At 45.6% G+C, this 70,891-nt stretch overlaps 2 protein-coding genes, 2 long non-coding RNA genes and 1 pseudogene across 5 annotated transcripts; 3 read left to right on the top strand and 2 right to left on the bottom strand.

Moving 5' to 3' along the window:
* The first annotated feature begins 17,758 nt into the window (after positions 1 to 17,758).
* Positions 17,759 to 26,927, top strand: LOC138436899 (uncharacterized). The gene is made up of 2 exons (XR_011255659.1): positions 17,759 to 17,955; positions 26,209 to 26,927. It is a non-coding gene; the product is annotated as an uncharacterized lncRNA (long non-coding RNA).
* Positions 25,026 to 25,599, top strand: LOC138435159 (large ribosomal subunit protein uL16-like; annotated as a pseudogene).
* A 3,800-nt stretch (positions 26,928 to 30,727) lies between the features above and the next one.
* NT5DC4 (5'-nucleotidase domain containing 4) lies at positions 30,728 to 40,133 on the top strand. The gene is given in 16 exon segments (XM_069581919.1): positions 30,728 to 30,776; positions 30,882 to 30,999; positions 31,081 to 31,176; positions 31,384 to 31,466; positions 31,530 to 31,611; positions 31,959 to 32,052; positions 32,244 to 32,297; positions 32,556 to 32,639; positions 33,163 to 33,195; positions 33,993 to 34,100; positions 34,346 to 34,418; positions 34,587 to 34,755; positions 35,176 to 35,229; positions 35,587 to 35,647; positions 38,406 to 38,483; positions 39,816 to 40,133. Coding segments are annotated over 16 exon segments (1,386 nt in total). The 3' UTR covers positions 39,966 to 40,133.
* LOC138435558 (uncharacterized) lies at positions 36,314 to 38,301 on the bottom strand. Its single transcript, XR_011255135.1, has 2 exons — positions 38,185 to 38,301; positions 36,314 to 37,769 (listed from the first exon to the last, which is right to left on the bottom strand). It is a non-coding gene; the product is annotated as an uncharacterized lncRNA (long non-coding RNA).
* Positions 40,134 to 45,770: 5,637 nt separating the features above from the next.
* Positions 45,771 to 68,365, bottom strand: CKAP2L (cytoskeleton associated protein 2 like). Of its 2 annotated transcripts, XM_069580378.1 has the most exons (9): positions 68,262 to 68,365; positions 66,013 to 66,079; positions 64,042 to 64,093; positions 61,757 to 62,976; positions 58,370 to 58,577; positions 53,955 to 54,110; positions 49,891 to 49,954; positions 48,339 to 48,528; positions 45,771 to 46,931 (listed from the first exon to the last, which is right to left on the bottom strand). In XM_069580378.1, the coding sequence occupies exons 1-9, from the start codon at positions 68,290 to 68,292 to the stop codon at positions 46,706 to 46,708; spliced, it is 2,214 nt and encodes a 737-aa protein (XP_069436479.1). In that variant the 5' UTR covers positions 68,293 to 68,365; the 3' UTR covers positions 45,771 to 46,705. The 2 variants fall into 2 exon arrangements, with proteins under 2 accessions (XP_069436479.1, XP_069436480.1); XM_069580379.1 differs by lacking the exon at positions 64,042 to 64,093.
* Positions 68,366 to 70,891: the final 2,526 nt, after the last annotated feature.

The following is a 70,891-nucleotide window of genomic DNA, read 5'->3' as shown; positions in this document are numbered from 1 at the left end:
TCATGTCCCAGAACTGCTCTGGTTATAATACCATGATGACGGACGAGGACTAGGGCTGGCAACATTGGCTAGGGCTGACAACATCACCAATGCCCACTCTGGACCCTGTTGCAACTGCCACCCTGGAGAGTGAATGTCCTGCTACCCCGGCTGCCTTATGTTCCTAAGTTCTGATTCAAACTCTGGATGAGTCTGTCTGTTTGGTAGAGCCATGGGTTCATACCCTACCTGCAAGGTAATTTGGGAGAGTGAGATTCTGGCCTCTCCTGCTTTTCTTATACAGAGGATTTTGCCTTCTACTTAAAAAAAAAAAAAAAAATTCTTTCTTCATTTATTTGACCTCACTGCAAAGTTTGTGGGATTTTAGTTCCCTGACCAGGGGACCTGATCAGGGGACTGAACACAGGCCCTCAGCAGTGAGAGCACAGAGTTCTAACCACTGGACTGCCAGGGAATTCCTGGGATTCTGCCTTTTAAAGAGGGGGTTCTTGGGACTTCTCTGGTGATCCAATGATTAAGACTCTGCACTCCCAATGAAGGGGGGCCTGGGTTCGACCCCTGGTCAGGGAACTAGACACCGCATGCTGTAACTAAGACCCAGTGCAGCCAAATGAATAAATAAACAAATAAGCTCCTGTCTCACAGACAGAAGTTTAGATGCTGAATGGACCAAAGAAATGAATTTTGCCTTCTACAATAACACCCCGTGAAGGTGAAAAGTGTTAGCCGATCAGTCATGTCCCCACAGACTGTAGCCCGCCGGGTTTCTCTGTCCATGGGATTCTCTGGGCAAGAATACTGGAGTGGGTAGCCATTCATTCCCTTCTCCAGGGGTTCTTCCCGACCTGGGAATCGAACCCAGGTCTCTTGTACTTCAGGCAGATTCTTTATTGTCTGAACCACCCGAGAAGCCCCTCAGTACCACCCTGAGAGACTCCTTAAGAATGGGGTGCAACATTATTGCAGGTAATCCAGACTATCTCCTTGACTCTCCAGCTTGTTCATCCCTCTTCTGCTGCCTTTGTGGGGCTCTCTTCTTCCTTACGGTGTACTGGGGAAGCTCTGAATGCTTATACTTTTATAATTTTGTTCCTGCCACATACACATGTGAGAGGAAACAAAGCAGTGTGCGTTTTTTACACAAAGCAGTGTCCTACTCTGTACAACATTTGCCACCTTGCTTCTAATAGCATAGTTTTAGATCATTCTGTTTCAATACAAATAGAGAACTACTTGTTGCCTTTTGGTGGCCAAATATTCAATGTGCTGGGGCTTGGTTGCTCCGTCATGTCCAACTCTGCGACCTCATGGATTGCAGCCCGCCAGGCTCCTCTGTCCATGGGATTCTCCAAGCAAAATACTGACGTGCGTTGCCATGCCCTTCTCCAGGAAATAGTCAACAAACCACGAATAATTTCATACATTGTCTCCTGATGGACATTTAGTTGTTGTCAGTCTTTCAGAATTCAAATGATGTTGCAGCCTGTACTTGCTCATTACCCCGCTGTGTAAGGAGGGACATGGCTTGGTTCAGCTGGGCAAGAATTCTGGCCCTTCACACCCTGGGGTGTGAAGTGGTAGTGAGTTGGGTGGGCCTCCCAAGGGCTGCTTTCAGCGAGGGTGCCATATGCTTTGTGGGTGGATATGGAAACCTGAGTGAGACTTGGCAGGAAATCTAGTGAGAAATGTCGCAACCTAAACAGTAATTATATGCACAGAGCTTTCTCTGGTGGCTTAGTGGTAAAGAATCTGTCTGCCAGTGTAGGAGACATGGGTTCCATCCCTGGGTCGGGGAAGATCTCTTGGAGTAGGAAATGGCAACCCACTCTAGTATTCTTGTCTGGAGAATCTCATAAACAGAGGAGCTTGGAGGGCTACAGTCCATGGGGGTCACAAAGAGTCGGACTCAACTAAACAAACAACAACAACAGAGCTTTACATTTCTTATTCCATTGTGACTGGCTGCCATTACCTGGAGCTACAAGACTTGAAACGGCCAAATTAGAGGAAGTGGTTGGGACTCGTTTGGCAATTTGACACAATACCGTTTGGACATTTGGATAATGACCGAGCAATTCAAATTCTTAATTTTAGGGATAGATTCGGAGGCTGGTCCTTCCACTATCAGACTGGCATGAAGATTTTTGGTTGCCTGACCTCTCAGCATTCACTTCTTATTCGGGATGTGGCAGCCCCATCTCCTTCTAGGGAAATATGCGTCCAAGGTCAGGTGGCTTCTAGGAAAGCAATCATCACTAGCTAAAGTGCGAGGCCACATGACTCCATCTAGGCCAATGAGAGCTTCTCTCCTGGACTTTGACTTCTGCATGAGGTGACGGTAGAACCAGAGAAATGTAGCTGGTGTTGACTCATGCTAGAAGGCACCCTGATAGACATCAGCTTAGTTCTGGCTCCCTGGATCTTTTACTCTAACCTTTCTACTTTTTGCTTCTTCTGCTTTGTTCCACCTTCTCATCAATGCCCTTTTCTGCTGAGGTTGCCAGGTTGGCTCTGTTGCTAGAGACCAGCAAGCCTGAACTTGATCTCTGGCTTCTGCAGGAAGGCTACAACAGTGACCTCAGGAGCCCTGCCCCCAACTCCCCATGGTCTGTATCCACTCAGCTTCTCCTGCTTTGGTCCAGCCCTGGTTCACACTCCACCTCTGTTGCTGGCTGCATCCCTCCGTCATTCCAGCTTCTTCCTTCCTACTGAGGACCTGCTTGACCCGTCCCATGCCTCCCTCACTCCTGCACCCAACCGAGGGGCTATGGTCAGAGCCAGCCTTGACTATTTTCCGCCTTAACCTCTTGTGCACAAGCCCACTTTTGCTCTCCCTCCAAAGCTTCAGTCTCTTGGCGCTCCCCCAGATATCAGATGCTGGGGCCATCTAACCCCCAGAGATAGGGCTCAGTTTCTCCCAGACCCTGTGGCTTTTCCCTTGGCCACCCTGGGGACAGATAGCAGGGTCCTCTGGTCTGGTTGCATGGGACAGAGGGCAGAACTGAGAAGAAGGAAGGTGGAGAGAGAGTGAGTCATGGGGAGAGAGGGAGGCCTGTGAAAAGGAAATGAATGCATACATTTTGGTGAGCACCAGGATTCTGTGATTCAAGGGTCCCAGAAAGCTCTCCTTACTTTAGTACAGTTTTAGCAGCCTGAGTTAGTAGAGGATCTTCATGCAAATAAACACCATAAAATTGTGAACCCATTAAACTCTAGATAGTGTTATTTGCATTGGTTTATCAGTAAGACCTAACAAAGAGCCAGCACAAAGAGAGATAAGACACAGACGTTTTATCTACTTTTTGTTTTATTTATTTTTGGCTGTGCTGGGTGATGGTTGCTGTGTGCGGGCTTCTCACTGCAGTGGCTTCTCTTGTTGCAGAGCTCAGGTTCTACGGTGTGCGGACTTCAGTATCTGCAGCATGTAGGCGCGGGCTTAGTATTCCATTATAGGGATATGCCACAACTGGGAGGGCTGGTGAAAGCCTGGCCTGGACAGGAAGAAGTGGGGGTGATTTCAAGGAACAGGAGGCAGAAGCGTTTGGGGAGATGGGGTGATGAGAGGGGAAGATGAGTTGGGAGAGGGAAGAAAAGGGTGGAAGCCGACTGTTGACAAGCTGTTCTCTGGGCTTTGACCGTTTCCAGCTCCGTCTGCAGAATGGGTCCAGGTAGGCCACGGAGCAACGGCTGTGCGAGGTAACTTGGAAGAGAAGCCAGGTGGAGAGGCCAGAGAGGCAGCCCCTCACCCACCTCTCGTCCCCAAAGGGTCCCGCCTTCTAGCCCAACCAGCGTCTCCAGGGAAACAGACAGCGAGCCCTGCGCAGGCGCTCTGGGTTTTCCTTCCTCCTGCCTTACAGGGAGAGTAAAGACCCAGCCCATCCGCAGAGCATGAAGGCCAATCTGGCTGTAAAGTGTGTGCTCACTCTCTAAGTCATGTGGGACTCTTTACAATCCCAGGGACTGTAGCCCACCAGGCTCCTCTGTCCATGGGATTTCCTAGGCAAGAATACTGGAGTTGGGTTGCCATTCCCTTCTCCAGGGGATCTTCCTGACCCAGGGGATCTTCCTGACCCAGGGATTGAACTCTCAGCTCCTGCATTGCAGGCAGATTCTTTACCGCTGAGCCACTGGGGAAGACCAGGGACTTAAATAGATTCATCTGCTGATATACCCATCTAAGTATTTACACATCTTCATAGCAGCGTCATGCGTAAGAGCCAAAAGGTGGAAACACCCATGAACAGATGAATGGATAAACAAAATGTGGCATAACCCTATATCGGAATGCTATTCATCCATACAAAGGGGTGAAATTCCAGCAACTAAAAAGTAAAAATGGATAGATATAGCAAAACAAAAATGGATTCAGAGATACCAGATTTAGATACAGAGAATGAGCAAGCGGTTACTAGTGGGGAGCGGCAAAATAAGGGTAGGGAATTAAGAGGTACAAACTATTATGTATGACATAAACAATATACAAGGATGTTATGTATAGCACAGGGAATATAGCCAACATTTTAGAATAACTTTAAATGGAGAATAATCTATAAAAATATTGACTCACGATATTGTACTCCTGAAACTAATATAAAGCTACAGATCCACTTTAGGGGAAAAAAGCGTTATGGTATAAAGTCTTCAGGCTTGGTCATATAAATAAAGTTTTACAGTATAAAAAAAGGGATAAAATTCTGACACATGCTACAATGTGAATGAACCTTGAACAAATTATGAGAGAAATAAGCCAGACATAAAAGGACAAATATTGTATGTTTCTATTTACATGCAGTACACAGAATAGGCACATTTATAAAGACAGAAAACGGCGTGGTTTTCAGGGCCTGAGGGCCGGAAAAGGTGAGGAGTTATTGTTTAATGGGTACAGGGTTTCATTTTGGGAAGATGAAGCGTTCTGATAATCATGATAATTGCATAACACTGTGAATGTATTCAATGCCACTGAACTGTACATTTAAAAGTGGAAATTTTGTATTATGTGTATTTTCCCAAAATGAAAACAAAGTAATATGTGGAATATTGTTCAGCTGCTAAATCATGTCCAACTCTTTGTGACCCCATGGACTGCAGCATGGTAGGCTTCCCTGTGCTTCACTATCTCCCAGAGTTTGCTCACACTCATGTCCATTGACTTGGTGATACCATCCAACCATCTCATCCTCTGTCGCCCCCTTCTTCTCCTGCCCTCAATCTTCCCAGCATCAGGGTCTTTTCCAGTGAGTTGGCTTTTCGCATGAGGTGGCCAAAGTGTCAGAGCTTCAGCTTCAGTGTCAGTCCTTCCAATGAATATTCAGAGCTGATTTCCTTTAGGACTGACTGGTTTGATCTTGGTGTCCAAGGGACTCTTAAGAAACTAACACAATCTGTTCAAAAGACTGATGTTTTCTAATCGGTCTTCCCCATCTCTTCTCCTTGTCCCCATTCTTGGTGTCATTCCTAACCCTAACTCATCACTGGCAGATGCCACTGGATCCTTCCAGGCATATTTTATAGACAGGCTTGTCTTTAATTATATTTCAACTTGAAACAAATAGAATTATGGTGTGTACTATGCTGCAACTTTTTTCACTTGCTAATATCACAGCCATCTTTTTCATATTTTAGAAACTTATTTATTTACTCTTGGCTGCATTGGGTCTTAGTTGTGATGCACAGGCTCTCTAGTTGAGGCCCAAGTACTCAGTAGTTGTGGCCCATAGGCTTAGTTGTCCCACAGCATGTGGGATCTTAGTTCCCTGACCATGGATCAAACCCGTGTCCCCCTGTGTTGGAGAGTGGATTCTTAACCATTGGACCACCAATCTCCCCTCTTTTTGTTTCTGTATAGACTTCATTCTGTAGAGGGTTGCATTTGGGACACCTTATCATTTAACTAGTTTTCTATTGGTGAACATTTATTTTGCCCTATAAATTATGCTGCATAAAAATCTTTATATGGCACATTAGTCATCTTTTTGTATACCTGTGGGAATATATCTGTTGAGTAAATTCCCAGAAAAGGGAATTCTGGGTCAAAGGATATGTGTGTTAAAAGTGTTTATAGATATTACAAAATTATAGTGCAGAAAGCATTCACCTGTTTACATTCCTACCTGTGGATTCATTGCTCCTCCCTTTGGCCCTTCCTCATTTCCTTCCCTGCCTTTCCCCTCTCTCCCACTCCCTCTTTCCTTTCTTCCACCTAATGAACAGGCAAGCAAAAGCTTTACCTTTTCCATTGTAACATGGCAAGAATAAAAATAAAATATATATTACAATTTCTCATAGCTTCTTGGTCTAGCTGGTTTTCTGGCATCCAACTCTCGGCTATATTCATCTTTTTGCTTTAATTCACATCATGTTACTACTGTAGGACTTAAGATATCTTGAAATGTTTGGGGCTTGTGCATTCCTTTTGTCTTGCTGACGTAAGGTTTTTTTAAAATTTTTATTAGAGTATAATTGTTTTACAATATTGTGTTAATTTCTACTGTACAGCAAAGTGAATCCGCCTTATGTATACATGAGTGAGTGAGTGAAAGTTGCTCAGTCACGTCCAACTCTTTGCAACCCCATGGACTATAAAATTCTTGGAATTCTCCAGGCCAGAATACTGGAGTGGGTGGCCTTTCCCTTCTCCAGTGGATCTTCCCAACCCAGGGATCGAACCCAGGTCTCTCGCATTGCGGGCAAATTCTTTAGCATATGAACTATCAGGGAAGCCCCTCTTTTTTGGATTTCCTTCCCGTTTAGGTGACCACAGAGCAGTGAGTAGAGTTCCCTGTGGTCTACAGTAGATTCTCAGAAACATAAAGTTTAAAAGGCATCTTTAATTCTGAACAATGACTGTTTTGCTCAGGATGTAATTTATTTTTATTTTTGGCTGCATGGGGTCTTCATTGCTGTGCCCAGGGTTTTTGTAGTTGCAGCGAGTGGGGGCTGCTCTCTTGTTGCAGTGCTGGGGCTCTAGGCACTCAGGCTCAGTAGCTGCAGTTCTCTAGAGTGAGAGCTCTAGAATGCCGGCTCAGTAGTTGTGGCCCATGGGATTACTTGCTCTGAGGCATGTGAGATCTTCCCAGATCAGGGATCAAACACATGTCCTTTGCACTGGTAGGAGGATTCTCAACCATTGGACCACCAGGGAAGTTCACTCGGGGTATAATTTTGTTTTTACTTACAATCACACCTTCTTTGTATGAAAATTGCCCTTTAAAACTATTTAAAATAGTCTTAAATTTAATTTTATGAATAAGTGATACATTTACATGGCTCATAATCCAAAAATATAAGTCGGTGTTAATAGTCTTTGTTCCTTATTTTGCATCTGCTATTTCTACCAGCTTTCCTATCCTCTGAAACCTTGTGTTTAGTTTCTTATATATCCTTCCCGTGTTTCTTTATGAAAATACAAGTAAATAAATATGGATTCTTATCCCTCTCTTCTTACACAGAATATAGTTTATTATTTCTGCAACATTTTTTCCTTGCTAGTTATTGACATACCTTGGAGAGCTTTCTTTATTAGTAGATGGAGAATTTTCTCATTCGTTGTCATGGTTGTGCATATATATTTATGATATTCTATTATGGAGGGACCTTATTTATTTAACTAGTCCTCTATTGATGAGTTTATCCAATTTAGACTGAGTGACTGAACTGATACACAGTGTGGATGCCCTTGTCCAAGTAGTCATCTGGATGTGTACAGGTCAATCTGGAGTGTCAGAGTGGAACTGCCGGGTCAAAGGATTTCTCTTAATTTTGAAGATGCTGCCAAATTCCGTTCTCAGAGGGGCTGTACCAATTTACACAATTGTGAAGGATGTGTGAAGTTTGCTCTTTCCCCACAACCTCACCAACTTTGTGTGTTATCAACTTGTTGGAGTTTTGCCAATCCAATAGGTGAAAATTGGTGTCTATAGCTTTAATTTGCACTTCTCTTATGAGTGAGTTTGACGATCTTTTAAATTTAATTAAAAAAATTATTATTATTATTTACTGAAGTACAGTTGATTTTAATATTACATTGACAATTTTTTTTTTGCATTTAAAAGTCATTTGTATTTCTGTTCTTTGAATTATTTGCTTATTTTTCTCTTTGGGGTTAGTGACAGTCTTCTAGAAGCTCTTTCTGTATTGGCAAAGTTTGACCTTTGTCTGTGACATGAGTTGCAAGCCTCCTTCCCTACAGTTTGCCATGCGTCTTTTGGCTTCCCGCATGGTGTATTTCATTGTGGCTCTTTTTTTTTTTTTGTCATCGCTTTAATTTAAAATTTTTTGGGAAATAATTTTAAACTTCAAGTTACAAACATAATATGGAGACAGTTTTATGCCTGTTTCCCAGCTTCTTCCAATACTGACTCCTTTCATAATCATTATATATAATTACTGAACCCAGAAAATTTATATTGACCAACCACTGTTAACAAATCTATGGAGTTTATTCAGGCTTCCCTAGTTTCTCACCTAATGTTCCTGTTCTGTGGCTTTTTAGTGTATTTCTTTTTAGCACTGAATAATATTCCATTGTCTGGACAAAGGAAGAGACTTTATCTGTTCACATACGGAAGGACCTCTTGGTTGCTTTCAAATATTGGCAATTATAAAAAAAGCTGTAATGCCCATCCATGTGCAGGTTTCTTTGTGGACACAAATGTTCAAATCATTTGGGCAAATACTAAGAAGCATGATTACTGGATTGTATGCTAAGTACGTTTAGTTTTACACAAAACTGACAAATTGTCTTCTGAAGTGGCTGTACCATGTGGCAGTCCCATCAGCAATGAATGAGAGTTCCTTCTGCTCCACAACCTTGCCAGCATTCGGCGGTATTAGTGTTTTGGATTCTGGTCATTCTATTTGGTGTGTAGTCATATCTCTTTGTTTTATTTATTTATTATAATTTTTGGTTGCATCACATGGCTTGTGGGAGTCTTAGTCCCCCAACCAGGGATCAGACCTAGGCCCCCAGCAGTGGAAGCTCAGAGTCCTAATCACTGGACTGCCATGGAAGTCCCTTTTCTTGTTGTTTTAACTTGCAATTCTTAATGACATATAGGAATTGCAAATTAAAACAGCAACAACAAAAAAAGGACAGTTAGAACTGGACATGGACAGTTAGAACTGGACTTGGAACAATGGACTGGTTCAAAATCAGGAAAGGAGTACTTCAAGGCTGTATATTATCACCCTGCTTACACTGTAAATGCCAGGCTGGATGAAGCACAAGATTTCTGGGAGAAATATCAATAACCTCAGATATGCAGATGATACCACCCTTGTGGCAGAAAGCAAAGAGGAACTAAAGAAACTCTTGATGAAGGTGAAAGAGGAGAGTGAAAAGGCTGGCTTAAAACTCAACACTGAAAAAAAAGGAAGATCTGATCCCATCACTTCATGGCAAATAGATGAGGAAACAAAGGAAACAGTGACACACTTTATTTTCTTGGGCTCTGAAATCACTGCAGATGGTGACTGCAGCCATGGAATTAAAAGATGCTTGATCTTTGGAAGAAAAGCTATGACAAACCTAGACAGCATATTAAAAAGCAGAGACATTACTTTGCCAACAAAGGTCCATCCAGTCATGTGGACTGGATGTGAGAGCTGGACTGTAAAGAAGGCTGAGACCCAAAGAATTGATGCTTTGAACTGTGTGGTGCCAAAGAAGACTCTTGAGAGTCCCTTGGACTGCAAGGAGATCAAGGCAGTCAAGAAAATCAATCCTGAATATTCACTGGAGGGACTGATGCTGAAGCTGAAGCTCCAGTACTTTGGCCACCTGATGTGAAGAACTGACTCATAGGAAAAGACCCCGATGCGGGGAAAGATTGAGGGCAGGAGGAGGAGACAACTGGGAATGAAATGGTTGGATGGCATCACTGACTCAATGGACATGAGTTTGAGCAAACTCCAGGAGACAGTGAAGGACAGAGAAGCATGGTGTGCTGTAGTCCATGGGATTGCAAAGAATTGGATAAGACTTTGCAACTGAACAACAAGAAGCTTGGTTTGGACTCCAAATCCCATGCCTTCTAGAAAGCCGAAGTACTCCCCAGGATCTCCATTGTTTCTCTGGAAATTATATTTTCATATTATCTCTGATTTAAGCTATTATTCCTATGGATGCTGCTCTGTTCCATGCTTCCAGATGGTAAATTTCAGCCCTTTAGGTATCTACAAAGGGACAGCTTTCACCAAGCATGTGTGGTAGAGGGGGCTTTACAGAAGATTTTGAGCAGACATGGGGATGTAGGGAGAAGAGAGCATGGGTTAGGGCAGCCGGTGGCACATAGGTAGCTCCATCGTTAGAGTGTCCTGACTTGGGGGCACCACTAGCTTCCTTCACACACTTTATTGCCTTCCTTCTATCTCCTTTTCTCCCCATCTCTCCAGCTCCCTCCTGGGTGCAAGACTCCTGACTCCTGCAAGAGAGTTATCCCCATTCTTCAACCTCCCCTTGCTCCAAGGGGCTTAACGGGCCGCGCATTACAGAGCATGACCTGCACAGCTAGATTTGGGGGCCTGTTGCTACTTGCTTTTCTGGATTTTCCAGTGCTTTCTGGGGACTCTGCTTTCTAAAACTGAGGTATGGGAATTAGGGCATCTCCTGGTGTGGGAGAGATGAAGGAAGAACAGATGGGGAGTCCATGTGACATGTGTGAGAGCAGATTGAGAAAGGACAATTTTAAAAGATTCTAATTAAAAAAAATCTGGAGGGACTTCCCTGGTGGTCCAGTGGTTAAGACTCTGCACTGCCAGTGCAGGGGGGGTGATTCGATTCCTGGTTGGGGAACTAAGATCCCCCATGCCATGCAACATAGCCAAAAGATTTTAAAAAAGTTTGGAGAAGGGGAGGCAATATAAACACAAGGAAAAAAAATCAAATTGTAAATAAGAGTATGCAGTGAAGAGTCTCCCCTCTCCACCCTCAGTCCCTTAGTTCACTTTCTTAAAATAACCTCTGCTACTGGCTTCTTACTGACTTTTGGGAAATGTTTTATGCATATATATGCATAAATTTTATGTATTAAGTGTAAGTATGCTCCCTCTTTTAAGAAAAATAGTAGCCTGTTATATATAAGGCTTTTCTTTTAACTTTTGAAAATATAACAGTATATCTTTAATATTTTTAATGGAGCTACTTATAAATATATTACATAAATATACACACATACAAATACATATGTATTTTCTTGTATTTGAAACCTTGGTGACCCCCTTCATGCACCACTGGTGATGCTTTCTAGGGCATGGGAGTTTCCACAGGGAGAGGGATTCTGGTTGCCAAATATTCTTTTTTTGTTTTGGCCACACTGCCTGACTTTCAGGGATCTTAGTTCCCTGACTGGGGGTTGAACCTGAGTCCCTGGCACTGGAAGCATGGAGTCTTAATCACTGAACCACTGGGGAAATTCCTTGCCAAACATTCCGGAGGTCAAGCTAAGTCCCAGGATGTGATGGCAAGCTAGGAGCATTGTTTCTGAGAGCTCAGAGCTGTGGTTGGCTGTATAATTTTTATTTTAAAATTTTCTTGGCTGTGGCACACGGCACGATTTATGGTTTGGTCCCGTGGCCATGAGGCATGTGGGTGCCTAGATCCCCGACCAGGGATTGAACCTGTGCCCCTTGCATTGGAAGTTCCAAGTCTTAACCACTGGACTGCCAAGGAAGCCCCTGGTCAGTTGTATTCTTGCTCCCAGTTATTTCCTGTCTCCTCTGTAGAGGGTTCTGCACCCTTGGATGTGGCCTGTGTCCCCATGGGAGGAATATATTGGTACTTCTTCCTCTCACTGGCGCTGGATTGATTACATCACCTTCCTGGGCTAACAGAAGTGAGAGTGAAGCTCACCACGTCTATGTCAAAGCCTTAAAAGCCAGGGTGGGCTTCTGTTCTGCCTCTTTGTCCTTGACCATGAGAATGGAGTCGGGGTGGTTCCTTCGGCCTGGGTCCTGGGACAAGGTGGCCTATGGAAGACAGCCACAGTTGAGCCACATCTGATGAGTAATTCAGGTGAGAGGGAAAGCTTCCTCATTGTAAGTCCCTAAAATTCCAGGACTGTTTGTTACAGCAGCCTCACCTAGTAAAAGCTGACTTATACCAGGGTTGTGCTTTGTTACAAAGTCCAGGTGACTCTGAGGAAATGATACCTGCTGACACTGGCCTCTGGGTTGGATCTGAGTTTAAGTTAAGTCAAGTCGCTCAGTCATGTCCGACTCTTTGCGACCCCATGGACTGTAGCCCACCAGGCTCCTCTGTCCATGGGATTCTCCAGGCAAGAATACTGGAGTGGGTTGCCATTTCCTTCTCCAGGGGATCTTCCCAACTCAGGGATCGAACCCAGGTCTCCCATAGTAGAGGCAGACGCTTTAACCTCTGAGCCACCAGGGAGGCCTCCAGTTAATAAAGGAGTTCTGGTTGTTATTACAAGAATCGAGACATGCCGCAGGCGCGATGATGGCTCTAACTTTGCTCATAGCAGTGCCAATGGCTTCAAACGTTCAGAAAGCCCTTTGGTCATGTATAATGAGCGTCCTAAATAAATTTTACTTCTGGAAATCTAGCCCAAGAAAAAAATTCGAGATATACCCAGAGGTCCACTGTAAAGTTATTTGAAAAACTGGAATACCCCATCACAAGGGAAGAGTGCATACATTATTCTAGATGATGGACAATGTGCAGTCATTAAAAATCAAGTAGCTGTGGACTTCCCTGGCAGTCTGGTGGTTGGGACTTGGCCTTCCAATGCAGGGGGTGTGGGTTCAAGCCCTGGTCAGGGAGCTAGGATCCCACATACCTCAGGATCAACAGACTGCAGCATAAATCGGAAGTAGTCTCATAACAAAATCAATAAACACTTTAAAAACAGTCCACACACACAAAAATCTAAAACTAAATCAAGTAGCTGAATATTTAATAAGACAGAGGGGATGTTTGTATTTTAGTACTGAGTGAAAGAAACAAGATAGGAAACTATATCCCTATGACAATTCTAACAAATTTAGGATCACACTGTTTATTTTTGTCTCTTTTTTTCACTTACATTATGTGAATACATATTCCCCCCAAAAGTCAAACATGTAAATATTTCCATACCCATGAGGAAATAAGGAAAAACAGTGGCTATCTCTGGGTAGCATTTTCTTGTCTGTATTTTCCAAACGTGCTCTGATGAATATGTGCTAGTTTTATAATCAGAAGTAAGTAACTGCTGTTTAAAAATAAGAATTATTCCGGTCACTTCTAGGGCTGTGCTGTTGCGCTGTGGCTGCCCAGGGGCCTTAATTGGGGCTCCTCATCTAAGAATAAGCCTGTGTGTTTAATTAGGTCACTCTCCTGCCGACCTAGAATCTTTGCACAGGGCTTAGCTTGTGCTGCCTGAACTCCTGGGATGCACCCTGCCTGAACTTGGAGGCTCACAGCCAGGGGCTGGGCTGCTGCGTGCGTTTAGCTTAGTCTGAATTTGAGAAATGTATGATGTCTCTCTAACATATCTCCCTTTTTTTAAAAAAATATAAATTTATTTATTTTAATTGGAGGCTAATTACTTTATAATATTGTGTATCTTCCTTAAAAATTAACTGGGACATAGTTGTTTTGTTGAAGAGAAAATGAAGACTCATGAAGTAAGTGTCTTACCCCTTTTTGAAAGAAAGTGAAAGTATGAAAGTGAAGTTGCTCAGTTGTGTCCAACTCTTTGAGACCCCATGAACTATACAGTCCATGGGATTCTTCAGGCCAGAATACTGAAGTGGGTAGCCTTTCCCTTTTCCAGGGGATCTTTGGAACCCAGTGATCAAACCCAGGTCTGCCACATTGCAGGCGAATTATTTACCACAAGGGAAGCCCAACAGTTGTGATGTGGCTAGAGTCCAAGCCAATTCATCCCTGGGTTGGCTCAAACCATGAATCTTTTGGTTAACAGCCGAACCCGCTAACCAGTTGCACCACAGAGACTATCCGTTTTTGGATGGATATAATTTTGTCTTCCCAGGTGGTTCAGTGGTAAAGAACCACTACCAAGCAGGAGATGCAGGTTTGATCCCTGAGTTAGGAGGATCCCCTGGAAAAGGGCATGGCAACCCACTCCAGTATTCTTACCTGGAGAATCCCATGGACAGAGGAGCCTGGTGGGCTACAGTCCATGGGGTCAAAGAGAGTTGGACATGACTTAGTGACTGAAACAACAACAGTCTTGGCTGAGGATAACTGCTGTGCCTGGCAGCTATTGTTCATGGTCCCCTGTGACCTTCCAGGTTTGTCCTGGGTCACATACGTGGAGGTCCCAAGAGACTGGTGAGCAGATAGGGGACATTGAATGTGCCTGAGAGCCGGAAGTCCCTTAGAGAGGAGCTCAGTCCGGAGGAAAAGGAGCCCAGTGTGACCAGGCTGGTCCTAGAGGACCTCAGCTGTCAGTGGGCCAGGCAGGGCTACTGCACTCATATGGTGTCACTAAAGCCTTAATCTAGGTTTGGTCCTCGTGAGAGTGTGCCACGTGGTGTGCGGTGTGTGTGTGCAGTGTGTGTGGGGGGTTGTCCACAGTGTTGCCCAACAGAAGCTGCAGTGGAGTTGGGGGCCAGACCTGGGCCACACAGGAAGAAAGCAGCTGGAACCGGCCGTTTCATTAAATAAACCATTAATAATACAGTGCCACCCACTTTGCAAAGTAGGTTTTCATAGCCATTTCACATCATGTCACTGTTTTATTTTTTGCTTTTGTTTTTTGTAAATTTTTGTCTGTGCCACAGGGCATGTGGAATCTTGGGATCTTAGCTCCCCAACCGGGGTCAACCCCATGCCCCCTGCATTTGACGCTCGGAGTCTTAGGCACTGCACCACCAGGGAAGTCCCTACAGTCATGTCACTACTGAGGGGCTCAGTTGTCCAGGGGGTATGTGGTTCTCTCCCTTTTAAGACTCCATCAGCCTCCCTGGGATCTGCTTCAGTCCCGGATTGCAGGGCCTGGTCCTCTCCTACACTGCTTCTCATCTGAAACCTTCAAGTCCATCATCCTTAACTTTTTTCCTTGAGGTGTAATGTACCGATAGTAAAATACATGAGTTCCTTCTCTTTTTAAAATTTTTATTTATTCATTTATTTATTCCTGGCTGCTCTGGGTCTTCCTTGCTGCACTCTGGTTTTCTTTAGTTTCTGCCACTGGGGCCCACTCTCAAATTGCAGTGCTCAGGCCTCCCTTTACACTAGGCTTTCCTGCTGCAGAGCAGAGGCTCTAGGTGCACAGGCTCCGGTAGCTGTGGAGCACGGGCCTAGCTGCCCCAGGGCATGTGGAATCCTCCTGCCCCAGGGATCAAAACTGTGTCCCCTGCATTGGCAGGCAGATTTTTATCCAGTGTACCACCAGAGGAGTCCCACTACATGAGTTCTTATGCTTGATATTGTGTCCATGAAATTCCCAAGTTATTGTGGGCAACACAGTTTATTGTCCTTCTAACCCCATTGGATGGATAAGTCACTGTTTATTTATCTTTTCTGGTCTTGATGGGCATTTGGGTTGTTTCCAGTTTTGGGATTATTGTGAATAAAGATGCCACGAACATTCTTATACACGTCTTTCGGTGGAGGCCACTTGAAATTTTTTTTATTGGAGTATAATTGCTTTACCATGTTGTATTAGTTTCTACTATACAATGAAGTGAATCAGCTGTTGCTGTTGTTCAGCCATTCATTTGTGTCTGACTCTTTGGACCCCATGGACAGCAGCATGCCAGGCTTCCCTATCTCTCAGCTATGTGTATACATATATCTACTTCCTCTTGGACCTCCCTCCCACCCCCATCCCACCCCTCTAGGTCATCACAGAGCACAGAGCTGAGCACTGTGCTATACGGCAGCTTCCCGCTAGCTATCTGTTTTACACATGGTAATGTCTATATGAGCTTCCCTGGTGGCTCAGATGGCAAAGAATCTGCCTGCAATGCAGGAGACCTGGGTTCAGTCCCTGTGTTGGGAAGATCCCCTGGAGGAGGGCATGACAACCCACACCAGTATTCTTGCCTGGAGAATCCAATGGACAGAGAAGCCTAGGGGGCTACAGTCCCTGGGGTTGCAAAGAGTTGGATACAACTGAGCGACTAAGCATGCACGCAGTGTCTGTGCGTAAATGCTCATCTCCCAGCTCATCCCACCTTCCCCTTGCCCCATGTCCACATATTTATTCTCTACATCTGTGTCACTACTCCCGCCCTGCAAATAGGTTCATCGGTACCATTTTTCTAGATTCTGCACATTATGCATTGATACACGATATTTGTTTCTCTTTTTCTGACTTACTTCACTCTGTATGACAGACTCTAGGTCCATCCACATCTCTACAAATGACCCAATTTTGTTCCTTTTAACAGCTGAGTGATATTCCACTGTACATATGTAGCACATCTTCTTTATCCATTCATCTGTCTGTGGACACCTAGGTTGCTTCCAAGTGCTGGCTATTGTAAACAGTGCTGCAGTGTCTTTTAACTCACTTCCCGTCCTTCATCTTCTCTCTCACTCATCGAGACCCCAGGTCCTGCAGCCCCACCATCAGTCTAATTCTGTAACCCAGTCTCATTGCTTTTTTGGCCACGGTTCCTGCAAAAGGAGGTCTTCACCTGTGTCTCCCTTCCCTGCCCTCTGCCCCTATTCTACTGCTACCATCTCTTGCCACTGACATACCACAGGGTCCAAGTTTCCCATCCTGTGACCTTGGGCCTTTTCTGACCCCGGTTTTTCTATAGCACTGTCACTGCTCATGGTTCCCTTTCCTCCTGGGGTTGCTGGGACAGCCCTTCCTCCTACTTCTTCCCTGCAAATCTGGCAGCTCCCTGTCAGCTTCTTTGGCTGGGTCCTCTCCTGCCTCGGCCCCCACGTGGTTGTTGCCAGGACTCTGTGCTCAGCTTTCTTCTGCTCCTGTCTCTCTGAGGGGCCTTCCTGCCACTGGGTCTTCAGCTACCACTGTTGCTCAAGCAACATCCCTCATCCTCAATCTCACGTCCCGAAACCCAAAGGATTTCATAGTGATTTGGTGGCAGCCTTGATGGACCTGACCTGAGGTTGTTTATTGTGTTTGTGGACCTACTTCGTGTGAATGAATATTCATGGCTCGGCAGCAGGAATGCTAATGTATTAGATTATGGGCTGTTGCCCCAGACCCCAGCAAGTGTGTGATCATGCATATATACAGTAAATCATGTGTTACCTCCTTAGACTCAGAAAATACTGACTTCTGAGATATATCAGGCCCCAAGGGTGTCAGGTCAGTGCTGGTGGAGCCTGAATGCTCTCTCTAGTTTGTGGACGAAGGCCTTGTCTTAACAAGCCCCTGCCCTTCCTACTGATATTTCTGGTTTGGTGGTCATATACTCCCTGGTTTCTCAGTGTCTCATCCTCATTTCCCCCAGGATCCCCTTTGGTTAATCAGTCCCCAGGTCCTGATGAGCCCAGTGACTCCCTGGCCAGCTCTCCCTTATCCCCACCCCATGAATCCAGGCGCTCACAGCTCCTGCCTGGACCATGGAGGTCAGCTTGGCATCTCCCCTCATCCTGGCCCGCCCAGCCTTCCCTGCTCTGACACCAGAGCAGCTTTGACACCTCATCCTGCTCAAAACGCTGCCAGGGCTCCCCACCCCCTGCGGGGTCCAGGTCAAGCTCTTTTATTACAGCACAGAAGCCTTCCTAATCTGGTCTTGCCCCTCCCCCACCCCCTGTGGGCCCTGGGAACAGTTGTGGGTTCATGACCCCTCTTTCCCCCTTTTGCAGCTGCAGTTGCTCGGCCAGGAATTTTTCATAATTTTTCATGTGATCTCCGGGGAAGCTCCTGCTCACTTTTCAAGAGGCTGGTGGGCATCACCTTCTGGAGTTGCCCTTATCCCAACAGATGTGCTTTCCTGTCCCTCTGTATGGCTGTGTCTGGACATTGTGGGCAGCACCCTGCTGCGCTCAGGACATGGTTCAAGGTATTGGCTTGTGTGGGAAGTTGGGGGGAGGTGAATGTGGAGGGGTTGGGGGGGTGCGGATGGGAGTGGTGGGGATGGGAGTGGTGGGGGTGGGGTAGATGGTACAGTCAGCACCAATGGGCTCATCCCTTAATGCCCTAAGGCAATTCAGGGCAGGTGCTCACAATATACATAAAGGAAAAAAAAAGAGGTTTTACTAAAAAAAACAATCTTAATGTATATATCATTTTCTGTTCTTTTTTCAGTTAGCATAAACATTTCTTGAAATTTCTATGTCATTTTATGTAGTTGAAGTTTTATTATCGAAATAAAGATACCAAAGCTAAGAAATTAAATATGGTCTTGCATTTTACCCAGACCCTCCCCTGGGTGATTCATATGCATGTTAAGCCACTCTTAATTTGAATTATTTTCTTCATCCTTTGTGTATGCGATTTGTTAATGGTTGACAAGCCTGTGCAGTGCAACTGGGGATTCTGATGTTCTTTTCCTCATGTGGGAAAAGCATTTTCACATTTTCTGAGTTAATCTTCTTGACTACAATTAGCAAAGTTAGTGTAATTATTTATAAGTAACAGAGTCTCCTCTTCTCTAGATGGACATCGAAGGAGCCTCTGATTTTACATGAATTCTCTCTTTTTTTAAAATTGAGGTAGAGTTGATTTACAGTGTTATTTAGTTCCAGGTGTACAGCAAAGTGATTGTTTTTCAGTTTCTTTTCCCTGATAGGTTATTGCAAAATATTGAGTATAGTTCCCTGGGTTATACAGTAGGTCCTTATTGCTTATCTGTTTTCTGTTGTATACATAGTAATGTGTGTATGGAGCTTCTCTGGTGATTCAGATGGTAAAGAATCTGCCTGCAATGTGGGAGATCCCGGTTTGACCCCTGGGTTGGGGAGATCCTCTGGAGAAGGGCATGGCAACCCACTCCTGTTGTTTGCCCGGAAATTTTCCTTGTTTGGAAAATACCAGACAGAGAAGCCTGGTGGGCTACAGTCCATGGGGTCGCAAAGAGTTGGACATGACTGAGCAACTCACACACACACACACACACACACACATACACACACACACACAGTGTGTATATGTTAATCTCAAACTCTTAATTTATCTGTCTCCCATCCATGAATCCTTGCATTTAGCTTTTTCTGTTTTCTGTATACTTTTAGGATGGATTCTCAGAATAGGATGGTTCCAAGGAAATGGACATTTTCATGACTAGATCTGCAAAACCAAGTGGTTTTCTAAAGCAAGTCTCATTTCCCTGGGGGACTGGTTGATGACACAAAACACTGTGTGTGAGAGGGGTGGTCATTCTAGGAACATGGCCCATGGGACAAGCCGACCTCCCATCCACTCGAGTCCTGCCTGATTCTATATGAGATGTGGGGCCTTGCCAGGCTTCAAAAGGATTTACCAGATGATAAAACAATAAAATATCGGGATGTGACCCTTCTTTCCTACCCTCTGCTCATTTCTACCTTGGGCTGAACTCCTGACAATTGCTGGGCATTTCTGTTCTTACCCTTGAAGTGCATCTGGCTAATGGGTCAAGTGTAAGAGGGACCAATAGCCCCAGAAGGGAGGTGACTGTTTTCCTCCTTTGCCCCCACAAACTGTGATGGAGTGTTGACTGATTCCCAAGGGCAGGCTGCAGAGAAAGTACTAGGAAGTGAATCTTCCCTCAGCCCTGAAAAATCCTCCTACCAACCCAGTGCTGGTGGGTTTCTCTGGTGGTCCAGTAACTAAGACTCTATCTGTACTCCCAGCGCAGGGGGCCAGGGTTTGATTCCTGGTCTGGAGACTAGATCGCACATGCTGTAACTAAGAGTTTTAATGTCAGAACTAAAGACCCTGAGTGCTGCAATGAAGATCAAAGATTCCGTGTGCTCCAACTAAGACCTGGTGCAGCAGAATAAATAAATATTAAAAAAACAGACGGTGCTCATGTTGTCTGTGGTGGTGGCTGACCTTTAGAAGGAGGGGCAGTGAAAGGACAGGTGAAGCCTCCAAGGAGTGAGTGAGGTTCTAGAGCAAGTCCTTCACCCAGCCCAGCCTTCATTTGCCTCTTTAGAAAAAGAGGATAATAATAATGGTAATAATATCTACATCACAGGGCTGAAGTGAGAGGCAAATGAGAAAATGAATTTGGGACACAGTCAGTTCTATACAGACACTGGATATTTCCAGAGGCATGAGACTCCCAAGGCCTGGGGTAGGGTGATTTCAGCTTCCTTTTGCACTCATTACGTCTATTGTTGGCTGGATGTGTTGAATGACTTTTAAAAGCCGAGGTCCTGAAAGTTTGTTATATGTTAGAGTCACCTTGGTGGCTCAAAAGGTAAAGAACCTGCCTACAATGCAGGAGACCTGAGTTCAATCCCTGGGTCAGGAAGATCTCCTGGAGAAGGAAATGGCGACCCGCTCCATTATTCTTGCCTGGACGATCCCATGCACAGAGGAACCTGGAGGGCTACAGTCCTGGCGGGCTACTCTTTGGGGTTGCAAAGAGTCAGACATGACTGAGCAACTAACACACAGAGTCACCGAGGGAGCAAAAATGCCCCATGGCTGAATCTTACCCTAGACCAGTTCCATGAGACTCTCAGAGAGAGAGGGGTACCCCCCGCTAGGCTGTTACTGAGCACTGGCTTTGGCCATCCGTGGCTTCAATGTGCCCACCTGCCCTTGCCTGACTGCTTCCCATTCACCAGAGACTTTATTTTAATTAATTTATTTTTCTTTTGGCTGCTCTGGGTCTTGTGGCAGCACGTGGGCCTCTCTGGTTGCGGCACACAGGCTTAGTTGCCCTGCGGCACGTGGGATCTTCATTCCTTTACCAGGGATTGAACCCGCATCCCTTGCATTGGTAGGCAGATTCTCAACCACTGGACCACCAGGTAAACCACATGTCAGAGGTTTTAAAACTCCTTTAGTCATTCCAACTTGCCAGCTAAGGCTCTACTCTTGTCACTGAAATGTAGTGAGATGGGCATCATGCAACTATCTGAGCACTTGTGAGCAATGCAGACTTCTGGGACCTACCCCAGACCTACTGAGTCAGAAGTTAAATTTTATTTATTTATTTATTTTTTCTTCTCCTTTCAGTTCAGTTCAGTTCAGTCGCTCAGACGTGTCCAACTCTGCGACCCCATGAATCACAGCACGCCAGGCCTCCCTGTCCATCACCAACTCCCGGAGTTCACTCAGACTCACGTCCATCAAATCTGTGATGCCATCCAGCCATCTCATCCTCTGTCGTCCCCTTCTTCTCCTGCCCCCAATCCCTCCCAGCATCAAAGTCTTTTCCAATGAGTCAATTTATTTATTTTAATTGGAGGCTAATTACTTTACAATATTGTAGTGTTTTTGCCACTGACATGAATCAGTCATGGGTGTACAGGTGTTCCCCATCCTGAACCACCTCCCCACTAGAAGTTGCATTTTAACTAGACTCTTGGATGATTCACGTGCATGTTGAAGTTTGAGAAGCACTGAACTGGCCTCTGACTCCTGGCTGACCCCTCTCACGTGTCCTCCTCCACCCTGAGCCGTGGTGATCCTTCCCTGGGTGCCCGGGACAGGGTCATTCTTCTCTTACACTCCTTCATTCTCACCACCTCCCAGAGAAAGTCTCCACCTGTTAGTGTGGCCTGGAAAGCTGGCCACAGTGAGCCCCAGCTGATACCCCAGCTCTGTACCCCAACCAAGCATGTCTGTGACGCCCACATGCTTGCCAGGCTACCGATCAGCACCCTTGGAGGCAGCCCTTATGTGGCTAACTCCTCCTGCAGGAAGCTTTCCCTAACCTCCCCTGGGTTCTCTGGGTATGTCTAGTCACTAAGTTGTGTCCTACTCTTTTGTGACCCCATGGACTGCAACCAGCCAGGCTCCTCCGTCCATGGAATTTCCCAGATAAGAATACTGGAGTGGGTAGCTATTTCCATTTCCACTGGGGATCTTCCTGACCCAGGGATCAAAGCCAAGTCTCTGACATTGCAGTTGGATTCTTTACCACTGAGCCAGCAAGTTTCTCATTTCACTGTTTCCTATTAATGAGTGTAGTCTGTCTTCTTTCTTGGACTGTCAGCTACTTAAGGTCAGGTAACACTACATAGTTTTTCTAAAATTTTTATTGTATTTCTGGCTACACTGAGTCTTCATTGCTGTGCGTGGGCTTTCTCTAGTTGCTGAGAGCAGGTCTAATCTCTAGTTGAGGTATGAGGGCTTCTCATTGCAGAGGGCTTCTCTTGCTGCGATTCTTAGCCTCTAGGCCACAAGGGCTGCAGTAGTTACAATGCTCAGGCTTAGTTGCTCTGTGGCATGTGGGATCTTCCTGGACCAGGGATTGAACTTGTGTCCCTTGCATTGGCAGGTGGATTCTTGAGCACTGGATCACCAAAGAAGTCCTCTTCATAGTTTTAAATCCAGCGTCTAGAAGCTTGGCATGAAGTAGACACTTAATGAATGCACGGTGTCTGACTAGATGGATTTATGTGCAAGAAAATATGGCTCGTAATACTGAAATGCACCATATCTCTGACTCTCATGCAGCTTCCCTTTGCCCTGACCCTCTGTGCAAGCCGGCACTCATCCTGCCTAGCCCCCTCCTGTCTCTCCAGATCACAGCAAGGAGAGGTGTGGGTCTCTGTCAGGGGTGAAGCCTGCCCTTGCCTGTGGCTCTCAAGCTCTGTGACCCAGCCTCAGGCATGTCTGGCAGGTCTTAGATGCCCTTCCAACATGCTCCAGGATGACACCACCCCTATGACCTAAAGCAAAGAGTAATTAAAGAGCCTATTCATGAAGGTGAAAGAAGAGAGTGAAAAAGCTGGCTTAAAACTCAACACTCAGAAAACTAAGGTCAGAGCATCTGGTCTCATCACTTCATGGCCAATAGATCGGGAAACAAACGAAACAGTGACAGACTATTTTCTTGCAGATGGTGTTTTGCAGCCATGATATTAAAAGATGCTTGCTTGGAAAAAAAGCTATGACAAACCTAGACAGTATATTAAAAAGCAGAGACATTACTTTGCCAACAAAGCTCCATTTAGTCAAAGCTATGGTTTTTCCAGTAGTCATGTATGAATGTAAAAGCTAGACCATAAAGAAGGCTGAGTGCTGAAGAAGCAATGCTTTTGAACTGTGGTGTTGGAGGGGACTCGTGAGAGTCCCTTGGACTGCAAGGAGATCAAAACAGTCAATCCTAATTACGGAAATCAACCCTGAATATTCATTGGAAGGACTGATGCTAAAGCTGAAACTCCAATACTTTGGCCCCCTGATACAAAGGACTGACTCATTGGGAAAGACCCTTATGCTGGGAAAGATTGAAGGCAGGAGGAGGGATGACAGAGAATGAGTTGGTTGGATGGCATCACCGACTAGATGGACATGCATCTGAGCAAGCTCCAGGAGTTGGTGATGGACAGGGAAGCCAGGGGTGCTGCAGTCCATGGGGTAATAAAGAGTTGGACGTGATTGAGCAACTGAGCAACAAACCTGCCCCAGACCTGTCTTGGGGCCCTCCTGTAGCACCTCACCCTCTGCCCATCAGGATCACCAGGCTACATGGTTTATATTGAGTCTTGCCCCAAGGCCACAGGTGCGAGGCCTTGTACCACGGCCAAGAAGCGGAGCTCAGAACCAAGGTCACCTCTGAAGCTAAATGAGCCCCTTTGTAACTCTTGCCAAAAGCCCTGATCACCACCAACAAGCTTTATGATGAAAATTAGGCAAAGATGCCCACTCCAGTAATCACCCTGCATACTAAGTTGCTTCATTCATGTCTGACTCTTTGCGACCTCATGGACTATAGCCCGCCAGGTTCCTCTGTCCCTCAGTCAAGAATACCGGAGTGGGTTATCCTAACCAATCACCTAACGTCAACCTTCTGGCAGGAATTTTCTTTGTCTTGAGGCTATAAAAATTGGCAATTAACCCACAAAAACTGTGGACTCTTCCTGGTCTGTCAGGAGGTCGGACCGCTGCGCTTGCAGTGCCCTCGTTATCTCTGCCCTTTATTCTTTTTAAACTCCTTCCCTTCCAAAATGCTCTTTGTCTGGAAATTCTTTTCCACCCCGGGCTCAGACTGCCTCATCCGTTTAGGGACAGGAGGGCACTGTCTCCCAGGCTGTAGCTTCTTCTACCTCCTGCCAGCCTCAGATCCTGCGGGGACCCTGGGTCTGCAAGATTGTGTTAGGGGTAAATGAGGCCTCACCTCACTCCCTCAGGGGCCAATTTTACCTGAAAGAGGGGCCCCAAAGTGCTGTATGACGTCCTGAGGGGGAATGTGGGCCCCTCGCCTCCCTTCCCCCATCCTGTGCTCTTGTAGGATGGTCAGGATGGCCAAGTGCCCAGTCAGTACACACGCATACACTCACGCCCACTTTCACATCTGCACTCACACCCACACCACAAACTCCCAGACACTTCCTTTATTTTGATGGTGAGAGAGACAGGATCTCGCAAGTTTCCTAACCTCTTACTGCAAATCTCTCCCTCCATGGTCCCCCACCCATTTAGGGGACTGGCCTTTGCCCTGGGTGGGGAAGGATTGGGGCAGAATTGTATGTGGGCCCTGACTCAGCCCCAGCCCTTCTTGCAATTGGAGTCAGATCCCTCCTTATTCACCCGGGTGACGGGTGACATGTCCTTTGGTTGTTGTGGCCACATCAGAGGGGAGGAGCCCCCTTGGGCCAGCCTGGGCTCCCATGGCCAATGGCCTGTAGGCAGTGCCCAGCCTCCACTGTCCTTGTGGGTCAGTTTCCTTCCAGCCCCTCAGCACTGGGCACACTGTGGGCTACATGAAATCTCTTTCTCTTCTAAACTAATGCAAATCCTACATTTCCAGAAGATCTCATTCAGGATGCCCCTTTGTTAAAAAACAAAACAAAACAAAAAACCTTCCTGGGATTTCCCTGGTGGTCCAGTGGTTAAGATTACTTGCTTCCAATGTAGGGGGAGTGGATTCAATCCTTGCTCAGCAAACTAAGATCCCACATGCTGCATGAAAAATCCCACGTGCTGCCAAGAAAAGCAAACAAACGAACAAAAAAGTCTTCCTGATGGCTCTTTCCCTTTGGCACTCCCACTGAAGATCCTGCTGTTGCCACTAGCTTCTGCCCTGCCTGGTGTTACTGGTATCGTGAAAACAAGCCGAATCCAGTCTCACTTCTGCTGAAATGTCCCTGATGCCAAGATCCGCATCTTCGACCTGGGGTAGAAGAAGGCAAAAGTGGATGAGTTCCCACTCTATGGGCACACAGTGTCTGATGAGGATAGGCAGCTGTCCTCTGAGGCCCCAGAGGCTGCCTGTATGTGTGCCAAAACGAAAAGCTGTGGCAAAGATAGCTTTCACATCCAAGTGTGGCTCTACCCCTTCACATCACCTGCATCAACAAGATGCTGTTCTGTGCTCTTAGGCTCTGATATACTCCAGACAGGTATGCACGGTGCCTTTGGAAAGTCCCAGGACCCAGTGACCAGGGTCCACACTGGCCAAATTATAATGTCCATCTGTACCAAGCTGCAGAGCAAGGAGCATGTGATTGAGGCCCTGGTGTGTGCTAAGTTGCTCAGATGTGTCCACATCTTTGTGACCCCATGGACTGTAGCCTGCCGGGATCCTCTGTCCATTCTCTAGGCAAGAATACTACAGTGGGTTGCCATGTTCTTCTCCAGAAGATCTCCAGGGGATCTTCCCCAGCCAGGGATCAAACCTGTGTCTCCTGTGGCTTCTGCTTTGCAGGCAGATTCTTTGCTGCTGAGCCACCAGGGAAGCCCTGAGACCCTATTCATGGCCAGATTCAAGTTCCCTGGCCACCAGAAGATCCATGTCTCCAAGAAGTGGGGGTTTACTGAGTTTATTATTTATAAAAAATAAAATCTGCCTGAGTCAGGCGGGTCTTAGTTGTGGCATTCGAGATCTTTAGTTGTAGCATGTGAACTGTTAGCTGTGTTATGTGGGATCTCAGTTCCCTGACCAGGGATTGAACCCAGGTTCCCTGTCTTGGGAGCGCCGAGTCTTAGCTGCTGGACCATTGGAGTAGTCCTGGGACTTACTAAGTTTAATGTAGATGAATTTGAAAACATAGTGACAGAAAAGTGGCTCACCCCAGATGACTGTGTGGTCAAATACATCCCTAGTGGTGGCCCCTGGGCAAATGGTGGGCCTTGTGCTCAGGAGAGCCTTGGCGCTGTCCCCTTCTTATCACACTCACCAATAAATCCTACTTTCTTGTTAAAACAGAAAAAAAGCCTTCCTGATGTATTGCTCCACTTCCCATCTCGATCCCTCCATGTACCAGCCACCCCTGTGTGAGGAAGCCCAGTCTGCGGGAAGTTTCTGGTGATTTTGAGAGGGTTTCTCCAAACTCAGGGGAACAAGTGAAAGCGAAGTCGCTCAGTCGTGTCCGACTCTTTGCGACCCGTGGACTGTAGCTCACCAAGCTCCTCCATCCATGGGATTCTCCAGACAAGAATACTGGACTGGTTTGCCATTTCCTTCTCCAAAAAACAAAAGGGGAACAAAAGGCCCCTCAAACTCTGTACTGCAGTGGACCAACTGTGTGATCTGGAATAATGCCTCCGGCTGAAGGTGGAGGTGAAGTGTGAGCGGTGACTGCCCTAACCCACGCCCTGGGCGCCCCAGATCTGGCCACCTTTCTGAGTGTCAGGTGGCCATGGGGAACAAAGCCATCACATGCTGGGTCTGGACACCTTCCAAACAGGCACAGCCTGGGTGTGAGAGTCAACAGGATTGCAGGCTGAATGGTCCTGTTTACGCTGCCTCTGGGTGGATGGGAAGGGCCCAGCTGGGAGCTCAGAGGAAAGTGGGAGCAGAAGTGACCATTCTAGGTGGTAATGTGGGCACCTTGGACCTCCTTAATTAAAAAATATATATTTAAAATTTGGAAATAATTCCAAAAGTTTATGAAAAGTTGTAAAAATAAAACATAATTCAAAGAACATCTTTATTCTTTTTGCCAAGATTTACCTATTGTTGGGAATTCCCTGGCAGTCCAGTGGTGGTGGTGGTGTTTAGTGACTTCAGCTGTGTCCGACTTTTTGTGATCCCATGGACTGTAGCCTGCCAGGCTCCTCTGTCTGTGGAATTTTCCAGGCAAGGTTACTGGAGTGGATAGCCATTTCCTTCTCCAGGGGATCTTACCGACCCAGGGATTGAATCTGAGTCTCCTGCTTTTCCTGTATTGCAGGCGGATTCTTTACTGCTAAGCCAGCAGGGAAGTTCCCAGTGGTTAGGACTTCTCATTTTTCACTGTCGAGTCCCCAGGCTTAATCCCTGGTGCAGGAACTAAAATTCCACAAACTGTGTGCCTCCCCACCACCGAAAATAAAAAAGATTTTCCTATTGCTAACATTTTACTCCATTTGTTTTATCGTTTTATCACCTGTCCCTGCCAGTATGTACACACACAAATGGACACACACACACACACGTATGTATGCATAATTTTTTCCCAAAACAATCCGAAGGTAAGTTAGACATGTCATGACCTTCACCCTGAATACTTTGGTATTTTCCAAGAATATTTTTCTTGTGGTGTCAACTTTAGAAATTGACCTTGAGCCAGTGCTTTCAGCTGCCGTTGATCGTCTAGTCTTATTCGTTGACCTTATTATGTCCTTGGGTTAAATCCCCTTCCCTGATTGAATATCTGAGAGTAGATACTGCAGTTAGTTGGCATGTCTCTTTAGCCTCCTCCTCTGAAACATTCCCTCTGCCTTTGTCTTCCACGCTGTTGCAAAGTCCAGGGTCTTGGTGAGGGCTCTAGGCAGAGGTGGGTGAAAATGAGCTAACGTACCTCCTGCAGCCTCCATACTCTTGTTTCACCATCTAACCGTTGTTCATTTGCAATTACCAAGGATGGGACTATTTCACTGAAATATTTTCTTCCCCCCAGATAATTTCTATCCCTTCAACAGTGCCTAACTTCATTTAGTTTGGCCATTTTGGAGAGAACATTTTATCAAATGTATCATAAACTTGTGTTCCTTTTTAAAAGAGGACATGCTATATCCTTTAAGTTTTTCTGGATGATCCAGGTCAAAACTCTAAATGGAAATCATCGTGCTTTGTTGCAAAACCAGCAATTATGGACCCTTAGGGCCTGTTTGGGTTTCCCTGGTGGTTCAGACGGTAAAGAATCCACCGGCAAGACGGGATACCTAGGTTCGATCCCTGGGTTGGGAAGATACCTTGGAGGAGGGCATGGTAAGCCACCACAGTATTCTTACCTGGGGATTCTCCATGGACAGAGGAGACTGGCGGGCTACAGTTCATGGAGTCCCAAAGAGTCGGACATGACTGAGGGACTAAGCACAGCACAGCACAGGGCCTGTTTACAGCCCTGCACTAAATGATCACAATTACTCTGCTCTTGGGCACTCATTTTTGTACTTTTTTTTTTCCTGATTCTGAGATTCTAATCATCTGCCATTTCTTATAGCTCCATTTTGTATAGCTCCACTTCTAGGGCTTCCCTGATAGTTCAGCGGGTAAAGAATCCACCTGCAGGGCAGGAGACACAGGAGATGTGGGTTTGATCCGTGGGTCAGGAAGATCCTCTGGAGAAGGAAGTAGCAACCCACTCCAGTATTTTTGCCTGGAGAATTCCATGGACAGGGGAACCCGGCAGGCTACAGTCCATGGGGTTGCAAAGAGTCAGACACGACCGAGCAACTAGGCACACTTCTAGCGATTCTTTTTTTCTTTTTACAATTTATATTTATTTACTTGGTTGTGTCGGGTCTTGGCTGTGACAGGCGGGATCTTGGTTGTGTCCTGCAGGATCTCTCCTTGTGCTCGGTCTCCAGAACGCATGACTCAGTAGTGGGCTCAGTTACTCCATGGCATGCGGGTTCTTAGTTCCCTGGCCAGGTCACCTGCATCTCAAGGTGGATTTTTAACCCCTGAGCCACCAAGGAAGTCTCCAGAAATTACTTCTTTAAATGGCCTCGGGCTAGGAAGATTGATAACCCAACATGCTAGAATTGTTTGTAAAACAAGAATTCAAGCCCTTTTTTTTTTCTTTATTAGACACTTTTATTTATGTATTAAGAATTTTTTAAAAAACAAAATTCACATTCTATTTAGGTTGAAATTAACTACGCAAAATGGATTTTCTTCACTAAAAATAGCCGCAATATTTTGTGTATTATTCCTAGGTAAACCACAGAACACTTATATTTTTAGGTTTTCTAGGTTATTCTTGTAACTCAAGATGAGGCAGTAGACACAGTCATGTCTTCTGTGCAGCCAAGAGCTTGACTGTCATGCTGCATTCAGTAAGTGAAGTGATGGAAAATATCAAAGTTTATCATGAATTTTGGTTTGAGGAAGCCACAAATGTGGCAAGCAAACTTGATATGCAGATGATACTCCAAGGGAAATTTCGCAGAGTTCAGCACAGTAACCCGGAGCTACGGTAAAGAAACTCTAAGTGTTCTAACAGTGGACCACACTACTCAGGAACAGAAAGATATTCTCAGAATAGTACCTCAAAGCTCTTAAAATGCTTCTCTCTGGTACCGTCTGGCATGGGACAGTCCTTTATTTTTAAAGCACGTGCGTCTCCTGCCTTGGCAACCCCATGTTTGTTGCACTCTGAGTTCTCTGCTGCATTCTAGGTCGTTGTGGTCCTTGGATGCATAAATCCAAGAAGTGAAGACAGTATAATATAGATGAATTGTTCTTCCTTATTACTGCTTTCTCTCTTAAAAAACAGGGGCTTTCCTGATGGCTCAGCTGGTAAAGAACTAGTCTGCCAGTGCAAAAGATACAAGAGATGTGGGTTCGATACCTGAGTTGGGAAAATTTCCTGAAGGAGGAAATGGCAGCCCACTCCAGTATTCTTGCCTGGGAAAGCCCATGGACAGAGGATCCTGGAGGGCTATGGTCCCTGGAGTCTCAAAGAGTCGGACGCGACTGAGCACCCAGGCACAGGCACTTAAGGAACAAAAGGGACACCAGAGACTGTCCTGGCTGACTCCTCCCTGAGAGGAGGAGGAGATGGGGCCCAGGGTGGGGCCAGCAGGGCCAGCAGTGGTGTCTGAAGGTGTGAGGGACAGGGGAGCTGCTGGACACCACTGATGGTGGGCAGGTGACAGCAGAAGGAACCGCTGCCTTCTCACTCCTGGCGGCGATGGCCAGTGTGGACGGGGGAGACCTAAGGGAGCCCTGAGGGGAGTCGCAGGCCCTGGAGCCGGACTGGCATCAGTGGTGAGATGGATGGGGGAGCTGAGGGGATCATGATAAACACCCCATTTCCTGACACACCCCACACAACACAGCAGCCCCGGGACTGACTCCTTCAAATACACAGAGATCATGACACTCAAAACACAGGCAAGCCCCTGCTCTCGAAAGGGAACATCCTCCTGTAGGTGGGCAGTGGCTGACCACATAGAAAACTGACCGTGTACACTCAGTGGGGGGAGGGGCTCTCCCCCCTCCCCCACCCCCAGACCTGGTGCTTTGTGCTGCCCACCTGGGACAAACGCAACATCTCTGAGCTTGGACACAGTGACCTCGATCAGGAAAGTGACACCCCCACTGACCAGGGCACATCCTTGCTCTTGGGGATGCCCTCAGCACAGTGCCATGGTGAGAGGAGCCCTGCACACACTGGCACACGTGTTCAGATACACACATGTGCTCAGACACACGCAGGCCCAGGGAAGCCCTGGCCCTTGGAGTCTGGGGACACCCTCCCCTTTCCAGGATTTTTGTCAACCGCAGCCTGGCGATGGGGAAGACTGGCTGCTTCGGCTTTGACATGGACTACACTCTGGCTGGTAGCGGACAGGGGGAGGTGTGGGAGTAGGGGAGTGAGGAATTGGTGGCCAGGGGTGCCGGCTGGGGAATGGGCACCAATGGGCCTGGGTCTGCTCGGCCTGCAGCTTACAAGTCCCCGGCTTAAGAGACACTGGCCTTCGAGATGCTGCTGGAGCACCTGGTGTGCATAGGGTACCCGCACGACATCCTGCGCTACACCTACGATCCCACCTTCCCCACCAGGTGAGCAGGGCCCATGGGGCGGGATGCTGAGCCGAGTCGCGGCCCCGGCACCCCATTCACAGCCTCTGCGCCCTCACCCAGGGGGCTGGTGTTCGACGCGCTCTACGGAAACCTGCTGAAGGTGGATGCCCACGGAAACGTGCTGCTGGGCACCCACGGCTTCTCCTCCCTCTCGGAGTAAGGCACGGCTCGGGGGCAAAGATGCTGCAGGAAAGACGGTGGGGCTGGGGGCTGAGTCAAGCACACAGCAGGGGCTCGGCAATGCCAGCTGGAGAAAGAGGGACAGGAAGATGGGGAGAGGGGCGAAGGAGCGGCAGGGCCTGGCCGACCACTGGGGGGCGCTCTGGAGGAGCCATCAGGGCGCAGTGCTCACTCCCTCCCCAGGGCGGAGGTCTGGAGCTTCTACGCCAGCAAGTTCATTCAGAGGGATGATCTGCAGCGGTTTCACATCCTCAACACGCTCTTCAGCCTGCCTGGTGAGGGCTGACGGTGAGGTAATTCCGGCTCTGGCCTGGATCCTTGGACCAGAGACTGACCGCTCTCCCCACTCCCGGAAACCTACCTCTCTGCCTGCCTGAAAGACTTCTTCTCTGGCTGCTCCCTACATCAAGTGTGTTCTGAGCCCTTCCCTCCCCCAGCCCAGGGTGACCCAGCAGGATACTGCTCCCCTTAGGGGCCAAGCCCTGAAGTGGGGGCCCCAGCAAGAGGCAGCGGCTCTTCCTGAGGGGTTCCAAGGGCTACAAGAACTCAGTGGGAAGGCCTTAAATGTGGAAGCCCCCAACTCTATAACCGATATCCCCAAGGGGTGACCCTTAGCGCAGGGTGACACCCCTCCCAAGAGGGCTGGGACATGGACCCAGAGTCCTGCTCACTGTGGATGGAAGGAGTCCCGCTGGTAGGGCGCCAGGGTGGTGGTCACCTCAGGGGCCCTTATCAGCCTCCCTCTTGGCTTGACTCAGCTGTGACATGGGCTATCAGCACGGGAACCTCCTCATGTCCTTCCGAAGCCTCTTCCAAGATGTGACGGATGCCATGGATTATGTCCACCTTTCGGTGAGTGTCCCAGGACCCCATGCCACATCCAGGTCCCCAGACCCCATAAGGTTTCACTCTGCTTCTGGTTGAGGATGGTGGTCTGGGTTCCTCCATCTTGGATGTAGACATGTGCACGCATGCCCGTGTGCACACACAAACATACACACATGAGCATGTGAACTCACAGACAGCTCTGCTCCCTCCTGCAGGGCTGTCTCAAGGAGAAGACCTTGGAGGACTTAGAGAAATACCTGGAGAAGGATGTGAGTGGCCTTAGACTAAGGTCATGACTAAGCCTTGTCCCCCTTGTCCCCTCCTCCCCCAGGGCAGTGGGGATGCTCTGCCTTTCTCTGGCTCCTTCTTCAAGATGTAGACAGAGCTTTGCACCCTGGCCTTATTCCTTGCCTTCCTGCCTGACCTGGGGCCCCCTGCCCAGCCATGGGGCTGAAACCTGAGAACAGGCTCCCAGGGCAGCTCCGGGGAGGCCCCAGTGCTGGAGGTAGCTTCTCTCTCTGCCCCAGGCATGAATCCCTGTCCTGCTGGACAAGATGAAGGAGGTGGGAAAAGTGTTCCTGGCCACGAACAGCAGCTACAACTACAGAGATGTGAGTGTGTAAGTGGAGGTGGTTGGAGGGGTGGAGCTCAGCCTCTGGGCCAGAGAACTTTCCTTTCTGGCTCTGGGGAAACTGAGGCCCTGCAGAAACTGAGGGAGTGGAAAAGCAGTAGGGGTGAAACCCTCACTGCCTGGTTGGTATCTTGGGTTCTGTTTCTTGGCCTTTTAAGGTCTCAGTGAAATGTTAGTCACTCAGTTGTGTCTGACTTTTTGTGACCCCATGGACTGTAGCCAGGCTTCTCTGTCCATGGGATTTCCCAGGCAAGAACACTGGAGTGGGTTGCCATTTCCTTCTCCAGGGGATCTTCCTGACCCAGAGATCAAACCTGCCTCTTCTGCACTGCAGGCTGATTCTTTACCCCTGAGCCACCAGGGAGGCCTAGGGTCTCTGTGAAATTATCTATTTCCCCTCCATAGTGCTCTTGCGGTGCCCGGTGTGACCTGTGGGCTGAGGGCCTTGGCAGCCCCTGGTCCGACCCAGCTAGGTGCCCTAACTCCTGCCTTGTCCTTGCCAGGCCATCATGACCTACCTGTTAGATGCTGGAGAGGTGAGTGCCATGGGCCTGGCTGGTGGAGGCTGTGTCTAGGGCAGGGAGGCCAGGCCACCTTGCTGCAGGTCCCTCCCATGTCCAGCTCTCTCTTCCAGGAGGATCCAAGGGTATGGGAAGGATCATTTCACCTGAGTGGGCCCATTGAAACCTCCCCAGTGGGTGCTGGAACTTCCCCAGTGGGTGAGAGACTGGTGATTTCAGCCAGGCTATGGGAGGAGCCTGGAGGGGTGGGGAGACCTTGGAAAAGTGACTAGATATTTTGGGGAGGGGCTGGATGGGGCAGAAGGGGGTGAGGGAGGGGGTGAGAAGTGGCTTTGGCAGGCCTGGGGGTGGGGAGTGTGACATACCTTGTGGGGACCTGGCGGCTAATGCATAAGCAGGGCTCCAGCTGGGGGGTGGGGTGGGGAGGAACCTGTGCTCTCATCCTGTGTCTCTGGGTCTCTGACTCTGTGTTATGAGGGACTCCAGGGGCTGACACAGCCCACTAGACATCCAACACTGGCCTCTGCCAATACCTTTTGAGCACTTCCTGCCAGCATGGCTGGGGATGCTGGGTGGTCAGAGGCCCCGTTTCCTGAGCCCCGGGATGTCCCATCTGGCTGAGAGGCCAAGGCTGAGATGGGGGAGCTGGTGAGTTTTCACCGGTCCAGAGCCAGGCATCCCGGCCAGGTGTGGGTGGGGCAGCTGTGGATGAGGACCTGGCTGAGAGCCTGAATCAGATTTTCCAGGCTGAGTGCGTGTGTTGGCATGTGCCTCGCCATGTGCCCCGCCACGTCTCGTCCTCCCGCCTGCAGGCTGAGGCTGCAGCCAGGCCCTGGAGGTCCTACTTTGATCTGATCATGGTGGACACACGGAAGCCCCACTTCTTTGTGGAGGCCACAGTGCTGAGACAGGTCAGTATGGTAGTGCAGGGGTCGAGGCCTGTCCTCTTTGACCCATGGACTGCACTGTGGGGAGGGAGCCCGCCTCTCAGGCTTGACCTGCCCTTGGTGTTGGCTGCTCTGCTCTCTGTCCCTAGAGGCAGGGATCCAGGGAGGGGACTTTTTCAGGGCCCTCTGTGTCCCCCTTGTCTCCTCACCCCATAGCTACCCCTGCCAGGCCCAACCCCCCACCGTCTCTGACCAGGACACCCCTCTGCCCCCTCCAGTACATGGGCAAGCTCTGTGTTGGTACCTACACCAGCCCCCACCAGCACTGTGCCGTCTACTCTGGAGGAACCAGCTCCCCCTTCCCCCTCCTCCCTCCCATTCCTCCTTAGCAACCCGCCTTCAACTAGAAGCCCACGTCCCAGGCCTACCTGCCAGGACGGGACTAGAAGCCCCTGTCCCCAGTCTGCTCGCTAGGACAGGAAGGACTGTGAGTGGGCCTGTCCTCCCCTGGTCTGGCAGGGTCATCGGACGTGGTATGTGAGCTGCTTGGGGTGCGGGGGAAGGACATCCTATACATCAGCGATCACATCTTTGGGGACATCCTCAAGTCCAAGAAGCTGCAAGGCTAGCAGACTTGTCTGGTGGTTCCTGAGCTGTCCCGGGAGCTGGGCATCTGGGCCCGAGAGAAGGATGAGTTGTAGGGGGCAGACGAGCAGGGGGCACTGGCCAGTGACGCTAAAGCCTGCACCATGGTCATCGTCCCCTCTCTATGTGGGGTCAGTACTGACCATGATCATACTGTCTGCTCTGTGGTTTATGAGAGTGGATCTGTTTTTTCATGAGGAAACAGAGACCCAGAGAGGTTAAGTGTCTTGCCCAAAGTCACACAGCCTGAAGGCATCTGTCCCACAGGGCTCTCCCTGCTCTGCCCTGGGCGGAGTCTCCCTCAACGTAAGGAGCAGGCCGAGAATGTTATGCACACAGCTTGGCCCGGGGCAGGGGAGTGGAGTTAGACTCCAGTGATCTTTCCACCCTGACCTCACTAGCTGAGCTAGGCCCAGGACAAAGGAGGCTGGGCTGTCATGCCCCCGTCACCTGTCTGCTTTTCAGAGCGAATGGAGATGCTGAAGAGGCTGGACGCGCATCTAGCAGACCTGTACCAGTGAGAGCCCTGACCTGTGACCCCCTCTCCTGGGAGGGGAGCAGGATGGAGGGTGGTGGTCCATGTCCATGCCTGGCATCAGGGTCCATGCCTGGTTGCTCAGGAAATCACGATCTGTTTCAGGCTGGGCTTCCCTACTAAACTGGACTCTGACCCCCTTGAGATGCTCACACTGACCGCTAGGCCCTTCCTCCTGAACCACTGACCCTCTCACACATGGGCACACACCCAGCTCAGCACCCCCACTGCGTGCCCGCAGAATGCCTCCCACCCCATGCTATCTGGGGAGGTTGTACCTGGAGACTCTGGAGCCCCCAGCTCCTCTCCTCCTGGGTCAAGTGACCATTTTTGCACCAGGCACACAGATGGGAGTGGTTACGGCCTGCAACTCATCAACTCCACCGAGAGGGAGATTCAGGTAAGAGCAGGGTGCTGAGGAGGAGGGGATGGGCCTGGCGGGGCAGAGGGTGAGGAGTGTGACTCCAGGTTGCCTGTCTGGATTAGCTCTTTCCCAGGTCTCCAGTGCCCAGTTATGACTGCCCCCCCCCCCCCCCCCATCTCCAGGAGTGCCACTGGGCCTTGTCAGCCTGTGCCCTCTGCTGGCACTCATGCTGAATGACAGCAGTGTGCTCTTGAAGGGTTGAGGTTCTTCCATCTCCACAATTAACCTTGAGAACCACCTGCCTCCTGGATTGGGTCCTCATGTGACCAACTGCCTGGCCCGAGTCTGGGGTCAGCCAGACAAAGGGCCTGAGAAGACAGGATTTAGGGTGGATGTGCTGGTGTGTCTGGGTAAGGAAAGGCCACGCTCCCTAGTGTCATTCCTGACCAGTCACTAGAAGTGGGAGAGTCCCACAGGGGTTCAGGCCACTCGACCTTCCCAGGCCCAGTGGGGATCAATAGTGCAGGATCTTGGCTGAACCTCTTGTAGGGAAATCAGTGCTTTCATGCCATATAATCCTCCCACAGCCCCTTGAGGGGGACTGGACAGGGATTGTCACCCTTATTTTACAGATGGGGAAACTGAGGCACAGAGAGGGTAACAAGGATGTCCTTGGTCACTCTGGGAGTAACAGTGGACCACTTTTATTTTTTTAAAAGAACTATTTATTGTTTTGACCTGAGTCTTCACTGTTGTGCGTGGACTTTTTCTGGTTGTGGCACGGGGGCTTCGTTCTGTGGTGGCTTCTTTTGCCGCGGAGCACAGGCTCAGTCATTGTGGTGCACAGGCTTAGTTGTCCCTGAGGCATGTGGGACCTTCCTGGAGCAGGGATGGAGCCCGTGTCCCCTGCACTGGCAGGCAGACTTTTAACCACTGAACTACGAGGGAATGGAATGCTGTTCTAGATTCTGAAAGCAGGGCCTGTAATGAGGCGGGGGCCTGCTAGGGGGGTGGGGCAGGAGTGGGGCTGGGTGTGTGGGTCTTACAAGAAAGTCAGTGATGCTGAGTGTAGAGCAGGCTGGTTGCTCTCCAGGGCCAGGCAGGAAAGCAAGGAGTGGGGCCTGGGGCCAAGCAGAGAGAGCTGCCCCACCTCCCAAAGCCCGGGCTGGCTGAGCGCCATGGCAGCTCCTTCCCTGTGGTGGGCAAGGGCCTCAATGTCCTTAGGGGACTGTTTCCCAGGAGGGCAGAGCTGGGCCTGACCCTGGCAGACAGGCTTGCTTGTGGGTGATGCAGGTCCTGGGCGTGGGTGGGAATGGGATCTCAAATCAGTGAGCTGCCCCTCTGCCAGAGAGTCAGCCGGGAGCTGGACCTGTGCTACAGTGTGATGGGCAGCTTGTTCTGGTGTAGCTTCTGCCAGACACTCTTCTCCAGCCAACTGATGCGCTACGCCGACCTCTACACAGCCACCTGCCTCAGTTTCCTGTACCACCCACTCAGCTCGCTGTACTGGGCAGCCTGGGAGCTGGTATGTCCCTGCGGAACCTCCCGAGCATCCCTGAACCTCCGTCCCAGAAGGACCCATGGGTGCTTGGCCCTGCCAAGAGCATTTGAGGTCACCAGACCCCCTTCTCCCATCTCCAGGCACAAACGGGCCAAACCCTTGCAGATAACTGTCTGCCTCATAAAGGATGCTCTGGAGGGGTTATGGTTCTACAGATAAGACGCCTCTGCTGGGAAGTTTTCCTCCTGCTCAATTTTAACTCCTGGTTTAAACTGAGACTGCATTATCTCCCTAGTACACATGATACCGCTTTCAAGGAGGAAGGCTGTGGTCCCCCTACCCTCAGTAATCGCAGTACAGTGATCGCAGGGAACAGCAGACTGCATAATAAACACTCCAGCCGGTTTTCCTCTGGAAGACCTGCAATGCTTCTCAGTCAAGAGCAGGGAAGTGAAGGCGACAGTGATGCCACAGGGTTCATGGGGGCCATGAGTCTGACCAGTGCAGAGCTCCGCAGGGCACGCATGTCCCTTCTCCCAACGAGCGGTCATTATTTCCATCTTAGATGATGTACCGTCTGCAGTCAAGGATCTAGACTTGAAGCTAGTTCTCTGGGGCTCCGTAAACCTTATTTTTCTTGCACTCTCAGCTGCCTTCCTGATAATTGAGAGCAAGAGAAACCATTTTATGTTTCTGGGCTGGGTGTTTTTTTTTAATTGATTCTGCTTAATGCTTAATATAACTCCGAAAAGTAGGTTTTTTTCTCCTCATTTTACCACCAGTGAACTGGAAGTGCAGAGAACCTAAATTACTCAGGTTCAGACTGCTGCTAGGTAGACTGCAGAGTCAGGATTTGAATCCAGGGCCACTTTGTCCCCTGCACCACACTGCCACACTGAGCTTTCACTGTGCAGCCTCATCTCATCTCTGGGCTTTTAAAAGAGCAGGCTGGAGGATTCCTGTAGGCAAAATGGGGGGTCTGAGGCGTTACCGTGCAGTTAGACACCATTGCTAAAGTAGAGACAAGCATCTGGAGTGCGCAGGTGAAAGAGCTAAAGAAACCTGAACTTACCCAGCAGTGCTGCCTGGGATTTTTGAGGAAGTGAAGTCCATCTGCCAGAAACTTCCTCCTCCTGCTGACCCTCTTGGGCTCCCTTTTCTGTAGCATCACTGGGCAGGAAGCTGGCAGCTGTGGGCAGAGGATGTCGTTGGGGGGTACTGATGTGTAACTGGGGACTCTGGAAGGCCTCAGCACCAATGGCACTCCTCCACCTCCTGTGTTGGTCCCTACAGATGCCCCATGAGACAGCAGTGGAGCAAGAAAGGGCCGGTCTGGTTCCCGCCTTCAGCTTCTTCTCTTGCAGCCAGAGGGTGAGTTACTGGAAAATGAGGGCTGCCAGCTGACTGGCTGGGGAGCTCAGAGACTTGGGGGCTCCTCTTGGGCTAGAGCAGGGGTCCCAGTGGAGCAGTATCAACCCGAGGGGTTATTTGGGAGGTCTGCGGGAGCTATTTTGTCTTCCAGCGCAATCATTCCTGAATATTCATGTAGGAATACATATAATTTTATTATACGCTACTTTTCATTTCTCGTTTGTTATAGTATAGTTAAGGTATGATATTGTTAAGATTATAGAGATAATCATATTGTCTATGAATCTCAATTCAGAATCAAATGAGCAAATGAAAATATTTATTTATTTTTTAATTGAAGTATAGTTGATTTGCAGTGTTGTGTTAGAAAATACCTGGTTTTAAGACGAGGCAGGGGCTCTGAGAGGGCCAAGAACCACTGGCTGTCAGACTCACAGGTCCTGCTCGACTAACTGAATGGGGGCCCATATCTCCCTGCATCTCTTCTGGATCATTCCTCTGACAGATCCATCTTCATTCTGGGAGAGGTGACAACACAGACTCTCCCCACCCAGGCTTCCTCAGCAGGCAACTTTTATGGACACAATGTGGAGGGGCTCCTTCTTCGCCTGCTCTATGACTCTGCCCTCTGAGTGGAGACCCAAGCTTTCCTGAGTGGCAGGCTCGGCTCCTCACCTAGTTCTGCAGCCCTGAGCTCTGCAGGAGGGTTCCTGTTTCTACCCTGGTGTTCCCAAGGCTTGATTTTCAAAATGCCCAACTTATCAGTTCCCTTTAGTGTGGTGGCTCCAGGCTCAGTGTACATTCTTTCCACCAGTGTTTTTCACCAGGTGCCTCCCATATGCCTGACATAGTAGAAACTGAATTATGAGCCGCTTTACTCCTGCCCAGGAGAAGCTCAAAATTCAAGTACATCGATAATATTAAATGGCAAGGACCTAACAGAAGCAAAAGAAGAACTGAAGGTCTTAATGACCCAGATAACCATGATGGTATGGTCACTCACCTAGTGCCAGACATCCTGGAGTGTGAAGTCAAGTGGGCCTTAGGAAGCATCACTTTGAACAAAGCTAGTGGAGATAACGGAATTCCAGCTGAGCTATTTCAAATCTTAAACCAGTGGTTTGCAACTATTTTTTCCCTCCCAACCCACCAGCGGACTAGACCCACTCCCCTCTGTAACTGTGGGTTCTCTGGGGATGTGGTGGTTACTCTATCCTCTCATCTCCATCCCAGCACAGATTAAGGCATTTGGACACATTTTCTACCCCTGGCTGGGAGTCACTGTGTGAACCTGGGAAGGTTCCGTAACTAGCTTTCTTTGTTTCTTGTAAGGCTGCGGGCAAAGAGAGAAGGACCAGGAGGGCTGCATGGAGGCAGACTGAATCCAGGACACGGCTGGCATCCCCATCCTCTTCTATGAGATATTTTTCAGATAACAGGAAAAATACGGGAGAGAGAGAAAGCAACCATATTGAAATCTAAATATAACAGATCTGGAGCCCAAGAGCCCTTCTTTTAGGGAGGAGGAAGGGGGCCTGTTCTCCCTGGCCGCTGGGCCATTTGTGTGTACCAAGTGGAACTATTTAACCCAGTTCCCCTGAGTGTATCCTTTCTCATCCATTTTTATTTCTATGAATTTTTTAAAAATAGTGTTTCTGTGCACTTTTGATTCTGTTACTAGTAATGACAATGGTTATTGATGACTTCATTAACTGTTCTTTCCAGTCACTATGAAAGACAGCGAGATAATCTTTGAACTTGATGTATATACATGCATGAAAATCTATAAAAAGTCCTACTTGTGATTTTAAAACTTGATTCTTCATTCTAGTTGGAGCTCCTCCATGGTGTTAAGCCCTCGCCCTTTACTGAATTTGAGTCCACTTTTCTTGTTAATGGTATCATCTGGAGGATTCTGTTGTTGTTCAGGCTCTCAGTCGTGCCTCTTTGCATGGACCACAGCATGCCAGGCCTCCCTGTCCTTCACTCTGTCTCCTGGAGTTTGCGCCAGTTCGTGCCATCCAAACATACCATTCTCTGTCACCTCGTTCTCCTCCTGCCCTCAGTGGAGGCTTAGAAGGAATATATCAATATGTTTGAAACGAAAGCATGTGATCCAGTTCACTAGTTTTATTTTCTGTGGGTAAATAGGGGAAACATTTGGAATATCTGAGGATAAATAAGGGACAACAGGCCCTGTGCTCAGAGTTCACATTTTTTGACATCTCCTGTAAATTTCAGAAGCTTCCAGACCTTTCATTCTTCTTCCTGTGTTGACTTTTGGGCCTCAGAGTCACCAGGGGCAAGTTTTCCAGGAAAGGACTAGGTACCCCTGACCTTGTGTCTTTATTTTTTAAAGAAACAGAAAGTATATTTTTAGCTCTGTTTTCAGTCTTTTAAAATATTTATTTGGCTGCACCTGGTCTTAGATGCAGCATGCAAACTCTTAGTTACGGCATGTGGGATGGAACCCAGGCCTCCTGCATTGAGAATGCAGTCTTAGCCATTGGGCTCCCAGAGAAGTCCCTGGCCTTGTGTCTTTAAACACTTGACTCTTATTAAAAGCTTAGAGGATAGTATTTTACTAGGAAAACTGCTCAGACCCTAGGGCGCATGCTTTTCTTTGAAATCCAGTAGCATTACAAAAAGTATTTTGTTAATACTATAAAAATGAACACTTAGAATTCCCTCCTAGGGTAGAGAGAATACAGAAATGGCCTGGGGGATAAGCGGCCTGGCAGAAGATCCTTAAGGGGTCTGAGGAAGAGATGAGGCACAGGGAGGGGAAGCGGGGGGGAGGGGGAGGAGGAGGGCAGACCCGTAGAAAGAAGAGGTGGTCAAGACCCCTTCCTGTGCTTCTATCTCACCTCTGCTCCTCCCTCAGGTCTCAGGGGCCTCCCACCTACCTCCCTCATCCTCTTTCTCAGGATCATCACACTCTGACATTTGTGATGCTCTAACATGTGTCCCCACTAGACTTGTGGCTCCACGGGGACAGGTCATTTGGGTCCCCATTGTATCTCTGGTGTCCAGTGTCCTGTATGTTTTGTTGCATGAGCCATGTGACCTGATTTATTATTACTCTGGGTCGGCATGTAGAAATGCAGGGAAAAGAGTGGTGCTACAGTTGTATCATAAAGACTAGAGGAAGTGGGGAAGGCTAACAGCTTTGGATTAGAACTCTGCTCAACTCCTAGGAAGTCATCTGTATTTCTATCTGGGGGTTGTTCATTTGATGCAGTGTTTTTCTGTGTGTGTGTTTTAAAAAAACATTATGACAGGACTTCTCTGGTCGTCCAGTGGTTAAGATTCCACCTTTCAATGGAGGGAGTGCAGCTTCAATCCCTGTTGGGGAACTAAGATCCCATATGTCATGCGGCAACTAAGCCCATGTGCTGAAACTAGCGTCGACATATACATGCTATCATGTGTAAATATTAATAGACAGCTAGTGGGAACCTGCTGTATAGCACAGGGAGCTCAGCTTGATTCTTTGTGATAACTCGGCGATGACCTAGAGAGGTGGGATCAAGTCAGCCACTGTTTCCCCATCTATCTGCCATGAAGTGATGGGACCGGATGCTATGATCTTCGTTTTCTGAATGTTGCGCTTTAAGCCAACATTTTCACTCTCCACTTTCATCAAAAGGCTCTTTAGTTCTTCTTCACTTTCTGCCATAAGGGTGGTATCATCTGCATATCTGAGGTTATTGATATTTCTCCCAGCAATCTTCATTCTAGCTTGTGCTTCATCCAGCCCAGTGTTTCTCATGATGTACTCTGCATATAAGTTAAATAAGCAGGGTGGCAATGTACAGCCTTGATGTACCCCTTTTCCTATTTGGAACCAGTCTGTTGTTCCATGTTCAGTTCTAACTGTTGCTTCCTGACCTGCATACAGGTTTCTCAAGAGGCAGGTCGGGTGGTCTGGTATTCCCATCTCTTTCAGAATTTTTCACAGTTTATTGTGATCCTCACAGTCAAAGGCTTTGGCATAGTCATTGTTTTTCTGGAACTCTCTTGCTTTTTCGATGATCCAGCGGATGTTGGCAATTTGATCTCTGGTTCCTCTGCCTTTTGTAACACTAGCTTGAACATCTGGAATTTCACAATTCACGTATTGCTGAAGCCTGGCTTGGAGAATTGTGTGAGTGAGTGCAACTGTGTGGTAGTTTGAGCACTCTTTGGCACTGCCTTTCTTTGGGATTGGAATGAAAACTGACCTTTTCCAGTCCTGTGGCCACTGCTGAGTTTTCCAAATTTACTGACATGTTGAGTGCAGCACTTTCACAACATGATCTTTTAGGATTTGAAATAGCTCAACTGGAATTCTGTCACTTCCAGTAGCTTTGTTTGTAGTGATGCTTTCTAAGGCCCACTTGACTTCACATTCCAGGATGTCTGGTTCTAGGTGGGTGATCACACCATCATGATTATCTGGGTCATGAAGATCTTTCTTGTACAGTTCTTCTGTGTATTCTTGCCACCTCTTCTTAATATCTTCTGCTTCTGTTAGGTCCATACCATTTTTGTCCTTTATTGAGCCCATCTTTGCATGAAACGTTCCCTTGTTATCTCTAATTTTCTTGAAGAGATCTCTAGTCTTTCCCATTCTATTGTTTTCCTCTATTTCTTTCCATTGATCACTGAGGAAGGCTTTCTCATCTCTCCTTGCTGTTCTTTGGAGCTCTGCATTCAAGTGGGTATATCTTAGCTTTTCTCCTTTGCTTTTGGCTTCTCTTCTTTTCACAGCTATTTGTAAGGCTTCCTTGGACAGCCATTTTGCATTTCTTTTTCTTGTTCTTAATCCCTGAGTCCTGTACAATGTCACAAACCTCCATCCACAGTTCATCAGGCCCTCTATCAAATCTAGTCCCTTAAATCTATTTCTCACTTCCACTGTATAATCATAAGGGATTTGATTTAGGTCATACCTGAATGGTCTAGTGGTTTTCCCTACTTTCTTCAATTTAAGTTTGAATTTGGCAATAAGGAGTTCATGATCTGAGCCACAGTCAGCTCCCGGTCTTGTTTTTGCTGACTGTATAGAGCTTCTCCATCTTTGGCTACAAAGAATATAATCAGTCTGATTTCGGTGTTGGCCATCTGGTGATGGACATGTGTAGAGTCTTCTCTTGTGTTGTTGGAAGAGGGTGTTTGCTATGACCAGTGCATTCTCTTGGCAAAACTCTGTTAGCTTTTGCCTGCTGCTGCTAAGTCGCTTCAGTCATGTCTGACTCTGTGTGACCCCAGAGACAGCAGCCCACCAGGCTCCCCTGTCCCTGAGATTCTCCAGGCAAGAACACTGGAGTGGGTTGCCATTGCCTTCTCCAATGCATGAAAGTGAAAAGTGAAAGTGAAGCTGCTTAGTCGAGTCTGACTCCTAGCGACCCCATGGACTATAGCCTACCAGCCTCCTCCGTCCATGGGATTTGCCAGGGAAGAGTACTGGAGTGGGTTGCCATTGCCTTCTCCAATTAAAAAACAAAAAGAGAATCACTTGTTTCATATTGGAAAGTACAGGGTTTGGCTGGCTCTAGGCTTTAGCCCGGGGATCAAAGGATGTCACTGGATGTCGCCACACTTTCTCCAGCTCTCAGGCTTATTCCATTTTGGTGCCATTCTCAGGTAGGTTTTTTTCCCCATGGGTTTAGTAGATTTACAGATTCCCATCCTATTTCTTTGGTAACTCTAAGGGAAAAGTCTCACTGGTTTTGTGTGAGACACAACCCCATCATCCAGTCAATGTTATTAGCCACGAGATACTGGGTGCTGGTCGGCCTGACCTGGGTCATATGCTCTGGTGGGTAGTCCATTTCTCTTAAGCTACAGACTGTGCACAGGAAACAGGTGGTCCTCAGGAAATTAAGGTGCTCTTTTTAAAAGATATTTATCTATTTTTATTTGGTTGCTCCAGGTCTTAGTTGTGGTATGTAGGATCAAACCCGGGACCTCTGTATTGGGAGTGTGGAGTCTTAACTGCTGGACCACCAGGGAAGTCCCTAGGGTGTTTTTATTAGGACTTCATGCCCGGCAGACACAGTGGATGTCTTTTATAGTAGGAGCAACTGGTACCTAGTAAACAGTAATTACCGTCATACCTTCTCCCTTCCTTGTCTTCTGGTTCCCAGGCATTCTGCACCTGATGTCAGCACATAACCCTCCCTATTTATCTTCAATACTCACACTCCCCTCTCCTAAGAAGTTGTCCCTACACATTAGACTTAATTCTGTTTAAAGCCTGTATCTCCACTACAATTCCCTGTGAATCTTCCTGCCAAGTGATTAACAGCCTGCCTTCTTTCCTTCCCGCCTGCTCTGGTTTCTAGGAACAGTTATTTACTGAACAAGAGGGTTACTGAGAACCTACAAAGAGCTTCAGATTCAGGGTGTAGTTTTCTGCAGCTGCTGTACCATCCACTATCATTTCCACATCCTTTTAGATCTTGAAGATGCTACTTAGTCTAATCAGGCTGTTTAAAACCCCTAATTTGTCAGTTTGAAAACTACACATTATTTGATGCCAATAATTCATTCTGCATTGTCAGAACCCAGAATGGTACCGAGACATCCTTCTAAGAACTGGCAATAGTGAAGTTGCTCTTTTGAGAACCAGGAGGGATGTGGTTAACTCCTGTTGTCTGCTGATTTTGAATATTTGATTTCTCCCAGTCCCATTTTCAGCTTCTGTGCCTTCTAAGCATTATTTGGCCTCACAGATCAGGTGAGTCTGTCTATCAGGGGAGGAAAGGGCTGGCTGCATGGATTCCTGCATTTTCGTTGTGGTGACAGTCTATTTCTCATTGAGAGTTAGTCTATTAGCTTCAGGGTTTTATAGCTCAGTTTTATGAATCTTGTTTTTATAAATCTTAGAGATGGCTCTGCTTGCCTCACAGTGGGAACATCTGCATCCTGGGTGAGGCTAGGGGTCAGATCAAGATGAGTTCTCCAGGGTAGTGGGTGTTCCCCGTGAGGCCTACTGGTGTATCCCAGTTGAAGTTGTTCAGTCGCTAAGTTGTGTCTGACCGTTTGGGTCCCCATGGACTATAGCCTGCCAGGCTCCATTGTCCATGGGATTTCCCAGGCAAGAATATTGGAGTGAGTTGCCATTTCTTCTTCCAGGAGATCTTCTTGACTCAGGGATAGAACCCAAGTCTCCTACTTGTCAGGGAGATTCTTTACCACTGAGCTATCTGGGAAACCACTGTTTCCACAGGCACACCCTTAATTCTCTAGGTCAAGCTACCACCACAGTTTTCTGTAATAAATAAGATAAATAAGCAGGAGTGAACAAAGGTTAATTTTTTTTAAAGATAATATAAATATTAAGAAAACAAATCTAAAATACATCGACTAGGTCCTTCTATACATTATATTTACACAGTGATTCTGATTGGGAAAGGCAAATGGGGAGTCTCTGGGGCTTAGGTGGTCTTCTCAGGCCAATGTCCCCTACAGAGCATAGAACTGAAGAGGCAAGGGTCCTCTCCCTACTGCTCTCTGCTACTCCCTTTTGCTTTTATCTGAAGCATTTCTGAATAATAAATGCAAACTAGGTTTTGAACATAAAAAGCTTAATGACCACCCCAATTCAGGATTGTGTATCATTACAGGAAACCAGACACAGAGAGGATGGGAATTACCCCTCATCTCCAGGGATCTGTGAGGGAAGTCAAAGATCACACAGAAAAGTCATTTGTGATCTCTGAGCCAAGGAACGGCTGGCGTAAACTCATCAGCTAAATGAGGGCATTTGACCAGATGGTGGGTTACATTCCATCTAAGTCGGGAAGGCCAGTGTCTATGCTCAGGGCTTTCAGGCTGCGAGGACCTGCCCTCTCTGCTAGGGTGGATGCAGGAAGTAAAGTTTATTGTATTGTGGATCTGACCTCCTGATATAAAAAGTAACTATGGTAGGATTAAGGTAGGTCAGTAAAATTCAAAAATTTTCTGTACTTGTGTGATAAACTAATTTTCAAAAGTTGGAAATTTATGTATGCTGTAAAACTGTGGCCAACTCCAGTCTTAAATAAACCAGCCTTTCCTGCAGGGATATAAAATTTGAGAGTCGGTCCCGGTGAATTACTTTTCAAGTTCCGAGGGCCCATGGCCTGCATCCACAATGCCTTTCCATTGTAGTCTCTCCCAGGTCTCCTAGGTAAGTGCATTTCTTGTCTCATGGAGGCTCTGAAATGTTTCTTAAAAAAGAAAGCACTGAGAAATTATGATTCAGAGACTTGAAACCCTAACGTTACAGGCAAAGCCTCATTTTTGCGGAATATAAAGTACTCGGTCTCTTCCACTTCTAAGAGCTCGTTGAGAGAAGCCACCACGAGGTCGTGTTCCTGCAGCATTTCCGGGTAGCGGGACACGGCTCGTTCGATCCTGGCCGAACGCCTCACGGGTGTGATCAGCTTCATGTCCTGCACCTCTGGCATCCCATTTATCCTAAGAGAGCAAGAGGTGCATTTAAAACCCTGTAGCTCCTTTCAAAATTCTACTTATTATTTTCTTCTTGTTCTCTAATAAAACATGAGAGAATTTCAATGTTGGCTGATACAAGAGATATGTCTAGGGCAGCTCTCATCCTAAGATGGACGTCCCCTGAGTGTTAGAATGAACTGGGTGGACTCCACCATCTGTTCTCAGATGGTGTCAGCAGAGGGATTTCATTGAATGAAGTGCTAAGTGTGGTTTTGTTTGAAGTCAGCTACTTGGCAGTTGGTGTATGTTTATTCCATAAACTTCCACAGAGTTGACATCCTTTGGGGAAATTGGGCCTAACACCAAAAAAGGCTGGACTAAAGACTTCAAAGACACTTTCTAGCTTTGACAGTAAAATCCAAAACATCTTTTAAGATGGTGGACCAAACCACAGATGGAGACTGGAGCAAATTGGGCATCTTCCTGGTAAGGGCTTTAATGCATTCCTGTAATAGCCTGAAAGATAAGCTGCAGAGACTTTCCACGGAGTGAATCTTGGCCACAGGATACAAAATCACAGATTACATTAGTCTTATAAAACTCAAGGCCAGTCTGCTGAAAATGCTCCTAAAAATTCCTGAGCCAGTGAGAGGTGGCTTTCACATCAGCAGCTTAACTTCACCCACCCATGAGCGGAGTATAGTGGGGAAATGACACATCTGAGAGAGGTGTTTAGAGTGGAAGAAGCCCAGCCGTGCTCCCCAGGAAAGTAAGACAAAGAACTGTGGTCTTGGTGCTTTTGTTTGAAATTTTCCTTTCAAGAGCATGAACAATGACATTGATACCCTGATACAGTTCCTTAAATTATTATGGATTCTGTCTTAAACTTCCACTTGTTTCAAAACCAGACACTTGATACATGAGCAGCCGTACAGTCCTGACCACCCTCCTTGTTCTTACAGGTTATCCACGGCCCATTCCTTCCCATAGCTCCAGAGGTTGCCCTTGCTTAGCAATTAGTGCAGCACCCCACTCCTGACCCCCAGGAAAGGTGGATGGGATCTGCCATTGCAGGACAAACAAGGGTGAAGGGGGAGGACTGATTTCAGGAGGAAGGGGTGACTCCACTCCAACAGCCCTCCTGAGTCTGGCAGCTCCTTGCTCACAGGAAGGTCAGATCTCCTTGGAGGTGCTGTGTCTGGGGCGGTGGGGGTGTGTGTACAGAGAAAGGACTGTCTCCCTGGCATGGGCTCCACCCCTCCCCTCCCCCTCTTTCCCTTAACACCAAAGATCGATTAGATCACCTAGTCCTCATACGAGGCAGGAAGTATTCATGTCACTAATCTGCTGGTATTCTGGATCTTTGGAGGAGAAGCTGACAACTGGACTTAATTTAGACCTGCAAACACAAAAGCTTTACAGTGTGCTTACCGAGGGATTGGGGCGATCTGTAATTTGATACCGGGATGACCATCCTGTTCTGACTTTGTTATTTGGGGTGTTACTGACATCTGTTCGCTCTCTTTTGGGGAAAGGCAAGATGCCCCAGATTCCGTCTTCTTGGCCAGCTCTTCTACTGATGTTATATTGGTTTCAGCAACTAAGGAGTTAGTGGTAATTCCTATGTATATAAGGTCAAAAGGAAAGACTTAGCAATTCAATACTGAAGCTAAAAAAATCAATAAAGTGAAACAGGAATATCTCCATGACTTCTTAGTGATCCTTATGGATTCCACATGCTAAATAAAGAGTAACTGATTTGGAGTGGGACTTACAACTAGTTTTTCCCACTAAGTTTTGTAGTAACACCCTGCTGCATTAAACCTTCTCCTAACCAGTCCTCCACACAACCTTTGGGCCTGTGAGAATGGATCCCTGCTACCCTTTCAACATTCTGAATATATTTCCAGCCTCTTATTCACTCTTGAGGGAGCTGCCCTGGTGACTAATCATTGGCCTCTTACCCTCATTTCACACCTTGGGTCAATTATCCTAACTCATTAGGGTTAACCCACTTGACCTTCTGATCCCCTCCAACCCAGGGATGACCATATGGCTCTCACCTTGGACGTAGATGTAAATGTCTTGTGTTAACACAATGTGCATCATAGCCTAACCAGCACAGCAACCAAAATGAAGGGAAGGAAATTTGACTGAGACAGATAGATATACTCTGGCTAGAGGCTGAGACCCCCAAGAGAGGCCAACATGTGGAAAAGGCATGAATTCCTGTCTCTCTCTCTCTTTTTTAATTCTTTAAAGAACACTGCCATAAATTATAAACAAATATCTGAATTATAGCATCGTTCTCAGTAAGAGTACCATTGAGTATATATATACTACAACCTTATTCCTAAAAGTAATGGGTTAGTTGGCTATAATTCCACACGGCTTGATTGTTCCCCAAAGTTCAATCTACTCTTAGCGGAAAAAGATTTGTCACGTTTTAAGATTATAAAAGTAATCCATTTTATTTTCTCAAGGTGTCTTCCCCGTAACCCTGTTCATATCACAAATATAATTATACATAATGTGCCACTCGCTTTATTTGGCACATTTTTCATAGAAGAGTTCTCTAAAGGTTTTGGCCAATGACAGCAACGGTGAACTGTGAAATGATTCCTGAGATGGCTATGTTTTAAAGGTAGACCATGAATTTGGATGTATCCGGGTTGGTGGGCATGTAACAACTAAACACCTTAAACTAAAGCACCTCTCCTCTCTGGCTCAGTCTCACTCTTGTCTTCTCTCTAGGGAAGCAAGTCACCCTGGTCTAGGATGCTCTGGTGGAAACCTTTGTTTGGTGTTGGAGCAGTATAGAAATCAATCAGCTGATGATGAAAGCTGAAAGGTCCACACCAGGGAAACCAAGAAGCGAGAGGCATTTCAGGGAACTTAAAATTCTTCTTTCCCTATACGTGTTCCTCAGTGACCTTTACTTCAGTAGCTAGAGGGAATGAATTTAAACACAAAATAGCAGTACCTTCTGTGGTTCTGTTTCGGTCTTGCAAAATATTAAAGACAACTTCCCGCAACTCTTGGATTGGCTAGAAGGAAGAAAATACACGAATGATATATTAAAAACATTCATGGAAAAATGATCTAAGGAATTTATGATGTTGTTTAATATCAAATAGACTTTTCATAACAAGAATGTTTCCCTTTTTAATCTCTTGTCTAACTATAAGTAACATTTAAAAGGCTTCAGTTTTAGCTTTACAGGAAAAATAAAGGAAGAGAAAAAATACTGGTTAAATTCTGGCATGCTTGACTTTAATGAAGAGATGAATTTATGGAGCGTTGTCTGTAATACAATTTTTTTTTAAATTTTTATTTTTTAAAATTTCTTTAAATCAAATTAGGTTTTTTATTGACTGACATGATCCCATCAAAGACATATTCCCATATAAAGACTCTAATCCAAAGATATATAACTAAGCTATACAGAAAATCTGATATATGTTTTCAGTGTTGTCTTAACTGAACTTTTGTTTTTATCATGAAAGTCATATATGTCTATAAAGACAACTGAACAATAGGTCAAAGTTAAAAGGGAAAACTACCCATAATCCCATCATTTAAATATAACCTTTAGTTAGCATTTTAGACAATTTCCCCCCAGCTTTTCCTTTAATTCTTTTATTTGGTAACATAATATAAAAAACATTAAACTAAAAGCTATCACAGAAAAGTAATTTTCTGATAAAATTATCTGAGATAGTCTTCCTTTCTTTCCCCCTTCCTTTCTAAAGTATGCAAACGATGCCATGAAACAGCACATCACTAATGAACTGTACTTTCTCATAGGACCACAGTATTTGGGGGCTGGGCTTCCTGATCTGGGACCCTGTATCAAATAAATAACAGATATAAACTGAAAACAGAGCATAAAAGCAAAGCTGTCTATACATTTTTACAAAAGCTAAAATGCTTAAGAGCTAAATGCTTAAGGAAATGGGAATAAATGTACAGAATACATGGCAAAGCATCTTAATTATATAAAACACTCATTAAGTATATATTTTCATAAGTTTCTAGTTAAAGATGATAGATTGAGTACGCAAATATGCCTAATCCCTCTTGAAACTCTTCTGAAATGATTTTAAAAGGGGGTTAAAAGGAGGCAATAGCCACAGAGAATAGATGAAATAGCAATAAGAATGTAGAAGGAAGAGGTAACTAGCTTGACCAATGAAAGAGTCAAATTCTATGCTGGCAGTTTAGCTGAGAAAGAATCTGATTCAACCCCAAAGCCTCTGAAAGGCTCAGGAATTGCTGGAGGGCTCTAGAGCATCTGTCAAAAAGCAGTCACACCTGGGAATTGCCTGGCGGTCCAGGGATTAGGACTTGGTGTTTTCACTGCCAGGCCTGGATTCCATCCCTGGTCAGGGAAGATCCCCAAAGATGGTGGTTGGCCAATCAGTCAATAAAACCATCAGACCTCCAAATCCACCCTGCATCCCTGAACTCCATGCAGACTGGTAGCTGTGTCCCACCCACCTTCATCCCAACAGAGCACCAGGCACATATGCTCCAAGTCTCTGGATGATATCATGCAAGACTGAGGGTGGGAGTGTCTGCTGAAAAAAGGGATAAATGAAAGTTTCCATGCTGAAGGTTGAGACTCCCAGCTCCCTTTTCTCCAATAAAGGGGAACTGGTAGCCTGGTTCCTGGTTCTTGGGAAGGAGGATAAATGAGCCTTCTTCAGAGAATATGACTAGCCTTAGAGGAAAGATCAGAAGGTACTGAAACTGGGGGTTCCTCAATCAGCTGATTCAGCCAGATCTCAGCCACTCTATAGTAAAGCCTCATCTGTGACCAGTTTTTAATAAGGTTTTAAAACCTACTTCATAGACATACAAACGGTCCAGTTTCACCAGCATCTGAGTAAAGCCTCTAATGAACAATAGAGAATACAACCAACCAAACACCCAACTCTTCCTTCAAAAAAAGGAGACGAGAGAAGAAAAAGCATTGGAGAAGAATCAGGCAGTGCAGGAAGAAAAGGTAACTTGATAGTTCTGGTGAGAGGAGATCCCAGAATGACAACTGATAAAGACGGGGGTGAAGAACCACCAGTTGGCCACTCACCACAACCAGAGACAGCCCGGCAGTGCAGCAGTGAAGACCTAGCATAGCACCCCTCCCCCCCAAAAGAAGAATAACCTGAGGAAAAGAAATCAACAAAATGTAATGTTTTGAAAGTATTGAAAAGTATAGATAATTATAGAAGAGTTTGGAAATACTAAGCAAAGGGAAAACAAGAAAATAATTGCAGGAAAATTAGAAAACCATACTTAAAAGGCAAAGTAACCATAGCATGTACTACATGGATCAGTGTATACTTCTCACCTATTTATGACAATGTGAGCACTGGACAGTGATCAGAATGTCTGTATGATTCTAATGAAAATAGGGAGGACAGTGAAGTCTACGGGGGTGATGGGGTGTCTGTGTGTGTGTGCTGAGGATCTGTGAAGGTGTGTGTGAAAAAGAGAGTTAGATCCTCATCCTACAGAGTCGGAAGTCTACAAATCATGTCTAAAGAGAAAAATCAAGAAGTAGTAATATTAGCACATTATCTGAAATTATCAAGGTAACAAAATACTCAGTTTGCTGTCAGTGGGAAATGGGAGGGGAAGGAAATAGGTCTTATGGTATAGGCTTTATCAAACTATTTATTTAAACTATGACCATGTAAAACTCTGATTTTGAACAATCATGGAAAAGGTATGGTAGAACATACAATGACATAGAAAGTGATATTATAGGGAAAAGAGTTTTAAAACTATTTGATGGAGTCTTTGTTAAATTCTATAGAGACAGTGGTTTTACTAGGTTTTAGAATTACAAGTTATTTCATGAAATGGCTCTGAATGATCTATGGATATTGATGTATTGGGTTTAATATATTTTTTAGGTTCTTTATGGTGAGGTATGAATTTCTAAGTATTGGATATTGATGTTATACTATAATTTTCTATGCTATTGTTTTCCATAAGTGTACATTTCTGCAATGAGTTTTAAGTGAGACATATTCACTTGACACCACCCTTATGGCAGAAAGTGAAGAGGAACTAAAAAGCCTCTTGATGAAAGTGAAAGAGGAGAGTGAAAAAGTTGGCTTAAAGCTCAACATTCAGGAAATTACAATCATGGCATTTGGTCCCATCACTTCATGGCAAATAGATGGGGAAACAGTGGAAACAGTGTCAGACTTTATTATTTTGGGCTCCAAAATCACTGCAGATGGTGATTGCAGCCATGACATTAAAAGACGCTTACTCCTTGGAAGGAAAGTTATAACCAACCTAGATAGCATATTCAAAAGCAGAGACATTACTTTGCCAACAAAGGTCCATCTAGTCAAGGCTATGGTTTTTCCAGTAGTCATGTATGGATGTGAGAGTTGGACAGTGAAGAAAGCTGAGCTCCAAAGAATTGATGCTTTTGAACTGTGGTGTTGGAGAAGACTCTTGAGAGTCCCTTGGACTGCAAGGAGATCCAACCAGTCCATCCTAAAGGAGATCAGTTCTGGGTGTTCATTGGAAGGACTGATGTTGAAGATGAAACCCCAATAGTTTGGCCACCTCATGCGAAGAGTTGACTCATTGGAAAAGACCCTAATGCTGGGAAGGACTGGGGCCAGGAGGAGAAGGGGATGACGGAGGATGAGATGGCTGGATGGCATCATGGATTCAGTGGACATGGGTTTGGGTAGACTCCGGGAGTTGGTGATGGAGAGGGAGGCCTGGTGTGCTGTGATTCATGGGGCTGCCAAGAGTCGGACATGACTGAGCAACTGAACTGATTCACTTGACAAGAAAGTGACTCTATTTGTTTACATGTGACACTATTTTCTAGAAAATAAATATTTAAATTAAAATGTTCACAAAGGACATAATGTACTTCATATTTTGCATATAACTTTATGAAGTAAATTAGAACATTTAACATTATATTATATAACTGCCATTTTGCAAACAACAGAGAACTTACATGAAAGAGGAGTTTTAAGAAGTCACCCATTCAAGACAGATACTTACTGTGGCCCCACTTCTAATGGCCTCTTCGTAGAGCCCAATAACATCAAAGGTGCCTTTGCTTGCCAACAACTTTGCTTTGCAGATCCAAAATTTAGCAAATTTTTCAGCCTTAGGAATACTGGACAAAATGGCAAATACTTCATTAGAAAGTACACCCTGAAAAAAAGAAAAGTACCCAGAGGTAATTGTTACTTGCTGTTATTTTCACATCTCCTAATACTTACCATAGCAGGTATGCAGAAATCAGTGTGATAAGTATTTTTGATGATTTGGGAGAATGGCATTCTAACATGTATACTATCATGTAAGAATTGAATCGCCAGTCTATGTCTGACGCAGGATACAGCATGCTTGGGGCTGGTGCATGGGGATGACCCACAGAGATGTTATGGGGAGGGAGGTGGGAGGGGGGTTCATGTTTGGGAACGCATGTAAGAAATAAAGATTTTAAAATTAAAAAAAAAATTTAAAAAAAATATTCAATTTCACTGAAGTAGTTTATATAATAAAATGAACCTATTTAAATAGTTTTGAAGAGTTTTTGCACTGATCATTAAATTTTAAGAGTTAAGAGACCAAATAGAAAAATGCTTATCATAGCTCAAAGTGAGAAATTGTTCTACCTGTTTATGCAAAACCAAAACCAAACCCAACCCTAGAGTAATCCACCTTCCACGTATTTTTTACATAGTCATAATAACATGAACCGTGAATAGTGACCAGAATTTCTGCTTAACTGACAGAAGCCTAAGGATGCGTAGCTGTGAAAGGGTCATGGATGTACATGTGTATGTGTTGGGGATCCATGAACGTGTGTGTGTGTGTGTGTGTCAGTCATTCAGTCGTGTCCAACTCTCTGCAGGAATATATAAAGAAGGTTAAATCACATACAAAGGAACTTTATAATGGCTTCATAGGTTTGGACCCTTTCTGCCTTGTACCAAGAACAGCGCAGTGACATGGACTAGAAGGAAAATGGGAGCCACTATGCTCAGAAATCCAGGTAGTGGCACACTGAACCAAGTAGCACCTCCTACTCTTCCTGAGATGGGAAAGACACAGGGGTAAGCTCACAGTCAAGAATCACTAATGTCTGAGGAAACCAACACTGCATGAAAGAGGCATAAAACTCAACAACCAGAAGAATGAACACTGGTGCAAATAGCTGAGGGCGCAAAGAGGAATAAATTTTAAGAGTGTTGTAGTCAATACCTTCAGAGTGATAAAATACTACCATCATAAAACTAGAATCAATGTTATGAAAAAGAATCAATAGATGGGCAGAACAGTGGCACTGTTGAAGAATAAATCAGTGAGCTGAAAATCCAGCTGTGGAATTCTTCCAGAACCCAGTGAAACAGAACAAAGAAATGAAGTACATAAAAGAGTTCTGGAGGACACATCTATACTCTATATTGGATATATTTATTAGATACATCTATATTGGATATATTCCAACATCCATGTAATAGAATTTCTTCAAAGACACAGAGAAAGAACAAAGCTGAATATGCATTGCAGTTATAGAAGAAAATTCCCAAGGACTGAACAGAGAGACAAATGTTCAGACTGCAAGGTCCCCAGAGAGCTAAGCAAGATGGATGGAAAAAGACCCATACTTAGAAAACCAAGAATGAAAAGAAAATCTTAAATTCTTCCAGAGAGGGGAAAAAAAACAAGATTACCTACAGAGGAATGAGAGCTTGACACGAGACTTTAATAAATCAACAATTCCAGATGCAAGAAAGAAAACGAAACAGTAACTTTCATATCTTCCAGGAAAAACCATCTGAATTTAGAAATTTCCCCTAGTCAAACTATGAATCCAACATGAGGATGAAATGATGACATTTTTAGAAGCATAACAACTCAGAAAGTTTACCATTCAAAAACCATAAAGTTATTAGTAAATGAATTTAGAATTCAACCGGAAGAATTGAAACAAAAATAGCCACAAGAAGAATATGATATATAATTTCACACCATGTTTGAACTCATACTTAGCACTTTCTTTTGTGATTTCAATTTATATGCTTTCTTTATGAAATGAAAGCTGGATCAAACAAAGGCATGAAGAAAAATAAGCCAAAAAATACTGCATGTAAATTGAGTTACTAAATAAAACGGCAGAAATAAAGTTAAACATATATGTAATTACAATAAATGTACATGGGCTAAATGCACTTTTTAAAAGCAGAGAGTTTTCCATATTTTGTTTAGAGAAATTAAACTACGTATTCATATGAGACATACCTTTAAAAATAGAGAGATAGGGAAAGATTTATCAGACAAATTGTAACAACAGCAAAGCAGGTGTGGCAAGGTTAATATCAGACAAAAGAAAAATCAGAGCAAGTCATGAATCTTTATGCACTTAACAACGTAACTTTGAAAAACAGAAAGTAAACACTGATAGGAGGACAAAGTGACATTATGAAATCACAGTGCCAGTAAAAGATTTTGGTATATTTTTTTCAGAGAGCAAAAAAAAAAAAAAAAAAAGGCAAGTAAATGAACAAAAAAATAATTGTGCTATTTAAAATTTCTAAGTTTGATCTAATGGATATCCATGTAGAATTTTCTATTCAACAGAGAATACATATACTTTTCAAACACTTTTGGAACATTCACCAAGGCTGATCAGACATTAAGATCAACAATTTCAACAAATTCCATCAAGCAGAACACACACAGGCTACATTCACCAACCACAATGCAATAAAATTAAAAACTGACAGGTAGCCAGAAAACAAAAACAAACAAAAAAACCAGACACCAACAAAACCAACGACTTATCTGGAAGTTAAAAGATACTCTTCTAAGGTAACTTCTGGGTTGAAGATCTCAAAATGGAAATATCAAACTAGCAACAAATGAGAATGTGTTAGTTATTGAGCTTCGGTGTCTTAGCTCTAAACCCACCTTTTATCTTCTGCTTTGTTGAACAGAATTCTGTAAGTCTATAAATCACTTTCTATTTTGACAGCAGTTCCTTGATGGGCTCAGCCAGTGAGGGGCAGTAGAGGAAGGCTGCAGGCTGGAGAAGAGAGGGGACTTCCTCTTTCTCGTTTGCTTTCATCACCCCAGTAACGGTCCTTCACTCTGGAAGCAGCAGTTGGTTCTAGCCTCTACCTGTTTTACACTGGCATGCACGGATCCTGCCTCACTGTGCTCCTTAAGAGGCAAAAGCCCCAACCGGATAGTTAGCATCCTTTCCTCCAGGTCTGAATCCCAGCCCCATAAGGACCCTCCTGCAGCTCCTGTGGCACCAGCATCCTTAGAGCTGGAGTCCCACTTACACCAGGGTTTGTCTCTCCCAGCTTCTAGGTTCTGACATCCCCAGCCTCTCTTTGTTCCCCTGTACCCAGTGGATGCTGCTAGCTGCTTTCTGCAATTATTGCCACTGTTACTTGAGATTCATTTCTGCTGTCAGTTCTGTGTGTGGCACCCCTATCTCCTTTGGTGATTCTTTTATCATTTCTGTGCATATAGGCTCACAAAGTACTTTACAGGCAGCATCTGTGCCTCTTTGTAATGTGTCCATAGAGTCAGAAGGGACTGGGCATTTTTGACCCCCAAGGGCAACCATTACTCAATGACCATGGAATGACTAATGCCAGTTTCCTTGCTCCAATCAGGACAGCTCTGAGATGAGACCGGCACTGTCTCTGGAGCTCCCGGGTGGGACTGTGCCGCAGCGACCCTCCATGAACTCTCCTTGAGACCACGCCTTGCCTGCCCTCTTTCCCCTCCTGGTCCCACATCCCCAACTCCCCTCCCAGTTGTCCCTTGGAGCCTCTTCCTAGTAAACTACTTCCACACAAATTCTCCTCTTAGGGTCTGCTTCTAGGAAACTCACATAAGACACTGTGAAAGTGATCTTCATACTACATTCTTTCTACTGAGATTGCTTGTCTTTCTGTTTTCCTGACTTGACTCTTAACTGATATGAAACATTACCTAGTCAAACCTGAAGGATAAGACCAAAGCTAAATTCGGAGGCTAGGCCTTGCCTTTTGACTATAGCTTTTACCTCCAAATGTTAAATGTGAACTCTTTGGACCTTGATACACAAAGATGGCAAAGTTCCTTTTGGATCATTCTGGATCCAGACTGCTTGGGTTAATTTCCCAACTTCTCTGGGCCTTAGCTTCATTTATAAAGTGAATATAGTAATAGTTGTTATGATAGTTATATGAGATAATATAAGTGAAGTGCTTAGAACAGTACCTGGCATACCAGGAGCCATTATTTAAGTATGTATCATTATTATTATTACTATCACTCCTCCCTATTCAAAGGAGTAGCTAAATTTCTGCTTAGACAGAGGTTGTCTCCCCGAAACTATACTTAAGAAAAGTGTTTAAAAACCTTAAGACTTGGCAAAGCTTTGGAAGATTATCGTTCTCACTCACCCTTTCAATGAGCTGCAGACATTCTGTCAGAGTGTTGTTAATTTTATTGGACAGTTCAAGTTGTGCTTTCTTTTCTTCCTCTTCTTTCTCCATACTCTTCCAAAATGAAATATTCATTTCCTCTATTATTTTTCTTTTTGTTTTAAGCTCCATAGGAGGCCGTTTATAGATTTTCCCCTTAGATTTCCGCCATTCTTCTAATTGTTTCCTGTTATACAATTAAAACAGGGAACGGGTTTAGGGTTTTTTTCCGGTGCCTGGTTAAGATTCTAAAGTACGACGAGCATAGATTAGCACTGCATACCTTCAACTGCAAAGTCGGGAGAATGTTTTAAAAACAATTTACTATTTGCTTCGGAGGCACTGGTTGCTCCCACCCGTCAGAAGGTAGATGCCAGATGGAGTACTAGGATTACAACATGTGGTTAGCATCTCCATCTTCAAATTCCTTAATTTCCTGATTGTTATTCAGTCGCTAAGTCACGTCTGACTCTTTGTGACCCAGACTGCAGCATGCCAGGCTTCCGAGCCCTTCTCTATCTCAATAATTCCCTGATTATTCTTCAATATTATTCCCTGAACATTTTTATTTCACCTGTATACTACTTCTGACAATTGCTTTCTTAAGACATCCCTCCATCTTCGAGATCACTAACTCAGCACTCCATTTCTCTTCTCATAAGCTCTATATCTGCCATTCAATCAGATGAACCAAACCTATATTCTGCACTCAGTAGGATCTTGGCCACTCAAAGTGACCCACTTGGCCAAGTTCCTTAACCCTCTCCTCATGACATAGGACCCCTGCTTCCCCTAACAAGGGCGATAATTTCAGGGCTCTTTTCTTAGGTAGCTAGTCTCTGACGGCACCAAGTCCTAGGCCATACCTTCCCCATACCGTTCCCACTCTGCACTCCTGCTTTGAGGCGGTCCACAGATGACTGTTGGGGTGGCACCAAAACATGAGGACCCAAGCATCTGCGTGTAGGCTCTTCAGCTTCTCTAAATCACAACTACACTTTTATGACTCACAAATGCACATTTCAGCCCAGATCATTCCCTAGGGCCCCAAACTTTGCAAATCCCTCTGCCTAACTGATATCTGTTACTTGATATCTGGCAGGTATTTAAAATTTAGTATCGTCCAAAACAAAGCTCTCGATTTTCATCTCTAAATCTTTTCCCAAAAAGCCTTCCCTACATTGGTAAATACTCTCCCAACTTTACCCAGCTGCTAGGGCCTAAAACTAGTTGTCGTGAGCAGTCCTTTCTTTCCTCACATCTGACACATCATCGTATAGTCAGCACTGCTTCTGTCTCTACTACCATTCTTGGTCCAGTGCACCATCACCTTCTGCCTGGAATGCTGCAGCAAGCCTCCTAAGTCACCTCCTTGCTTCCACTCTAATCCTTTTCAAATTTATCCTGTGCACAGCTGCTGGTGATCTTTACACCATAAACCAGAGTCACTGCCAGGGACTTCTCATGGCTCTTGGTGTAAAATTCAAAATGTTCTCCATGACCAGAGGTGCAGAGCAATGTGCCCCCTGCCTACTCCAGACTCACGTCTCACCACTCTCCTGCTCAATCCCTGCCATCCAGGAGCCCTGGCTTCCTTCCAGTAACCTGACCCAAGCTCATTCCTGTCTCAGGGCCTTGTATTATCAATCTTTGGTCCTCTACTCAAATGATACCTCCTTGAAGGGGTAATTTTCTGTAATTAATCTTATTTAATCAATGTGTTGATTTTCTATTAATATCTTCTGCACTGGAATGCAAGGTCTGTGAAGATGGAAACCTTGGATGGCTTAGCGCCTACCATGGTGTTTGGAACACGTTAAGTGTTTAATTACTGTAAAATTCACCTTTTCTGGCACACAGTTCTGTGCATGTCGACAAATGCATGAATATGTCACCATGACTACAATCAAGATATAACACCCTTAAAGATTCCCTGATGTTTCTTGGTGGTCAGCCATGCCACCCATGTCCAGTTCCCAGCAATCATGGATCTGTTTGCTGTCCTTATCATTTTGCTTTTGCCAGAAAATCAACAACTATTAACGCTCTTAGAACCTGCCTTTTCTAAAGTCAACTCATTCCCAGGACTTGAAAGCCACAGATTTATTATTCCAGTACTTTCCATATACACACCAGAAAAAAACCGTTCCCTAAGAGTAGACTGCGACTGTGTGCACACCACTGTATCTCTCAGTGCCTGACACATGGTAGGTGCTGAAGGAACACTCTAGGGATGAGTGCAGATCTGTTCCCTCTACAGACGCCTCCTCTTCTGGTCCTCAGTGCCGGCCAATTGTAATCAGACTGTCTTACGATCCACTGTAGGTTACGTGGTCTAGACTGGAGCTCCAGGGTAGGGAGCCTGGCCTCCTTGTTCACCAGCTCCGGTCTTTACATTCAGTTTTCTCTCTGTTAAAACTTGTCTTTCTTCTGGTCACTGTCCTTTTCCCAGCCCAGCTGTCACTGTTGAAAGTACCTTCCCTGACCCCTTTATCTAAAAAAATCATCCCGGCCTCCCTCTCTCAATCACCTCACCCTGAATCAAGTTGTTTATTTTCTGTTTCTTCAGGGGGCAGAGAGCTTGTCAGTTGTGTTCAGGGCTGTATTAGAAAATAAATCCTGCCCTCACTTCACTCTGCTACACCTTTTTAGCTACCATCTTATTTTATGTGGTCCTTTCGCCCTTGTCAGGAATCTCCTTATTTTCTACTCCAACCAAGTGTACTGAGGTGCTTCTGGGATGTTCACTGCATCGTGAGACTATATATGGTCCTGTGCAGAAAGTGTATGAAGTCCTTTGGCTCAGTTTCAAGCATCACCTATGTTAATGCCTGAGGTCCTGATTTCTACCATCTGAACTCTATGTGAACTGCATACTTCTCTCTGCTTCAGTTTACTTTCCAAAACTTGGCCTGCTCAGACTCATAGAAGTTTCCTGCTCCTTCTTCCCTGGTAACCTTTCTGGCTTTACACACTAGTTGGCTTGATGAGGGGTTACCATCTCTGCACTTCCTATCTATGCAAGTTCACTACTCTGGCTCCTCCCACCCTGCCTCTGTTCCGTCCTGTCGGGCACTTCCTGCATGAATCGTCTACCTCTGCAACCCCTACTTCTTGGTCAACTATTTTGCTTGAATTTCTTAAAAAAAAAAAAAAAAAAAATTATTTCAAGCATACAGAAGATTACAGAGAACAATCTCCACCCAGTTCTATCAAGTCTTAATATTTGCTTTGAAGTTTTACGAGTTATAGCTAAAAATTACCCAGGAGCCATTATTTATGACCCATTTCCTGACTTTAGCACTCCTGATAGTCAATTTGCCTAGCCATCTTAATTTGCTAAACTCTGGAATTAAAATAAAGTACCTTCGATCCTCTGCTGTGATCTTACATGGATTAGTTTGGGCCCCATCCGGGACTTCTCTTCCACTTACGGTTGGGCCACCAGCTTGAGTCCGGGGAGCTGTCTTGTTTAGAAAACAGTTCTGGGGAGGAGCGCTTTTGAACTTGGAGTCCAGAGTCCGTGCTCTTTGTTGACAGCTGTTGTTGTATTTATTCCCAGTGGCTCCATTTGCTCTTATGCTAGGGGTACTTGGAATGACGGAGTTAAAGCTGCCAACAGTCAAATTTGGCCGTTGGCTTATGGCTTTTGATTTCTGCAGTGCATGCGATGTCTGAGGTCTACAACAAGCCTGAGTAGGTTTAAGATCTTGCTTAATGTTTGGATGTCTGTGGTTACATCCTCCTTGAAGCACACTGGGGTGTGTACTGGGTTTGCTGTGTTTTACTTTCTGCTCAGTAACAGTGTATGACTGTAACTTCATTTCATTTGGTCTTTCATACTTACTTCTATTAACCTTTATAGACTTTATGTCCTTAACCACTGTTTTCTTTGTGGCTTGAGTCCTATTAAGTGTCTGGACAAAGTGAGAAGGGAGGGCCTTGGGGGGTTTTCCCCCTGCTCTTATAAGGTCTGCTCCTCTAGAGAGTTTCTGAGACTTGCCTGGTGGAACCCTGATTTGAGTTTCTTCAACAAATGGTTTAATAACTCTCTCTTTCAGAGCAGCACTGTTCACTGAGCTTTTGCCCAAGACTTTTCTAGTAGGAGCCAAACTGCTTTTGGTTTGATTAGTTTGGGGCTTGTTTATGGTCCAGGATTCAGGATTTGGTTTCCTTTCTGAGTCTGGTAAGTCTTGGGGCAAGTTCTCTTTATTCATCTCTTTTAGACAGCCACCCAGGGATTCATTTTCAGGGTCTGTACCTTTAGCAGTTCTTTGATCTGTTACCTGCTGCTTTGTAGTTTTCAGTTTCTGTATATTAAGTGATCCCATGGTTTCTCTTGTCTGTTCTCCAGCAGTGGACGATCCAAATCCATGCATCTGTTGACTATTGCCAGGAGGCTTACCGTTTGGGTTAGAAGAAACACTTTCTGAAGTGAGCCTTTTGTCTAGTTTTGGTGGCTCCAACTTTGGCCTCTGGGACCTGGTGATGTTGGCAGGTCTGGATGGCAGTTTAATGCTGATGGATCTTGTAGTTTTGACAGGCAAGGCAACATGGTTGGTAACATCCTTTTTGGGTCCAATAGTCTAAAAAGATAAATAAATTAAAGGTAAAAACATTAGTCCATTGTTTTTAAAGTAAAAAAAAAAACCAACTAGTTATTTTTTTGATAACTTAAGAAAATTGATCCTGACAAAACAAAGATTCACTAATAGATGACTTTTATAACTTGAGTTCCTATTAGAAATATATTAGAATTAATAGAATTCTAACAGAATTCTGCAGAGATGCAGTGAACACACAAAAATTGCTTTTTAACAAACAAGTACTTGCTGAGTGCTCACTATGTCCCAGTGAAGTATCCTTCCTGGAATTCCGGAAAGATACAAACATAATAAACTTATGTTAGGGTACCTCCTGACTTCCTCCTCATACTTTCTTTTTTTTTTTTTGTTTTTGTTTTTGTTTTGGCTGCAGTGAGAGGCAAGTGGGATCTTAGTTCCCTGACTAGGGATCAAACTGGTGTACCCAGCAGTGGAAGTGCGGAGTCTTAACCAATGGATCACCAGGGAAGTCCCTTCCTTGTACTTTCTATTGCTACACTAATTCTCTTAAAACAACACTGCCTTTGAAAGGTCAGAGTGTCACTCAAGGAACACTCTCTCGTCCTGGAGATTAGTGGTATGGAGTGGTGGGAGATGCTGGCAGGCCTGAGATACTTTGAGACAGCTCTGAATAAGCATCAAAAATCTCAGTAGAAAGTAAGTCATATCTGTGAAGATAGGACAGAGTTTTAAGGTTAGATTCTACATTATTCATAAGTAAATACTTCAGTCATGTGACTTAATTTTGGGTAAGAAAGGGAGGACCAGGTAGCAGAAAACTGAAAACTAGGGAGGGGTGTTTAGAATTAATATGGTAAATAACAGGAACAGGCCACTGAGGATGCTACAGCATCCACACTGAAAGCAATTACTTAGAGAGGAGAATTTGTCAGAGATTTATTGACTATCTAGGGAAAGACATGTCAGTGCTAGAGCTACGACTTTCTGTTTTTGGTTTGGTAATATGATGAATAATTACTATGTAAGTTTCGTGAATGTGTAACCAGACCCACCTGGCATTAAGGGCAAAGACTAATTTCTACTTACAGATTTAGAAGGTGGAGGATTTGGGCAATTATTCTTGGCTTTTAGGTAAGGCCTAAAAAAGATGAAATAAGATCAATTCTTAGTACAGAAGAATCAGCAAGGCTTGGGAGTACAGTGATTAAAAATATTAAAAATTATTATGGTTATAACTTTAAATCATTAGAATTTCCATGTGGTTAAAAAATTCAAAAATTATAATTAATAAAAAGTTTCCTTATCAACCTTTCCTTAGTCCTACTATTCCACTCCTTGGCGACCATGACCACTCTTACCTATTTTCTTCTGTGATCCTTTCATAGATGTGCTATACATAGATACAACATTCTAACAATATTAATAAAATATGTTTTCTTCATATCTGCATAGTCTTACTCATTTAAACATCATTCCCTGAACACTGCAATGTGCCAGGCACTAGAGATTCAATGCCAAATAAGCGCTTCTTTAAAACGCGTGTTTGTTTTCTATGAGTCTGTTTCGCAAACAAATTCATTTGTATTAAATCAGCTATACTTCAACTTAAAAAAACTTGTTTTTTAAGTGTCTTCAACTAGTTAATTTGTAGGCGAGGAAAGCGATATAAACAAAAGAACATAGAGGTACACATGAAAACCAGCTAGTGAGACAGAGAACTTAAAAAAATAAAAAAAAAAGAAAAGTAGAGGAGAATTTAGATTTAAACTTCACAGATCATAAACTACCAAACAGGAACTTTGATGAAGACTTGATGCTTGTTTCTCTGGTCTTGGATGCACATCCCAGGAGGACAGGGACTGCTTTGTTTTGGTAAGCACCTTATCTCTAGAACCAAGAGTGATTGATACATTACAGGTATTAAGTAAATTGTTGAATAAATGAATTAAGTTTATTTATTTAATCAAGGAAATCAATTCAAGTAAAAACTCAAAGTAAAAGAAGGCAAGAATATACAATGGAGAAAAGGCAGCCTCTTTAATAAGTGGTACTGGGAAAACTGGACAACTACATGTAAAAGAATGAAATCAGAACACTTCCTAACACTACACACAAAAATAAACTCAAAGGGACTTCCTTGGCTGTCCACTGGTTAAAACTCTGCGCTTCCAATGCAGGGGGCATGAGTATGATTCCCGGTTGGGGGAACCAAGATCCCATATGCCATATGGCTCAGCCAAAAAAAGAAAAAGAAGAAACTCAAACTGGATTAAAGATCTAAATTTAAGGTGAGAAACTAATAAACTCTTAGAGGAAAACACAGGCAGAATACTCTTTGACATAAATTTCAACAAGAGCCTTTTTGACCCACCTCCTGAAGTAATGGAAATAAAAATAAACAAATGGGACCTAACTAAATTTAAAAGCTCTGGCACTGCAAGGGAAACTATAAACAAGATGAAAAACTCAGAGTAAAAAGAAGCTAAAACAAAGGCTGAAAGCTAACTTTGTAAAAATTTGTTTTCAACTAAAAATTTAGCAACACGTTGGGGAAAAAAACATATCAGTGCTAAGGAAAGCGTGGTGACACCATTGAGATGACAAGATGTCAACAAAAGAGAAAAGTGAGGCCGTCATATTCTGTTCACCTCCACAGTCAGTGCTAAGAGGAAGACCCAAGCACACTCTCAGCCTAGAGGATAGGGATGTGCAGTTTATAGTGGATGGATTACATAATTGGTTTTCATTTTAGAAAGCAGCACCAGGACCAGGACCATCCCTCTCCCAGCAAGCAAAGCAGAGATGGGAGAAGCTTCCTGCATTGTAGATGCTACTGTAGACCCTTCTCTCTCACCTTGGGAGACTCATAATAATAATGCTTTAATCTTTGCCAACATTTTTATTACACCTACACCAAAATGCCCTTTTTGAATAATCCTAGGATCCTAATGCAGTCTGAGCAGACTGCAAACAAAAGGGCTATGTTTTGGCAGAGCTTTAAATTGCCATTAGCAACCAGGGCAACAGAACTTGCATAACTGTGGGAAATAGACTCACTTGGTGTTTTGGCACTTCAGTTTTCCCTTGGCTGCTAGGTACTCCTGCAGCTTTCTCTGCCGCTCTTCTGCAAAACAGGCAAGCAAACAACAGAATTTTAGCTCAAGATTTTAACAAGCTCACTTATATTCTAAAAGAAGGCACTTTTCTGTATTGATTTTGGTGTTGGACCATAATGTTTTAAAGTCTCTAGCCCTACAGACTTGCCTCCAGGTTCACATCAACACTGACAATAAAATTTATATGTCTCATTCTATGCTAAGCTCTTTACACTTACATTACTTCCTTTAATCTGCACAAAAATCCAATAAGGTATTTTACAGTCTGAAATTTAAACATGGATAAATGCTATACAGGGAATTTCCTGGTGGCTCAAGCAGTAAAGAATCTGCTTGCCAATGCAGGAGATCCTAGTTTGATCCCCGGGTCAGGAGGATCCCCTGGAGAAGGAAATGGCAACCCACTCCAGTATTCTTGCCTGGGAAATCCTATGGAGAGAGGAGCCTGGCAGGCTACAGTCCATGGGGTCGCACCGACATGGCTTAGCAATTAAACAACAACAACAAAATGGTATACAAAGCCAGATTTTGAAACCAGGTTTATTCAACCCAGAGCCCTTGCTCATAGCCACTGTTCTCAGCTACAACCTATCAAACTTTGCATGAAGAAATGCTACTACTGGCCCACCTGAGCTGGTGAGCTCAGGGCTTGTTTTATTAATCCCTTCTGACAGGAATGATGAATTTTGCCCACAAGCCCTTTCTTTTGGAACTAAGGACAAAATAGGCTAGGCTGGAGGTTCATCGCAAACATCTATCCATACAGTGACTTTCTAAGGAAGCCACCTGTGAGGGAATGAAAAGTTAATATTTCTCTCTTCGAGAAGTTTCACCCAGGTAGTGGTGATAAAAGTGGGTCAAAGAAAGAACTATGGGAGTCCAGAGGCAGGAACTGAGTGAGGGGAGCGGGGGATTGGAAAAGGCTAAAATTAAGATGGTTGTGGTGCTGAAAAAGACCCTTGGGAGTCTCTTGGACATCAAGGAGGTCAAACCAGTCAATTCTAAGGGAAATCAACCCTGAATAATCACTGGAAGGACTGATGCTGAAGCTGAAGCTCCAATACTCTGGTCACCTGATGTGAAGAACCAACTCATTGGAAAAGACCCTGGTGCTGGGAAACACTGAAGGCAGGAGAACTGGACGACAGAGGACGAGATGGTTGGATGGCAACATTGACTCAATAGACATGAGTCTGAGCAAACTCCAGGAGACAGTGAAGGACAGGGAAGCTTGGCGTGCTGCAGTCCATGGGGTCGCAAAGGGTCAGACAGGCTTTATCGGCCAAACAAAAACAACAGCTATAGGGGATGCAAAACAACTCAACCTCATTTAAACTGAGTTGCCCTGTGTTTTGATATCTGGTTCTGATCCTTCCCCAGGAGACAGCTGTGTTGAGAGGGCTGATGGAGCTGAGAGATGTGGCTAGAATCCCAGTTCTATGATGTCTAGCCAGGTAGCAAACCTTGCTGTTGCTGAGCAGGTAAAATGGGAAGAAATGCCCATTTTTAAGGGCTGTTGTGTAAAATGCCTAGGACAGTGCCTGGGCCCTGAGAAACAGTCAACAGATATTATTGCAGAAATTAACAAAACACTGTGCATTTTGGAGCAGGTGACAGCTATCTGAGCAGGAATACTTAAAAAGTCAACAAAGGGCTCCAGACACATTTAGGAAAGTCAGGGAGCCCAGGAACCTCAGCATCGATGCAGATTTAACCCATCAGCCTCCAGGGCGCGCGTGTTGCAAGAAGACCTCCGCGTCTGGGTGAGATCCGCCTTGACAGCTGTCACAGCCCGCTCGGGCGGGCGGCGTAGCCCCGAGGGCCACACCCCGGCTCCGCCTGAAGCCAAATCTGGGCCGCAGGAGCGCTTGGGTTTCCGCTGGTTGTGCGATCTCGGGCAAGGACCCTCGGTTCTTTACCCAAACGAGGTGACAATGACAGCTTTTTGCAGAGCTGCTGCGGGACTCTGGGAAGGTGCCTGGGAGGCGTGGCCCCGCGCACAGCCTCCCAGCCCCCCAGCCCCGTTTTCTCACCGAGGCCTGGAGCGTGGGCTTGGGTCAGCCCCCGCAGAACCAAAAACGCCCACGGCGAGACACCGGCAGGCAGGCAAGCGATCGGGTCACTTCCGCTCACTCGGGGTCCTCCCTTCGTCTCCACCCGTAAGACACAGCTGCTGGAAGTCATACTCACCTGCGGCGGCGGAGAGTCCAGGCCGCACCATGATTCTCAAACGACAGTTTCTCTTCAAAGGCCGCGCCTGGAGAGAAAGCTGGAGCGCCGCGCTTGCGTCCGCTCTCATTGGGTCCCGTGGGTTTGAAACCTGCCAATCGAAAATAGGGGAGGGCTGGCCCAAAGGAAATTGATGCGTTTCGGTTGGCTGTACACTTCAAGCCCCACCCTGGGGCCATTTGATTGGAAGAATGTACAGGGAAAGGGGCCGTTTTGGTATTGAAGACGGCTGGTTGGGCAGGAGGCGGAAGCCTCCCCACCCCTTTAAGGATGAGGTTTCTGGGTTGCTGTGCTTTCAGTTACGAGAAAGGTGGCCAGGACTGGCGACAGGGGGCTGCACCCGGGCCCCACAGACAAAGCACCTCCTCCGCCCTTTCAGATCCTAAGTTTCATATAAAAACAGTATAAAACCAAAATGATGAATTTGGCACGAGTATACCACGAGTATATACGAGTATATACCTCACGAGTATACTTCCTACTTTTTATGGGTCTCTAAAGTTAAATAATCCTAGTTCTTAGTACAGCAGTTCCTGGGTGCTCAGTCGCTTAAGTCGTGTCTGACTCTTTGTAACCCTATGGGCTGTAGCCCACCAGGCTTCACTGTCCATGAGATTCTGTAGGCAAGAATACTGGAGTGGGTTGCCATTTCCTCCTTCAGGGGATCATCCCCACCTAGAGATCAAACCCGCGTCTCTTAGGTCTCCTGCTTGGCAGGATTCTTTGTTAGCGCCGCCTGGGAAGCCCTAGTACGGCAGGGTGACTCCTCTTTGTTTTTCATTATGGTAAGATATACAAAGCAAAGCTTACCATTTAAGCCATTATTCGGTGTCATTAAATACATTTACAGTGTTGTACAATTATCACCATTGGTCCCATCACTTCATGGCAAATAGATGGGGAAACAGTGGAAACAGTGTCAGACTTTATTTGTGGGGGGGCTCCAGAATCACTGCAGATGGTGATTGCAGCCATGAAATTAAAAGAGGGTTACTTCTTGGAAGGAAAGTTATGACCAACATAGATAGCATATGAAAAAGCAGAGATGTTACTTTGCCGACTAAGGTCCATCTAGTCAAGGCTATGGTTTTTCCTGTGGTCATGTATGGATGTGAGAGTTGGACTGTGAAGAAAGCTGAGTGCCGAAGAATTGATGCTTTTGACCTGTGGTGTTGGAGAAGACCCTTGAGTCCCTTGGACTGCAAGGAGATCCAACCAGTCTATTCTGAAGGAGATCAGCCCTGAGATTTCTTTGGAGGGAATGATGCTGAAGCTGAAACTCCAATACTTTGGCCACCTTATGCAAAGAGTTGACTCATTGGAAAAGACTCTGATGCTGGGAGGGATTGGGGGCAGGAGGAGAAGGGGACGGCAGAGGATGAGATGGTTGGATGGCATCACTGACTCGATAGACGTGAGTTTGAGTAAACTCTGGGAGTTGGTGATGGACAGGGAAGCCTGGTGTGCTGTGATTCATGGGGTCTCAAAGAGTCGGACACGACTGAGCAACTGAACTGAACTGAAAAAATTAATAAATAGGAAACCCCAGTAGATTAGGGAGACCAGCAGGGGGAGATGTCATTTCCTGTGACCATAAGTAAATAAGTGAAAGTTGCTCAGTCATGTCTGACTCTTTGCAACCTCATTGACTGTAGCCTGCCAAGTTCCTCTGTCCATGGAATTCCCCAGGCAAGAATACTGTGAACATAGCAAGCCCAATAAGAAGAAGAAAGACTCCTTTTCCCTGACAAAGACTTGCCAGTGAAAAGCCAGGGACTCGGTTTATTACAATCCCCTTCCCCCAACTTTCTTTCTCCCCTCTATAAAAGCATTTTTCTTCACTTGACTTGAATGTGGTGGCTTGCTGTGGTTGCAGAACTCAAATTGCAATTTATGTAATTCTTTATACCGAAGTTGTTTCAAAGTTTAATGAACAAATTATCAACTGCAGGCAGTATTTTCCTTGCATTAGTTTCTACAATTAAAAAAATAGTGTTAAAACTTCTCTTTATAAAAAAAGAGACATATTTCCTTCTGAATGAAGTTAGCGTCCTGTCAGTAACGAAGAAGGGAAGACGGTGATTGTGTGGACTGCTAACAGTGTTCGTCATATTCTTCTCTCTCTGATGTCACTTTTAAGATTTTACCTACTATAGACCTACTAACATCTTCCAAATCTGTATCTAGTTCTAACTTCTCTTGAGTTCTAGACACATCATCATATGCTCACTGTACCTGGGTGTCCTGCCATTAGCTAAATTCATGTGTCTAAAATGGTACTTATTATGTTTTATCCTGGAGCTTAGCACTCCATGCGTGCTCAGTTGTTCACTTGTATCCAACCCTTTGTGACCCCGTGAACTGCAGCCTGTCAGGCTCCTCTGTCCATGGGATTCTCCAGGTAAGAATACTGGAGTGGGTTTCCATTTCTTTCTCCTGGGGATCTTCCCCATCCAGGGATCGAATTCATGTGCCCTGCATCTCCCGGATTGGCAGGTGGATTCTTTACCACTAAGCCACCTGGGAAGTATTTCCACCAAAAATACTGATTAAGACACCACTGCTCACCCACTACATTCAGTGTCCACAAC

This window comes from Ovis canadensis, chromosome 3, assembly GCF_042477335.2.
Source record: "Ovis canadensis isolate MfBH-ARS-UI-01 breed Bighorn chromosome 3, ARS-UI_OviCan_v2, whole genome shotgun sequence".
NCBI lineage: Eukaryota > Metazoa > Chordata > Mammalia > Artiodactyla > Bovidae > Ovis > Ovis canadensis.
Note: the sequence above shows the minus strand (reverse complement) of the source record. Positions and strands in the feature narration are given on the sequence as shown.

Excerpts from the sequence above, each read along its gene's own strand:
- CKAP2L (XM_069580378.1), bottom strand. The coding sequence starts at position 68,292 with ATGGTGCGGCCTGGACTCTCCGCCGCCGCAG. Across the intron at positions 58,578-61,756 it reads ATCACAGCAGAGGATCGAAG|GAAACAATTAGAAGAATGGC; the intron begins GTACTTTATTTT and ends ATTGTATAACAG. Across the intron at positions 49,955-53,954 it reads CCATTAGAAGTGGGGCCACA|CCAATCCAAGAGTTGCGGGA; the intron begins GTAAGTATCTGT and ends TCTTCCTTCTAG.